Source organism: Anoplolepis gracilipes, chromosome 11, assembly GCF_047496725.1.
Source record: "Anoplolepis gracilipes chromosome 11, ASM4749672v1, whole genome shotgun sequence".
NCBI classification, from domain to species: Eukaryota; Metazoa; Arthropoda; class Insecta; order Hymenoptera; family Formicidae; genus Anoplolepis; species Anoplolepis gracilipes.
The window spans coordinates 161,596-233,684 of record NC_132980.1 but is presented as its reverse complement, the minus strand read 5'-3'; the positions used below and the strand labels follow the sequence as shown (position 1 = coordinate 233,684).

At 30.4% G+C, this 72,089-nt stretch overlaps 2 protein-coding genes across 5 annotated transcripts; one reads left to right on the top strand and one right to left on the bottom strand.

Annotated features, from left to right (window-relative positions):
- Window positions 1-25,624: 25,624 nt before the first annotated feature.
- Window positions 25,625-48,746, bottom strand: LOC140671223 (sodium- and chloride-dependent glycine transporter 1). 3 transcript variants are annotated; one of them, XM_072902422.1, is made up of 10 exons: window positions 48,630-48,746; window positions 46,243-46,402; window positions 44,653-44,931; window positions 42,897-43,107; window positions 42,551-42,744; window positions 41,566-41,746; window positions 39,470-39,710; window positions 33,288-33,626; window positions 30,769-30,936; window positions 25,625-26,396 (listed from the first exon to the last, which is right to left on the bottom strand). In XM_072902422.1, exons 1-10 carry the CDS (start codon window positions 48,654-48,656, stop codon window positions 26,271-26,273), a joined length of 1,926 nt encoding a protein of 641 aa, XP_072758523.1. In that variant the 5' UTR covers window positions 48,657-48,746; the 3' UTR covers window positions 25,625-26,270. The 3 variants fall into 3 exon arrangements, with proteins under 3 accessions (XP_072758523.1, XP_072758524.1, XP_072758525.1); XM_072902423.1 differs by having other exon boundaries at window positions 30,769-30,897; XM_072902424.1 differs by lacking the exon at window positions 48,630-48,746 and adding an exon at window positions 47,551-47,708.
- A 12,236-nt stretch (window positions 48,747-60,982) lies between these two features.
- Window positions 60,983-70,445, top strand: LOC140671089 (uncharacterized). 2 transcript variants are annotated; one of them, XM_072902147.1, is made up of 15 exons: window positions 60,983-61,368; window positions 62,131-62,246; window positions 64,041-64,153; window positions 64,717-64,813; window positions 64,897-65,053; window positions 65,147-65,425; window positions 65,498-65,736; window positions 65,823-65,948; window positions 66,103-66,208; window positions 66,300-67,206; window positions 67,849-68,409; window positions 68,927-69,061; window positions 69,595-69,780; window positions 69,885-70,030; window positions 70,130-70,445. In XM_072902147.1, the coding sequence occupies exons 2-15, from the start codon at window positions 62,172-62,174 to the stop codon at window positions 70,240-70,242; spliced, it is 3,240 nt and encodes a 1,079-aa protein (XP_072758248.1). In that variant the 5' UTR covers window positions 60,983-61,368; window positions 62,131-62,171; the 3' UTR covers window positions 70,243-70,445. The 2 variants fall into 2 exon arrangements, with proteins under 2 accessions (XP_072758248.1, XP_072758249.1); XM_072902148.1 differs by lacking the exon at window positions 68,927-69,061.
- Window positions 70,446-72,089: the final 1,644 nt, after the last annotated feature.

The following is a 72,089-nucleotide window of genomic DNA, read 5'->3' as shown; positions in this document are numbered from 1 at the left end:
AAAACGTTAAGGGAAACGTCATTTTCTAACAAAAAAAAAAAAAAAACGTTTAAGAAACTGTCAAAATACGTTTCTTTTCCTTTATTTGTGAAAAATTTGTTTATTCACAAATTCAATAAAATTATGCATATATGGATATAATCCATCTATTTTCATCATGTTCTGAATCTCTTATCGAGATTACATCACAAGTCAAACTGACAAAAAAGACATAATTTAAATTATACTTTTAGTACCTGTTTTTTTAGGCTTTATATACATGTTATGAAAACTTGAATACGAGTTATAGTTAAGTCTGAACACACCACATAACGGCAAACAAAGGAACACGTATATTATAAAATAGATCTTTTTTGTCTTGTCGAAAAGATGATCAAAAAGACATCTTTTTGTGAACTAAAATTAATTATGACTTTTAGAAGACATCTTTTAAAAAAATGACTTTTTTTGTAGGTAGAAAAATATTCTTTTAGACATCTTTTAATCTTGTCAGAAAGATAACTTTAAAAAGACATCTTTTCGTCATCTTTTAATTTTCTGTGCTATCTGGGGATCGTCTTAATAAGTACAGTCTTAATAATGTGTATATATATAATTTTGAATTAAAAAATTAATTTTTGTTCTATTTATAGAAACGTAAAAAATACGTTTCTTAAAGCATGATTTGATAAATGTTTCTGTTGAAACGTTTCTTATTGGTGCTTGACGGTTAAAAAATATTGGATACGTTTAGAAAACGTTTATAAAACGAACATGTGCTACCTGGGAATCTAATAAAAAAAGAAAAATAATATTCATATGATAGAAAGAGAGAGAGAGAGAGAGAGAGAGAGAGTTTTATGTAAAAAAAAGAAAAAAAAAGGAAACTCGCGAAAAAAAGAACATTGTAACAAAGCAATTATTTCTCTTAGATGTATGAGACGTCGACACGTGAAACTTTCCATCTCTCTCCCTCTCACCTACTTCATATCTCGTGCGATGCCCTCAGTCTTCCTGGCTGGGTGGCATTCATTCGGCACGCCTCCATTTTTCACATCCCCTCCTGATCCTGTCTTTGCCCCGTGTCATCTGCCACCGCGATCTTTCGTCGACTTCCTCACCGACTCTCCTGGGCATTTCGCTCTCTCCTTCCGCCCCTAGTCGTCTATCTCACTTTCCTCTCGTCTCATCCCCTCTCGTCATCTAACATCTCGCGCGACCCTGGGCTCTTATAAAAATACTCTAACGTGCCGAGACTGGTAGACGACCGATGTGACGGCGACGTTGGCGCGAGACAAGAATCGCTCTTAAATAAATCTCATGCGCATGATCCTTTTTACAAACGCGACATTTGCATAATTGATATAATAACTCGATACTTTCGGGAAAAATTTCGCATAAGAAGCTAGAATAAAAATTGGCTGTACGCTCTAACGTATCTATATCGTTGAAATAATTGACGTTACATTTACTCAAACATTTTTCGTTTCGCGAGTAAGACGTATGATATTATATGTATATTCTCGCAAAATTTGAAAATATTATTATTAATATTTTTACAAAACATATTTTAATGTACATATTTAGGTTACAATTGAACTAATTTATTAAACTATTATTATATCAAAGTTTTAATAAAACTGTTACATGTTATATACGATATATTATAATATACTTACGTAGTATGTGCAAAAAAAGACACGTGTCAAGTTTTTATTAATAAGTTGTATTTTTATTGGTTTCTGTTAGATAGATGTGACGTTTTTGTACCAAGTTTGTTCAATCATGTTTTGAAATTATTTTTTAGATAAAAAAAAGTGTATTAATGTGATGATTATTTCGAGTAACAAAAAAATTATTTTAAAATAGTAGAAATTTGCTTTCCGCGAAATAAATCAACAAATTTTACACAGTATTCCAAAGATATTTTGCGACACATACACTGTAGTAGTAAGTACATATATTTAATCTATTCGAGTTCATTATCGAAATAAAAGTATGTTATTGTAAAACTATTATTACGAATGTTACTTTATTATTTCTATTTTGCACATTGCTTTTATTAATTTTTCGAGTTTGCATTATCAAAATGATATTATTTCTTCTACAAATAATTTAAAATGTCCAGCCCGCGTGTCTGTAAACATACTGTTGTCCGTTGCAATGTATTCTACGCGCGATATTCCAATGTGCAAAGCTTGTTTCGTTTCGTAAGATGTCTCTTCGAACAATATATTTATAAAAATAATATTATTTAGATAATATGCGCATATATATACTGCATATATACAGTCGGGAAATTAATAAAAGTAACAGAAATATTAAAATAACAATCACATTAATTTCATTTTGGTACGTACAATAATAAACTCCTAATTTGACCAGAATTCAATAGATATTTATACCGTGTAGGTATACGCATGAATTTTTTTCCCTGGAAAATATCACTGAAATGCATTATTGAAGTTTGTCGATTTTCCTCGCGGCACGTTTTATATATAATTTCGTTTCGCCTTTAATTCTGAAACACGACAAACATCTCTTGCATCAACTTAATATATTATACATTATCCGCTTACACATATGTAGAAAAAATCCGTATAAATTAGAACCTTTGAAAAAAAAATTTAAAAAAGTATCTCAATCTTCTCTCTCTCCGATGGGAATTATACACACTTTTACTTATGCTCTATCGCGTTCGCGACGCCGTTTTTCCCAAAGAATCGAGGAATCCTCGTGGAGCGGATCAGTCTTCCAGAAACTGTCTAGTTTCCAGAACGCTCGATCGGATACGGAACGAGAAACATCGTTGCGGTAAACGGACGCGTATGCGTTCCCACGCGTGCACAGATGTGTACATACATATACGCTTACGTGCTCGGTCGAATACGAGAAAGAGAGAGAGAGAGAGAGACACGTTCCGCTATAAAATTGTCAGGTATCGTTTTCTCTCCGATACATAACGACGCATAAAGCTGCCCGTCTGTCGAAGGAGTTTCTATCGTTTCTATCGTTTTGCGAGGACTTGTAGGACCTCTAACAGATCCGCAGGTGCACCCACGCGTTCTCTCGCCGAGATGCCCCGAGCTCTCTCTCTCTCTCTCTCTCTCTCGAAATCGATTGGTACTCGCGCGCGAGTATCTCGACCAGGAACAACCGCGTCCAAGATCCATTCACCGCATCCGTCACGACTCTTTACGCAGCAGTCCTTGAAAAGAATTTTACAAATAAAATTTCATTTTTTTTTTCTTACGAAATATCTATAAGCAGAATTTGTTGACAGATAATTCTCATGACATTTCTCACGTCATAATTTGTTGACAGATAATTCTCATGACATTTCTCATGTCATAATTTGTTGACAGATAATTCTTATGACATCTATGACGCATATGTATACATAGAATATATGTCAAGCAGCGATATTCTCACGCGTAGTTATTCTTCTTACGGATGTACGCAAGATCATAAAAGTATTATTATTGCATACGAATTTTATTGCTAATCAAGAATACAACCGGCGCGGCGCGGTGGATACGAAAGACAGAAAATGCCACGGACGATTGTGTAAATCCGAGCTTCCGTTTCTACTGCATTTGGCATAATATCTACACATACCGGGCGTAATACGAGACCTTTGAGTTTCCGGAGGATGTGTTTCTAGCACGATGATCTGCTTATATGTGCATATAATTATGACGGAGCTAAAATTTAACAGTAATAATTGCAAACAGTATTGTGTGCACACACACACACACACACACACACACACACACACACACACACACACACACACACACACACACATATATATATATAATATGCGCTCGCGCGCACGTGTGTGTGTGTGTGTGTGTGTGTGTGTGTGTGTGTATGGTGTATGCATGGTTTACCGGCAGAACGAATCGATACTCTCGAGTACCAACAAGCTGCGCGAAACTCCACGCATAAAGGTGGATGCATAGAAGAGAGCCGAGACTCGTGGCGAAAGTTTAACGGTGATTATTGTGCGGGATGAAAATCGGGGCCGAATATTAATTACTATCGATCGAGAGTTCGACGTCGATAAAGTGAACTCTCCTTGATATTTACATGATTCTCGATATACAAACAACGTATAGGAATTTCAATGTACATAGTCTGACGTATGGGCGCCTTCTATTTTTTTCGTTTTTAGTGGCTGTTATTAAATTTTACTCTAGATAGTCCGAAATGCAAAACTATTTTGGTATGTGAAAGCAATATATGGAGCTTAAAAAAAAAACGGGAGAAAGAGTTTGCACAGTCGAACCTAGCTACGATATTAATTCTTTACTGTATTTTCTTTTTTTTTTTTTTACAATCCCTTTATAACCGATTGGTTTATGAATAGTGATGCCTATACGAACCTATAGACATATCTTTTCTATTTTAAATGCCTGCAAGAAGAAAGAAGGATAGAAACACACACACACACACACAAATGTGTGATGTAATTTTCACCAGTGTCGTTAAAATGCTCTCTTGCTCGTGGTCGATCGCACACCTGATTTTTCTTCCGCTTCGCAAGAAATTACATAAACTTGTGGACAAAAGCAAAGTCCACATTCTCGTAACCGACGAAGGGGAAAAAACTAGTTACAAGTCTGACGATACAAACGCATCGACAATATAATAAGACGATTGATTATATTATTTTGTATTAACGGCATATTTGTTGTTATCTCATATTTAGAAATATATATGTTATATGCAATGTCTTGCAAAAGCAAATAGCTATAATTTGCATTTCTTGATTAATTAAAATTTATAATTGAAGTGCTTTCGAATGCAGAGGACAGAATTTTCAAACGCACTACGAATATTACAAGCGAGCTGCGTTATAGAATTACGTGCTTTTGTAACTAACTGACGCGCTACTTAATGATATCATTTATAACTAGCTTAAAGAGAAACTGAACGGGATCAGCTGCGTCAAAAATTAATAAATCTAATACATTTCAACATTCGTGAATTTAACATTGCGTAAAATCAAAACATCTTTTAAAATATAAAATTAATAATTAATTTATGAATTAAAGCAAAGATTTGCCCTGTAGAATTAAATAGTCACTATACAATTTTTTTCGCACAGTCACTCGAAAAAGATTAATTCGATATAAAATAATATTTACGATTTTGAGAGTAAATTATATTTTATAGGGCAAATCTGTACTTTATTCACAAATTAATTATTATTTTGCGCAATGTCAAATTCATGAATCTCGAAATATATTAGATTTATTAACCTTTGACGTATTAGCTAATTTGTAAAATTTCTCTTTAAATAAAATTGATTTGGCTTATCTCGCCAATATTGTAATAACGTGAGAAATTATTTAATTAATCACGGGATTAATGTCACTCTCTTCTGTCAGTAATGAACGATTTTTAAAAGGTATAATGTCTTGTCTGATTGTTTCACCATGTAAAGTAAAATTTCTTCTAAACCCTAAATTCCATTTTAATATAAAATATTAATAAAAAGTTTATTTTAATTACATCAATGCAATATAGACATGTAACAAATTCTCCAACATAAAGTATATTTCTTAATCAATTTGGATTTGATTTTTATTATAAACAAATTATAACTTTTTATATATACAATATACATATATAAGGATATTATAAGAGTACATTGTTAAAAATATTTTTTATATAATTATTTTCTCATTATTTGGCATACCATAGATAAAGGTATCATTACTATAAAATTTTTGTAGAAATTTTTTTTCGATATCTCAAATAAAGTTTGTGAAAATATCGAAAAAATCAAAAGCTACTTTATATGAAGGGTAATTTAATTCTTTGAATTTCTTTTAGTTCCAATTGATTTAAATTCGTTTATTTCATGTAATGTATATAGGTATATATATATATAAAGTGCCATTAAAATCAAAATTTTTGATGTAACGAGATTTCTTTGTTAGTAAAAATTCATATTATTAATAATTTATTACTCATAAAAGATTGGAAATAAAATAAATGTTGCAGTCCAAGTTTCAAAGAGATGTAAATAAATAATAAAAACTTGTACTTTATCTAGAATTTCAAATGCTTTAATTATCAAGATTAAGAAATTGTAAATAATAATGAATGTGTAACAACAGAAATATTCAAAGTTACAACATGACTTATTATACATATATCTTTTGAAATTATGGAAGAGCTTTTTAAATATGAGGTTATTATATATTTATGCTGGAACACTTGACGCGTATATTCAATCTGTCAACGATATCTAGTTTCAAGAGGCGCACTCTCAATTATTCAACACGAGTATACTGACATCAAATCGGTTGTGAAATCGCAAGCTACGGTTGAGAGTGTCGAATATGTCGCGATGAACATGGATGGACTGGATGCATAAAAATTTCATCGCCTCGACCTCGGACGATGTTCGAACGCAGCGTCGAACTTACTTTATCTGGATGCAGAAGTCATATCTCAACACAGTCATATCTCAATGAGATGAAGATTTCACGCACTCTTTATTTACGGATTATTTAGTTTACTATTTCAGTCTCTCTCTCTCTCTCTCTCTCTCTCTCTCTCTCTCTCTCTCTCTCTCTCTCTCTCTCTCTCTCTCTCTCTCTTAATTATAATAAAGAATGGATTTCTGTGTCTTGTCGCGTTTTTACATATTTATTCAGTTCTAAACGCAAATCCCACCTCTTTGTGCATGTCGCGCTCGCATTTGCTCGCAGCGACAAAACCCAATTACTCTCTACCATTTTTTCATATTGCGTTAATTAATCAGTAGTGAGCAGTAGCATTTTGTCTCACACATATACGAGAAAAAAATTACATTAAAAAAAATATTTAAAAAAAAATTCTATTCAAGCCTTTATTAATTGAAGAACTGAAAGGATAAAAGTTTATAATATATAAGAGAGATTAAAGGTTTTTATATAAAGATATAAAGCAATATTCAGATCTTTAATCTTTATATCTATGTAGATTCTGCAGAACAAAAAATATGTTATTATTTTTTATATATGTATAATAAGAAATATTAAAAAATATTTCAATAGACAAGAATGAAAAGAGTATTTTTAACAAAAATACTAATGTTTAGAACTCTATACTAAAACGTTTGCCATATCAAAATTGTTATACCGGTGACGACTATGTTTTGATGGGGGCACGTATATTAAAAAATTGTAAATTTTATACTTACATACTTTTTCTTCAATTGGGAATTTGTATGATTTTGAAGAACAATTGCATTTTATAATTTATAGTTTTAAATGTAAATTTTTTTCGTAATTTTTTAATGCAAATTAAGCATGAAAATCAATAATAAAAATTACATTATTTGAAATTGTCGAATACGATTCGGAAACGACCGAGTCCTCTCGAACGCGATGTGACGTCACAGTGCAATATCTGCATTCGGGGAGACGCTAATAGCGCTAAATAGCGTGAAATAGCGTCTCCTCAAACCTAACCGATATATACAGTGACAATACACTATTTTTATTTATTAAAATATCCAGTTATTGTGAAAATAGGCAAAGGTAACATGTACAAAACCTATTTTCTATCTCCATGTAAAAGTATAACAATTAAAACATCCAATAAATTTAAACGCTTCAAGAATGACCAAATATCGCAATACAGAATACAGAAAACAAACGTTTGAAACTATTGCACTGTGACGTCACGCACTCCAACCAATCAAAATCGTTTTTTCACAATTTAAATTTTATTAAATTTTAATTTAATTTTTTAATACCTTCCTATTGATTAAAATTTAAAATTTTCTTATAAATAAATTTATAATAATATATATATATTTAAATTACATATATAAAAAAATGTATCTTTTTTTTTAATGCAAACTCCCTATTAATGAATTGAATTGTATAAATAAAGTCTCATTTATATGTGAATCATCCTCATTGGTCCGAGGACACTTGAGAAAACACATTTATTCTCTCTCTCTCTCTCTCTCTCTCTCTCTCTCTCTCTCTCTCTCTCTCTCTCTCTCTCTCTCTCTCTCTCTCTCTCTCTCTCTCTCTCTCTCTCTCTCTCTCTCTCTCTCATTGTGCCTTTTAAGTGACACAACTAAATATGTATAAGCGCACATAAGTGCACGCGATACGTGTATTTGCAGAGCGTCGGTGCTGCCATTCGCGCCAGAAGTACCGCCAACACACATGGATCTCGCGTTGCGTGGATTACCTCCTTACAATATTTGTCGCACGTTTCTAGAATTTCACGCAGAAGGAAAAGAGAGAGATAGCTAAAACGGGCGGAGAAACGCTCCAACGCGAATAAACGACATTCTGCCGGCGTTGGTCCAACGTTGGCGTATCCTCCGGATGATTCGCACGCGATACGTGTGTTTGTAAAAGCAGAACAATGTAAGTGCAAAAATTCCTTCCTTTTTTCAGGAAAGACCGAGAAAAAGCCGGAATCATGAATGTCTTTTGAGATAAATTTCACTCGCAAGATAAATTAAAAGTACAGTAATGGTTTCACATATACACACACACGCGCGCGCGCGCACGGGCGGTAAACTTGTTTTAGAAACTTAAAAAAATTGCAGAAAAATACTTTCTTGTTGAAGGATAAAGAATTTAATATAATCTTTTTATTAGTAGTTGCGTTAGGAAAATGTCTCTTCTCTTCTTTTTCTTTTTATCGCCACTTTCTACGAATTGCATTTCATATGGTTCTATGTTATTCATCGCGAATGGGAAATCGTTTCGCGCGAATGCGTGCGTCTCGCCGCGTCTGACTAAATCGGCAAATACTGGAAGCTGGAAACTCATACGAGGACGTTGAAATCTCGACAATAATGGTTGCAGAGCACAAGTGGTCGCATATGTATTTGGACGCCATTATTGTCGAGTTCTGTACACAACTGCGTCTTAGATGGTGCATTCTCGTACGGTTACCTCGTTCCACACACTCGTAGTCTCGACTACGACAGGGAGATTTTCGACATTAGACGAAAACGGTCTAACCAAGGAGGAGAAATGAAGGAAAAAGAAGGGAATGGAAGAGCAAACGTTAGCAAGTCTTACCAGTCGCGTACGTACACTTAAATGACGTATTATCCTTTCAAAGAAAATCACAAGAAACGTCCGAATATCAATATATCACGAAAAATAGAAATCCCAAAACGAAGAATATCTCTTGATAATTATATGTCAAAGTCTCTTTCTCTCTCTCTCTCTCTCTCTCTCTCTCTCTTCTTCGAACAATATCGTTATACATAACATAGTAGAGATCGGTGGTTTTCCGAGAAAACTTTCTCGGGGATATTTCTTCAAGATCTCTTTGCTTTTCTTGCTCATATTGTTCCTGTCTCTGTTATAAAATATAATACATACGTAAGAGATTGGCCGTGCTTTAGGGATACACTAAAGCAAATATTTACACAACACTCGTATAAGTCGACAAACGTTCGTCTGTATTCGATGATTGTTGCTTAAACAAAGTTATACATCCAAATACGTCAACCATCCCCTATTGTGCTACCAAATAGCGTATTTACAACTGTATTTGCCGGACAGTGGCGATCGTACTGACTGATGAAACTACTAACTAAGGAGAAGTTGATGTTCTTTTCTCTGCAGATACCTCTCTAGAATTATCTCGAAAGAGAGAATTGTACAACTTATTTTTAAAGCATTTTAAATCCACATGTAAAGAAAAACAGATTTATATAAAAAATATTTTTCATCACAGTTGTCTGATGATGTAAACATGCCATTACGGAATATTATTAACAGAAATAGATTACATTATTTACGTTGAACCACATACACAATTGCATTCAATTCTATAATACATTTATTTTATAGAAGAAAACAAGTGCAAGGTATGGAGAGCTGCATTTCACAAAGTAAGAGTATTTAAAAATACAAATCGTTTAATTCAAAAATAATAACATAATGGTAATAGGAGGCGCAAATTAATATTACAAAAATCAAAATAAAGCCGAAACGTCCGCCAATTTTTGTTTCTTTATCATTATGTTATTATTTTTTAATTAAATAATTTGTATTTATAAATACTCTTACTTTGTGAAATGCAGCTCTCCATACTTGTTTTCTTTTACATTGATATTTTAGAGAGCTTATTTTGATCGTTTTTTATTTTATAGAGTTTGTTTCTTGAATTACATGCAGTACAATACCTAACCTAACCTAACCTCTCAAAATTAATAATTTTGAATTTTTATATATTTCCGCATATATATATTAGGCACTGATATATAAATAATTATTCAAACTAAATTGCGCTATCGAGTTGAGAACGAAATTTAACTTTGTCATCATTATTTCGAGCTAATCTCTTTAACTATTCGCAGTTATTGCGAAAATAGCTAACCTAATTTTATACACGCATGCACACACACATATTCAAATACAGCCCATATTTCGAGGTTAATCCAACCGATCGACTGTATTAATTCTTTTTTTTCGTTTGTTATTGCCGCTCTAATTGCCTGTTAACCGCCGTTCCGATATTTGTAACCGGCATGATAGAATTTATTGATCCCTAGTATCCCACTCGGGTGGCGCGCTGCGGAGTGATTCTAGACACTCGTTTTGGATTTTGCGTTAATTAAAAGTAATTAATTAAACTGTCCGTCAACCGGCGGTCCGGCAGTATAGAGAGGATCGATAAAAACTAAATTTCGTTATGCATTTACCGATCGTCGAATCTGATCCGTGCGTATAGCGCACGTTGTATACACACGGAGGGATACTATGTATATTATATTCGCAGTCTATATGCATCGCTTTCTATGTGTACTACGGTATATATAATATATACATACTCGCGTGTACGTGCGTATATTGCGGTATACGACCGCCTTCCCAAGTCACATCGAACTCAATTATAGCTCAGAGTTTACTCTGTGCTCCCGTCACTCACCCGGACCTGTCTCGAGAAATCGATGGTGAACGATGGCTTCTTTCCTTCTCCCTCTCTTACCTGTGGATTACTTTGCTTATCCTTTTCTCTCTCTCTCTCTCTCTCTCTCTCTCTCTCTATCCCCGTTTCACTTAACTATTTGATTTTCGTCTTCAACTTTATTCCGGGCGTAAGCACGACTCGCGCGATAACTGGCTGCGATCGTGTGTCGGATACGCGACGATGGAACGTTCGTCCGTTAGAAATTCGAGAATGAGCTAGAAACATGAACTGAAACCAACTTTCCTTGAGACCCAATAAAGTGCAATAAATCTATTTTTACATTGCCTAGATCAGGATTTATATGTATATTTTTGTTCATTTATTTGCTTTTATTTAATTAATGCTCACATGCAATAGCGCGAAAGCTACGTCAGTGTTCAAAAGATGTAATTAGATGTACATCTATTATATGATATATTACAGTTGGTCGCTCGCAGGCAAAAATAAATTTGCTGTTTCAAGTATACGTATATAGAATATACGTAGTTAAATAAAGTAAAATGGATAATGTAAATTTTCACACAAGTAAAAAAATAAATATAAATTGTATAGTTATAATTAATACAATAGTCCGCGCGAAGAAAACTGAAAAGTGACAGTCATATAGTAATATCAAAATTATTATAATTTATAGCAAGCTACAATAAAAATTATATTCTGGAAATTTTGAAACATAAAAGTTATATAATATGAAAATTAAATGCCATTTTATTATTGTAAGTAATAAAATGTGATAGTACTTGTGCTAAAAGAAAAAAAATTTAATTATTTCACATAGTAACTATAACATTAAAAATTTTGAGTTTTTTTGAAACTCAAATTTGTAATTGTATTATATATCAAATATTATAAAATAACTCAGATATATAAATAAATAAATATATATATATACACACACACATATATATATATATATATATATATATATATATATATATATATATATATATTCTATAGGAATGTTAATTTTATTCGGTATTTTATGTAATCAATAAATATTAAATTTTTGAGTTATTTCTATAACGTTTGTTGATTTTAATTAATTGCTAATAATTCATTTTCAGTTAAAACAAAAAGTAGCAATGTTGTAAAATAATGTTACAGGAAATAATTTAATAGAAAAGTAATTTTTGAATCATTTTTCTTACGGATAAAGATTATAACGAGAGAAAGAAAACATGTGTATGGACATATATTTTAAACAATAAACATACATGTAGACATATTTTATATAGATTTTTTCCGAGTACTTTTAATTATAAATGTGTGCATAGGATATCCCAAAGCTATATTGGATGTTCTTCTAATATTAGGATTTGGAACCAATCTTTTTTTCCTTAGCGAAACACATACTTTCAGGGAAATTCATCATTTTCTCAAACTTACAATTTCTTTCCACCATATATCTTATAATTTATAACTGACAATAAATCACAAATTAAAATAGTATTAAAGTAAATTTTATTTAAAATTAATCGAAGAATGTAATTTCGTTAATTCTACAAAGTTTAATTTGCACAAAGTTCTTCTTTTTTAGTCACTTATAACTCGAAAGTTATTGATGCCTCGACATTTTCATTAAAGAAATATCGCTTGCAAATTGAGATAAAAAAAATCTGCTGTTCAAAAGAGAAATCTAGACAAATTATTGTTTTTTAAGCAAAATATGGAGGGATAGCGAACCTTTTTGCAATTTCTTAATTTCCTATTAAATATGTTGTTATAATTATATTTTTATTAAAGTTTTATTAAAATAAAATTACCTTTTATCTTTCTTATTCTTTTTATCTATAAAGTAAAATTCTCTGTTTTTATCGCGTTAAAACTGAATTCTTGGTTACTTCTTTTTTCAGACCTTTATAAGTTAAAAGTTGTAATCAACTATCTTGTGATATTTCGAAGAATTAACGTGATCTTAGAATACTACATAAAAGAATTAAAGAGCTTGCTATAAAATAGATTCTCTATCTCATTATTATAAAATGTAATCTTTTCTATCTCATCACTCTAAATGTGAATAAATGAATCAATCGAGCTTCTCTTATATTCCGATTTTTAACAAATATAATATCGTGGCCATCTTTTGAAAATTTATATACATATATCCAGATTGAAAGAAGAAGAAGAAGAAGAAGAAGAAGAAGAAGAAAAGAGAAAAGGATTTGTATTATTTTTGATATATATTCGAGCACGGAGGATGATGAAGAAACTCTAATGTAAAAAAGCAACTTTGATACTTTGCGTATACCTCTATTCGAACAAGCGCGCATATACGCATGTCATATGAAGAGAAAGGGAAGGTGGAGAGAAACAGAGCGAGAAAGAGGGAGAGAGAAACAGAGAAAGCGATAAAACGACTCCGGTCGCGTCGTCGTGATTTCGTTTCCTGCACGTTGCATTCGCACAGGAAGCTACCATTAATTAAAATATGGGTGGGAGAGAAAAAGGACAGCGGAAACAGCGTACATGGAATGTATAAAAGGTTCTCGTTTAACCGAACCCCTCGCGCACGAACGCTACGAAATAACCGCACAGTCGACATAGTCGAGTTCTGACAATGGTCGCGGATCCGGTGAATAGATTTTTCACCGCCGTCGTGTCGTTTATATTTCTATCATATACATATACATATATGTGTCTTTCTCTCACTCTATATATATATATATATATATATTTTTTTTTTCTGTATAGTTTTATATTTTATATTTAAATTACATAATAAGAAAGTGATTTCTTGAATGATATCTACAAAATGTTATCGTTTCGAGTAGCGATGGGCGATCTCGATTCGATTTTCAGAAAATCGATCTTTCTCCTAAAAAAATCAATACTTTTCCGTTTGATTCTTATACGAATCGATTCTTTTTGTAGAAAATCGAATTTCGATCTGTTGATATTTGATATTCGTTATTCGATACCGATACTACTGATGATATACCAACTGATTTGAAACATTACCTTAATCAGCCAATTATTGGATTACATGAGTATCCAATTGGTTATTGGCTTTACAGTAAGACACTGTATCCATCTCTTCATCTTATTGCAAGGTAATATTTATCAATCGTGGCTACATTCGCTACATCCAGCTGAACGTTTATTCTCCAAGACTGAGAATATTATTATTGAGAAAAGAAACAAATTATCTTCTCAACATTTACAACGTATATTATTTTTAAATTCCCTATCTGCGCACGAATGGAAAATTGAATAAATATAATAAAAAAAAAATATTTTAAAATATTTTTATTCTTTTTTTAAATATTTTTGAGTGTCTCCGAAATTAATGTCAAATAATCTTATAAATCAAATTATTTTAAAGTAAAACATAATTTACTATAGTTATATATGCAAATATAATCCATCTTACAAAATTATGACTTTTTAGTTTTTGTTATGTAGTTTTCATTTTTTAGATCAATTTTTAGGAAATCGATTCTTTTGTTCCGATTTTTTTAGTAAATCGATTTTAGTCCCAGGTAGCACATGTTCGTTTTATAAACGTTTTTTAACCGTAACCAATATTTTTTAACCGTCAAGCACCAATAAGAAACGTTTCAACAGAAACATTTATAAAATCATGGTTTAAGAAACGTATTTTTTATGTTTCTATAAATAGAACAAAAATTAATTTGTTAATTCAAAATTATATATATACACAATATTAAGACGATAGATTCTGGGCTATCCCCAGATAGCACAGAAAATTGAAAGATGACGAAAAGATGTTTTTTTTAAGTTATCTTTCTGACAAAGCTAAAAGATGTTTAAAAGAATATCTTTCTACCTACAAAAAAAGTCATTTTTTAAAAGATGTTTTCTAAAAGTCATAATTAATTTTAGTCGACGAAAAGATGTCTTTTTGATCATTTTTTCGATAAGACAAAAAAGATCTATTTTATAATATACGTGTTCCTTTGTTTACCGTTACGTGGTGTGTTCAGACTTAACTATAACTCGTATTCAAGTTTTCATAACATGTATATAAAGCCTAAAAGAACAGGTACTAAAAGTATAATTTAAATTATGTCTTTTGTCAGTTTGATTTCTGATGTAATCTCGACAAGAGATTCAGAACATGATGAGAATAGATCAATTATATCCAAATATGCATTATTTTATTGAATCTGTGAATAAACAAATTTTTCACAAATAAAGGAAAAGAAACGTATTTTGACAGTTTCTTAAACGTATTTTTTTTTTTTTATTAGAAAATGACGTTTCTCTTAACGTTTTTTAAGTGGACATTTTAACCAATCAGAAACGTTTTTAAAAGCCGGTTCTGAAACGTTTCGCAGAAACATTTGTGAAACGTTTTTGAAATGAATATGTGCTACTTGGATTCTTAATCAAAGTATTATTTAGAATTTTCACTTTTCAACTATTATATTATTTTAAAAAATACAAATGTATTTTTCATCTATTATAAATACAAAACTATTATATTATTTTAAAAAATACAAATGTATTTTTCATCTATTATATAAATATAAAACTTTTTCCAGAACACATATATATGGTACATATAATATTAAAATAAAATTGGAAAAGCCAACACTCTGTGGATTAACATTAATTATGAAGAATAACTCTGTAGCTTATTCAATAATGAAATTATAAAGACGCTTGTAATTCATGCATGAATACCATAATGTTGGAAGTATTATATACATATATTTTCGCTACTAGCACAATCATTATTAGCTGACAATGAGTAACTAACAATAACAATGAATAACTAATGAGTAACTTATTATACATATGATAATATTGAATATGGAAATTCTTCAATGCCCTGTTATAATAAATAATGTCTTTTACATTTGCATTACTACTTTTTAAAAGCCGGTTCTAAAACGTTTCGCAGAAATATTGTGAAACGTTTTTGAAACGAATATGTGCCACTTGGGGTTACTTCGATTCAAGATCGATTAAAAAATCGCCCATCACCACTAGTTTCGAGGCAATTTTCTATACTTGTGAAAAATGTTTCGTGTGACTGCTTATTTTTAATCCTGGTAACTCTCACAAATATATATATATATATTTCTATTTCGTCCGCATTATTACAATCTAAACTAGAGTCACCATTGTTGGATGCGGAAAATTTCCGATGCCGCGACGCGTAACGTCGCTTCCATTCGAGGACCAGAACGGATTCTCTACCGCTCCTTCTGTCAATAAACTGATATTGCGCCTGCGGCGCAATATGCAACCGGCAGGAAAAATAGGGGCATGCGAGACGAAATGCGACCGATGCGAGCGACACGGCAGGACAGGACGGGGACGGGGACGGAGACGGGGACGAGGACAAGGATGGCGACGGGGACGGCGCGCGATCGTCGACGAGAGGCGAGAGGGCAACGCGCGTCACGCTCAGCCGAGAAACGTTTCTCCGCTCGATGTAACTCGAATGCACGTGCCAGTCGCTCATTAACAACGGTCTCGCCGTCCTAAACTCATTTGCATAATTAGTGCGTGTCGGTTGCAGCGTAACACGTGACTGTCGCGCGAGAGAGCGTCGGGCTCGAGCTCGAGAGCGGTGGTATCGTCACTAATGCGAGAGCAATAGGATAGGGTTGACTGGACATTGCAACGCGTCGCGTTGCATCGCGTCGCGTCGCGTCGCGTTGAATCGCATCAGTACCAGAGTTGGATGATGATATTCGTTAAGTTGCAGAATTGTCATTGTAGGTACATATATACAAAATCGCTGGGCCGCTTTGATATTTCGTCGTTCAGACATAATCGGCATATAATACAATACTATCGCGTAATTGAATAATAACCTTTACGTACATGCGTGTTTTCAATCTTGATTTATTAAAGTTTCAAAATGAGCTCCGATTTTTTTACCTCGCCTCACCTCACCTTAAGCAGCTTATTAAATATGATATTCTCGTAACAGCGATTTTTTTATCGAATATCTCGTGTCTACCTTACTTTGCTATTTGATTCTAATTGCGGTCTAATTGGGGATGGGCGGACATAGTTTTGCGCGGAACAAAAAAATTATACATTTAATCGATCGAATTCTTTTTTACACATTATGTATGACGGAATATTTTTTTTTTTTTTTACCAACATCGAGAAAGCATTTACATAATATATCCTGATAATAATTCAATTTGTTTAATTAAGTGGAAAGTTATTGATAATTTCAATAAATTTAAACGGAAATATGTCCTCTCTATTGGGCCGCTGGGGTGTAAATTACACTCCGTTCGTCAACTCGTCGAGGTCGAACGAAAATTTCATCGAAGGCATTGCATTTTTCAGAAAGTTGTAATTTTAACATTATTTAGCCGTAATCATAATATGAATTTGATCCTTTAACATCAGATATAGTGATGGGCGATTTTTTAGAAAGAATCGATTTTTGAATCAATCTTGAATCGAAGTAACTGAGATCGATTTACTGAAAAAATCGGACCAAAAGAATCGATTTTCTAAAAATCGATCTAAAAAATCAAAACTACATAACAAAAACTAAAAAGTCATAATTTTGTAAGATGGATTATATTTGCATAATTATAGTAAATTATGTTTTACTTTAAAATAATTTGATTTATAAAATTATTTGACATTGAGTTTCGGAGACACTCAAAAATATTTAATAAAAGAATAAAAATATTTTAAAATTATTTTTTTTTTTATTATATTTATCCAATTTTCCATTCGTGCGCAGGGAATTTAAAAATAATATACATTGTAAATGTTGAGAAGATAACTTGTTTCTTTTCTCAATAATAATATTCTCAGTCTTGGAGAATAAACGTTCAGCTGGATATAGCAAATGTAGCCACGATTGATAAATATTTCCTTGCAATAAGATGAAGAGATGGATACAGTGTCTTACTGTAAAGCCAATAACCAATTGGATCCTCATGTAACCTAATAATTGGCTGATTAAGATAATGTTTCAAATCAGTTGGCATATCATCAGTAGTATCGGTATCGAATAACGAATATCAAATATCAACAGATCGAAATTCGATTTTCTACAAAAAGAATCGATTTAAAAAAATCGATTTTCTGAAAATCGAATCGAGATCGCTCATCACTATCTGTAGTAAATATAGATAATATATACATTTATTTATTAAGATTTAAACTAATTCCTTCACGAAAATTACATTTGCAATACATACATGTACGATAAAAAATTTAAACATATAAACAAGTAAAAATTGCTTGTTACACTGTTACAAACTATTATTACATGCATAAGAACAAAAACATTCAAATTTTTAATATTAATTATTTTTATAGACGGAGTCAAATGAAATTTAATTATGTATCTCAAAGAGATTGCCCTCCGAGGATGCACCTTTAAGACTTAAATAAACGTATAATAAAATATAATGGTATAATGAAATTATAAAATTTTCTGATCAATTAATTTTAACTTTTGTTTAAGAATATTAATGTTACGAATCAAAAGGCTAAACGATAAACACAATTGTTTAAAATATAGAGAATATTAAAGATTATAGTGCGATTGCAAGTTCCGCAAAGCTTTCATTAAGAATAATAAATTCGAAATTATAGTCACAAAAAATCTACGGATAAAAGAATATGCATTCAAAATGATAAAATTTTATGTTAGAAAGTGTGAATCATTGATTTTTACGATTAGGTACGCTCGCAAAGTTTATGAAACGTCAATTAAAGTGGCAATCAATCTGACAAAGTTTTCCAAAGCGTTCGTGCCCGAATAGAAATTTAAAGCTTTTAGAACACCGGTTTACACAGGGTAACCTGATTTACTTGACAATGAGGTATATAAATAACCATAAAAATATTACCACTATTATTTCTTCTATACATATTTTTGTCGAATACTCTTTGTGTAATAATTGTTTATTATTCTGGACTCTATAATCTCTAGCTTATTGTTAGTGTTCGGAATTGTTGCAGTTTTTAAAGCAATAAACTGTTTTGATACTTGTAATCGTACGAGATGCTTTATCTTATTTTTAATTTTAAAATTTTTCTATAAATTCTTAGGTATTTATATATTGTGTGTTAAAAGACGAACGACAAAAGAGGTGATAGTAAGCGAGATTTCCAAAACTCGTCTCAAAAATTTAATTTACCGTCAAATAATCTTGAACACTACTTCAACTAAAGTTTTAAAGTAAATATTTATTATGTCTCGACTTTATTATAGTATTGATAATATTATTTTAAATATTACTTTAAATAGTTTCAAATAACTTTTTAAGAGAGAGAGAAAAATTAATTAAGAGATCCGAAAAATTAGTCTCTAAATATATCTATTGAATATATCTACTGAAAACACATCTGATAAGATATATATATATATAATATATATATAATAAAAAAAGTAATTTAATTTAAGAACCAACATTTTTTCGTTTCCAATAAAACCGTTTAATGACAAGAAGAGTTTTTATGCGAGATATCTATAAAAGAGACAATAAATAGAAGACACCAGTTACTTAATTAAATTAGTTTAAAGTAAAATGTTCGATATCATTATGTAAATGCAGGAAAGGTGTTTCTTTTAATCTAATTTTCTTAACTGCATTACAGAAGGAGTAATAAAGATAAACACATTAATGGAATAGACATTTATAAATATATAAAATATAATATAACATATATATTATATTATATTAACAAAGATATTTATTGTCATTTAGATATACGTCGCCAAAAAAAGTCACGGAAAGTAACATTTGAATTTCAGAAAGTCGATTTAATGCGCTACAAATAATACATAAACAATATGTTAGTTTTTAGACCTATATTGGTTTTAACATTTTTTTTTAAACAAAAATAATATATAAAGTATCAATTTTTTCTCTTATTGTTAGAATGATACGGAACAATCAATGATAAATGTTTTCAAACAATTGTGTTTATCGTTTATTTTTTCGATGCTTAACATTAATATTTCTAAAAACAAACAAGTCTTAAGCTGCTACAAAAATAAAGCAAAGTTAAGATTAATTGATTAGAAAATTTTATAATATGTATAAGTAAATTAATAAATTCAAGTATAGAAAAAAATTCAAGTGTATATAGCTAAAAAAATAATTTATTACAAACAATCAATATATTGAATATTTTTATGATATACTCGTATTGCTAAAGGACAAAAAAGGTAGAAAACGTCTCGTGTATCTTCTCGCGACAACAATTGGCAACGCTTGGACGAAAAGCATATTTCCATCAATTTTTGTCTCGCTCATCATGCCTCTGTTCTTTGTTCCGGCCAAAAAATTACCGGAAGCGAAAGCGCGCGAGTAAGAGAATGCAAATGCGCTACGGTGACTTTAATATCACGGATTATAAAACAGATCCGAACACCCAGATACGCGCCCGCGCGTGTATAGCGCCACGCTTGAAAATTTAAATTCGCTCTACGGATCCATATAATTCCATTATGTCTGCATTTGTTGTGAGAGAGATGAGCTTGTTTTCAGTGTGTCCGGTCGCGTGTCTGCGCAAAGTTCACAAAAAGAATAATCTGTAAACTGTCGTGATGTGCACAAAATGATTTAAAAAGAAATGGGAGTGTCCCGTTTGACCACGTCACGATTGACCACAGCCACTTATATCGATCGATGCCTAGGGTTATCAGCAACGATTAACCAATCAGAGAGTCTCATTTTAAACTGGCCAATTGGCGACGTGGTCAATAGACTCCCACCCATTTAAAATTGATGTTGAATGCATTCTTACATAGAATCTTATCGAAAATAAATCATTACTTCATGTCGCTCAAAAATGCGACTATGTACTATATTGCATATAATTATACATACAATATAAATATATAATTCTATTTCTCAACTAAATCTATGTGTGTACTCATCTGGCAAAAAAATATGTCTTCTTTCTCTTATACAATCTCTATCTGTACAAAAGTACAAAATAAGAGTAATTAAAACATAATTTAAGAAATAATTTTTGCATTGTTGTTTTAGAAATTTTGTGAAATTTGAAGAAGTGAGAAAAAAATATTCATTTATCGTCATCATGTATAAATATACTATTATATAATTAGATTGTAGATATTTTGTAAATATTTAAAATTAGATACTTTTTCTTCTTCTAATTTCACTTTTTCTAAAAGAAATGCAAAAATGATTTTTTAATTATTCTCACTCTTCTTTTTCTTTTACAAGCGGACAAAAATCATATGAGAAAAAGAAAAAAATATATCTGGGGACATATTTTATTTATAATTACATATATTTACATTAGATTATATACAAGGTGTCTCGTAGTTGGAAGTTCTTTTAAGAGGATTCTCTGACCAATTTAGGGGTGATTTTTCCTCCACGAAAATGTCGAGGGAGATTATTTTTTGTAAACTTATAATTTTTGCCATTAAATTATCTTTGTAATTAACAATAAACATTACATTAAAATTTTATTAAAGTAAACTCCATCTGAAATTAACTGAAGAATGTAAGTGTGTCAATCTTTTAATTTTACGTCAGTAGAGTTAAATAAGTCTCTATAGTTTAGTTTGCGAAAAATCCTTCTTTTTCAATCGCAAACTTGAAAATTATTCATGCCTCAACATTTTTGCCGAGGAAAAATCATTTTTACATTGGTCAAAGAATCCATTTTTAAAAGAAAATTTGGGATATAATAATTACAGGACACCTTTACGTAAGGATTTTTTTCCCGGACGAGTAGAGATTGATATCTTATCATTATCTATTTAATTAAGATTATATTAATCTGAAATTATTTTATATTTTAAAATTTTATATAATGTATATGTGTAATAAATTTTCTGTTATAATTATGTATAATTTTCTTCAATAGATTAAAATATTCTTTTTCATGTTACCGCATTAGATAAAACAGTCACAAAAGTATCACACACATTCAACGTATATATATTGTAATATTGGTTGCGTTTCGACTTGTATAATTCAACTTGGGAAGAGAAATAAACTTTAAAAGCGGTTAACATCAATTCCCAAACAGTAAATGTAGTTGAATAAAACGCCGTGAATGCGTGCTATTAGCGCATTTTCCGTATAATGAAGCTCGTTTGTTGTCGATGAGAACATTTTATGTCTTTCTATACAGATACAGCAACGTAATTGTTCGCCTGAATCTATCCCTGTGTCGACCTTTATTCCCAACCGATAATTATCTGATCTCTTCGGTTCGCAGCGAATGCTATTCCCGAAAAGGAAATATAGCTATAAAAAGTCGTCATTGTTACACAAATACTTTTATTCTGGCGGTTTGATGCGAGAAACTAAATCCAACTCGAGATAAAAAACTTGATTTCATCGATTCTCAGCTCGACTTGCTAATTTAATCGACCTCAACCGAACCTGGAGCCAAGCAAACGGACAAATGTGTGTAACAAGTAATGAAGTTTAAAAACTAATTGCCGTGCGCTATGTAATTTATTCACCCGGTATTTTGAAAAAACCGTGGCATTAATATTATTATAAAAAATAATGATGGATAAGATATTTGGAGAGTTATAATATCAAAATGTGAAATAATACGGGACAATGTGCAATGAAAATTTATTGTACATTGAAATTTCATCAAGAATTACTTTATTTTTTCCTGACATTCGTAAGTTACACACGTGAAATTATGAAAAAGCATTTTTTGATTTCAAGATCAATGTCTACACGATTTAAATGTGAAAGAAATTTGCCATGATAATTCCGAATAATGCATTTTCGAGCTGATGCTTCATTTACATATCTTGCATTTTGTGCACAAAGATACATTTTCATACGTTAGCATACTGTTCTGATTTCACGATATCGTGTTTTTTTTTTCAAATTTTTAAATATTTTGGAAAATTACACGTAAGAGCAACGATTTATAACAATATTTCTCACTTTTTAAATGTTTGATAATATTTATATGAACATGCGAGATTTCAAAAGACATATTTTGAAAGTTTGAAGAATGGAACCATTTTAAATTTCATCGAAATTTAAATATTTTCCTTCTATATTTCTCTATGCACTTTTGCGATATCGTATGATTGTATGATTCACGCATGACTAATTATAAAATTATATATTTTTAACATGTTTTTTTAGATTCTAATAATAATTATTATTTTTGCTATTATTACCGTAAAATAAAGCATTTTTTATTGTAATTGATTTTATTCTAATTTTGTATTTTTTTCTTTGTATGTATACACATATACGCACGCGCGCGTATACTGTGTAAACTATATTATGTGTGTGTGTGTGTGTGTTTTGTATATAGTGTATTGCATTTTCCCCCGGCAAATTGTTTGGAAAACTAAACGATATTAGAACAGAGTTGAGATAAAGTTTTAGAGTTTCAAGGAAGGCGCAGTCTGTGGTCAATATGGTTTTTGTTTTACAATTTGATGAAAATGTTTTTCAGATTTACTTTTATTTTTTTTTAAGCGAAACTATACACTGAAAAAAAAAATTATTTAATCTTAAAAAATATTTAGTCCAATACGTTCAAATAAGTATTTATTTAAATTAAGCAAAAACATATTTGAACCAATAAAATATATTGCTGAATAGTAAACGAGACAATATATTTTACTAATTCAAATATATTTTTGCTTAATTTAAATAAATACTTGTTTGAACGTATTGAACTAAATATTTTTTTAGATTATGTAAATTCTTTTTCAGTGTACGACTTTTCTACAGATTTACATATACACACCATATCTAGACCGTTCGCAGCAATGTTACAGGTGAGGCCAGAACAGCCATTTACAAATTTTTGGGCAATATATATAGTATGTATCTCTGTCTCATACTACTTTGTCGAATCTCCGGCACATCATCGTGCACGATACAACGGCATGATGCATCAACGCGGCGCGATGCCAACCGCTTGTAATTCTCATTAGACATATTCGTCGCGTCCGCTACCACAAGGCGGCTTATAAGCGGCCGCCCGGCGCGATATTACAACATACAAGGGGACATGTGGAATTCTGAGTAGCAGCCATGTTCACTGGCGTTAATGAGCGGGAAAGGCGGCGCGGAACGACGTGAATAATTTCCGCTTTTCTGTGACGTTAGTTTATCGATTCAACTAATTGTGTCTGGTGGCAAGTATTAACTGCATTTTACTGCGAAGCTTTCCTTACGATTGTTGTTCTTCTACTATATACTATGGTATATTTAAAATTGTAAGTATTACTGCACTACCCACCCAGGTAGCACATGTTCGTTTTATAAACGTTTTCTAAACGTATCCAATATTTTTTAACCGTCAAGCACCAATAAGAAACGTTTCAATAAAAACATTTTTCAAATCATGCTTTAAGAAACGTATTTTTTACGTTTCTATAAATAGAACAAAAATTAATTTTTTAATTCAAAATTATATATGTATATGCACATTATTAAGACTGTACTTATTAAGACGATCCCCAGATAGCACAGAAAATTAAAAGATGACGAAAAGATGTCTTTTTTAAGTTATCTTTCTGACAAGACTAAAAGATGTCTAAAAGAATATCTTTCTATCTACAAAAAAAGTCATTTTTTAAAAGATGTCGCCTAAAAGTCGTAATTAATTTTAGTCGACGAAAAGATGTCTTTTCAACAAGACAAAAAAAATCTGTTTTATAAAATACGTGTTTTTTTGTTTGCCACTATGTGGCGTGTTCAGACTTAACTATAACTCGTATTCAAGTTTTCATAACATGTATATAAAGCCTAAAAGAACAGGTACTAAAAGTATAATTTAAATTATGTCTTTTTTGTCAGTTTGACTTGTGATGTAATCTCGACAAGAGATTCAGAACATGATGAAAATAAATGAATTATATCCATATATGCATTATTTTATTGAATCTGTGAATAAAGAAATTTTTCACAAATAAAGGGAAAAAACCGTATTTTGACAGTTTCTTAAACTTTTTTTTTTTTTTTTTGTTAGAAAATGACGTTTCCCTTAACGTTTTTTTAAGTGGACATTTTAACCAATCAGAAACGTTTTCAAAAGCCGGTTCTAAAACGTTTCGCAGAAACATTTGTGAAACGTTTTTGAAACGAATATGTGCTACTTGGGTACAGATACATAACGAGTACTATACGTATTGCATGACTTGTTCTGAAACTTCATTAATTTTATAATCGCTATGCAAAATATGTATATAATGAGATCAAAATTTTTTTTTATTTCATATCATAGAGGAAAATATCACTGAAAATGCCATAACCACCTTGTGCATTTAATGTTTAGTATATGTGTAACATTTAATTGAAGAGTAAGCGAGTACCGATTAAATAAAAAAAAAATATAAATATTTTTTAGAAAAACCAAATTCATACATTATACGTGTATAGAATGCATATATATAATTAAAGAAAGATAATTCTCCGTGACGTTACTAACTAAAAGAAATACATACGTACGCACGCACGCACACACGCGCGCGCGCACACACACGCACGTGTATGTATATATATTTTTTAATACATATAAATGTACTCAATTAAGAGTTTTACATAATGTAAAAATTGATTACACACACACACACATATGTATATATATTTTTTAATACTCAATTAAGAGTTTTACATAATGTAAAAATTCATTTTATATATGTATAATACTTAACATTATGACAATACAATAAATTAGTACATTTTAGAATCATTAAAGTGATTTTATATTTCTGTCGAAAGAAATTGCACACTGTGTAAGATGACATAAAGATTTATTAATTATTTTATATTCTACTTTATATTATTTTGATATAACATTTTTGTTCTTAGATAAATATATTCCTAGAACGGAATAAAAATTACTTTCTCTCGCGACATCTTCATTTCTTTTATTAATGCAAATATTTTTGTTAACTGTCATTATATGAATCGTAATGAATAGTAAATTATAATACATTCGTATGTCTATCTATTTCAAAATTGTTCTAAAGGAAAGACCCACAAGGGCTTCGGAAACTTCAGATATAATCTCAAAGAACAAATTTAACAAACATAATAAAAAAAAAAACACATAAACATCTATCTTATCGCAAATTAATTTTAAATTACAACTTTTTGGTAATTTTTAAATAAATTCAATCTAATGCTTTTTCAATATAGACATTTCATTATTGAAATAACCAAAGGCTTTTTATATTTCTACCCAAGATCAATTTGAGTAGAAACGTTACAAAAATAAACGATCGAGTTACAAAAATTAACTGATACAATACAAAATATTTAGGTCAGTTAATATTTTCGCACGTTAAATTCGCATCTAAAATACCATCGTTTTCATTAGGAGACAATCGATATTTTGAAAACTATTCGAGCTACAGTCTTACCGCGCGTACAAAAATTCTATTCCTTATCTGAGGAAACGTATGTTGGATTGATCACCGCAGTGTTGGCACTGCCATTATCTAACATATTTTTCTGCTCGGCTGCTTTCCATAACGGCGAAGATTGAAATATGGACCACAAATTCTGAAAACAATTAAAAGGGCACAAATTAAATTGTTGCGGAATCGATAATGGGCGAGATATCGGCGCGAAATCATATCTTTTCGCGCGACCACACAAGTACTTTCAAAGTATGTGGCAGAATGGCCACAAACAACGCGGAGAAAGGGAGATAAGAGTAATGTTAAATTTATCGGCTAACAGAAAACGGAAGCGGTCAAGGAATAGAGCTATCTTCTTTCTTTCTCTCTCTCCCTCAACCCCTATCCCTCTTTCTCCCTCTGTAGAAATAGGTGCGAATCAGACAGGGCCGCCGCGCGCGCTGCTAACACTTTATGTAAAATTTCATTCAGTGTTTCCCAAAGAAAGAGGAATAGAAAAAAAAACTAATATTTTTAAAGAGCAAATAATATTGATGTTTGACAGTCAAGAGGAGACCCAGGTAACACATGTTCGTTTTATAAACGTTTTCTAAACGTATCCAATATTTTTTAACCGTCAAACACCAATAAGAAACGTTACAACAGAAACATTTTTCAAATCATGCTTTAAGAAACGTATTTTTTACGTTTCTATAACTAGAACAAAAATTAATTTTTTAATTTAAAATTATATATATATACACATTATTAAGACTGTACTTATTAAGACGATCCCCAGATAGCACAGAAAATTAAAAGATGACGAAAAGATGTCGTTTTTAAGTTATCTTTCTGACAAGGCTAAAAGATGTCTAAAAGAATATCTTTCTATCTACAAAAAAAGTCATTTTTTAAAAGATGTCGCCTAAAAGTCGTAATTAATTTTAGTCGACGAAAAGATGTCTTTTCAACAAGACAAAAAAAATCTGTTTTATAAAATACGTGTTTTTTTGTTTGCCACTACGTGGCGTGTTCAGACTTAACTATAACTCGTATTCAAGTTTTCATAACATGTATATAAAGCCTAAAAGAACAGGTACTAAAAGTATAATTTAAATTATGTCTTTTTGTCAGTTTGTGGTGTAATCTCACAAGAGATTCAGAACACGATGAAAAAGATGAATTATATCCATATATGCATTATTTTATTGAATCTGTGAATAAACAAATTTTTCACAAATAAAGGGAAAAACCTGTATTTTGACAGTTTCTTAAACGTTTTTTTTTTTTTTTTTTTTTTTTTGTTAGAAAATGACGTTCCCCTTAACGTTTTTTAAGTGGACATTTTAACCAATTAGAAACGTTTTTGAAACGAATATGTGCTACTTGGGGACTAGGAATGCGGCAAGAAAAATTATGAAAAATTATGTTCATATTGCAAAATATGTTGAGTAATGCAAATATTGTTTGTATCTGTGTAGAAAATTTCAAAGCTGCGACAGATCTCTTCAATTTAATAAAAAACAAAAAAAAAAAAAAAAAATTCATTCCCGCAATGTGTTTCTTTTTTTTCTTTTAACATCACAATTTTTATGCTTTAAACGTCACAATTTTTAGCGCGGTTCCAATTTTATCACAACTCGCAACGTCGACGACTCCCTTTGATTCGCTTGCGGCGGCCCTGTATTCGAGGCGATGGAAAGAGCGGCAGGTTCCCGGGGAAACTTTTCGTTTCAAAGTACGATTACCTACGTACCGTAGAAAAACTTGTATTAAGACGTTTCCCGAGTTCTCGAGATTTTACGGCATGGGCCAGGGCAACTTCTAAATCGGCCCGTAACCGCCGCGCCGTGCCGCGCTGACAGCGTGACGTAGCTATCGGGAGATTTTCCCTCTAATCAAGAGATAACGGAAATAACGTGTAATGGTCGCTACAACGTCGCTAACATAAATCGCAGTGTTTGCTGCGCGTAGGTGAATTTTTTTTTTTTTTTTTTTTTAAATATGTCATATTCAGCTAGCGGACGCATTGTGCGTGTAAATGGCAAAAGTTTTCACTCGCGTTTGATTAATTGATGGTATATAAAGAATGAGACCAACTTGATCAAAACTGTTAAGTGATTTCGTAATTGTTTCCACTTTCTCCATTAGTGAAAATTAATGACCAGATCGCCCGTGCATCATTCTCTCTCTAATGCAATAATCTCTCATTCTGAAAGAATGCCAGCCGATAAGTCATTAAGCAACAAAGAATTCTGGTTATTAAGAAATCTCAGTTTGAACTTTTCTACGAAAAAGTTAATGGTTTTTATATATCTATTTCATACATTCTTCTTTAAAAGAATGGTTTATTTTTCGCAGAAAGAGTAAATTATTCTTAACTTTTAAATGCGCAGCGTACCGTATTTAAACCATTGAGCCAAATGGTAATTTCGACATTTTTCGACAATCTATATTTTTTTTATTCTGAAGAATATAATATGTACTCGTATTTTATTTTTATCTTAATAATATTAGAACTTTACATGAACCATTTACTAATTATACCCTTAAGTTTTAAAAATTTATTAAATTTGGAACAACCTAGTAACTAAATATGTGAATGTATAACTGAATATTTTCAATGGAGTCTTTAATAAATTATTTGGATAGATAGATAAATAGGTAATTTTTTATGTTAGTACTGACAGAATTAGAATTACCTTAGAACTGATGACCTCTTATTGTTAGATATGTAGAAATAGTTTGGCGAAGATAATTATTAGGACAAAGCATTATGCATATCGGTATTAGTAATTTAAGAAAAAAAACGCTGTTTAAATATTGTATATAATAAAAATAAACTGAGCACATATATATATATATATATATATATATATATATGCTCAGTTACAATCATTTAGTACTAACAATAAGTATTACAGTCATTAAAAGTGTACAATTATGCGCATTAATAATAAGCAAGATAAAGTATTTTACTAATAAGAAAATGTTGATATAGAGTACAGCTGAAAAATAGTGATATGTTGTAGCAGGTGAGCGAGAAATATTCACCAGGCAAAAAAATAAAAGTAGCAAAAGCAGATGATAAATTTCTGCACAACAACTAAGCGTGACAGATTTCAACAAAGAAAGAAAAATGGCTTTCTACGATATAAATTATATTTAAAAAAATAATCGGAATAATAAGAATTAAGGCGCAATAATTGGTATGTGGTTTGGGTTACATATATATTGTATATATAAATTTTATACAATAATAAATATAAATAATAAATGTTTCGCTCTCATGTCCTGGTTATCAGGAAAAAAAAGTCAAACAGTAAAATAGTTATAAATAACAATAGATATATAATGTAGAGAAGATATATGTAAAAAAAGAATCAGCTAGAATCTATAAATCAATAGGTAAAAAATTAATTAATCTCGTGCTTCTTTCGGGGACATTATTTCAACAATTTTCGAGATGTTATGTATTGGAAAAATGTGTGGTTCTAATTAAGAGAAAATGAAAGATGAATGAAGAATGCCAGTTTAAAGCATTTTTTATTGCAAACCGAAAAGAGTCACTTGCCCAAATAGCACATATTCGTTTCAAAAACGTTTCTGATTGGTTAAATTGTCCACTTAAAAAACATTAAGGGAAACGTCATTTTCTAACAAAAAAAAAAAAAAACGTTTAAGAAACTGTCAAAATACAGTTTTTTTTTTTCCTTTATTTGTGAAAAATTTGTTTATTCACAGATTCAATAAAATATATGGATATAATCCACCTATTTTCATCGTGTTCTGAATCTCTTGTCGAGATTACATCACAAGTCAAACTGACAAAAAAGGCATAATTTAAATTATACTTTTAGTACCTGTTCTTTTAGGCTTTATATTCATGTTATGAAAACTTGAATACGAGTTATAGTTAAGTCTGAACACGCCACGTAGTGGCAAACAAAAAAACACGTATTTTATAAAACAGATTTTTTTTGTCTTGTTGAAAAGACATCTTTTCGTCGACTAAAATTAATTACGACTTTTAGGCGACATCTTTTAAAAAATGACTTTTTTTGTAGATAGAAAGATATTCTTTTAGACATCTTTTAGCCTTGTCAGAAAGATAACTTAAAAAAGACATCTTTTCGTCATCTTTTAATTTTCTGTGCTATCTGGGGATCGTCTTAATAAGTACAGTCTTAATAATGTGTATATATATATATATATAATTTTGAATTAAAAAATTAATTTTTGTTCTATTTATAGAAACGTAAAAAATACGTTCCTTAAAGCATGATTTGAAAAATGTTTCTGTTGAAACGTTTCTTATTGGTGTTTGACGGTTAAAAAATATTGGATGCGTTTAGAAAACGTTTATAAAACGAATATGTAACCAACCTGGGTTGGTTTTAAAATTAAGCTGCTTTAACTGTAAAGTTTTACTGTTTTAATCATTATACCTAGAAACCTTGAAAAATGACAGATCACGCATTTGTAAGTTAACGGAAATTTGGAATCTTTTGTGCGCAAAGAGAGAAATGTCTCACCTCGGCTTTCCAAGCTTTCCAGACTTGCACAAAGAAGAAGACTGGCAGTGGCACCAACGTTGCCAATCCGATCCCAATTCCAATTACGCTCGCCCAGACCGGAAATATATAGGACGGTCCATAACTCCCCTGAAAGTCAGTTTGTTGCAGTTGATACCCAAAGACCCCCTATGGATAAAAAGCGAAGCGCGGTTGTTTAGTCGGTCATTTTTCGTTATATCCTGTAAAGGTTCGAGAAACAGCACGTGTGTGCGTGACACAATTATCAATTAAGGGAGATTTCGAATTTTTAATCAAAACTAACTTTCGCAGGTCACTAGTTCGGCGCCCGTCGAGGGAAATATTTTCAATTCCCGCGATGGCGTCGGCGAAATTCAGCCGTTATAAATAAAAATTCGCACGGCACGCGAGTAGGGGATGCGGTGGTAAGGGCGTGCCTCGCGACAGGTAGCCGGATTAATTAAGCAGTCTGGTCGTGGGAAATACGACGCTTCGCTGTTTGCCTCCTAGGGACGCAAACAGCGTAGCCAGACCCGAATGGCGAGTTTTGCGAGCCTGAAGTTTTGATAATCTATTTAGAAAGTTCAGATATAGAATCAAATAAAAAGATACAATTGTATCGTATTTTTTTATTTATGTAAATATCAGATTATCTATATTCTTATCTATGATAACTAATATCTATGTGTGTTATTAATATTCTCTCTTTCTCTCTTTCGACAATGGTTATTAAAATTTAATATTTTTTTATTGATATTAATATTAACAATATCTATTAATATTAACAATATTTTCTCAATTGAAAAAAATAAATCTGATATTTTCTTATATTTCATATATAATTCTCTTTTTCAATTTAAATTACTTTAAACTTAAAAAGAATAAATTTTTGTAACATTTCTCTAATATTAACAAATAAAAAACCAATAATATTATTAGATAAATTGACGCACGCAATGTTTGATAAAAAAAAGTTATTCAAAGTCATTCAAAGAAAAATATTATAAATGTAAATGTTATTAATTCTTCAAACTTTTGAACCACAATTTTCTCGAAAAGTTTACACGAAGTTTTATACGAAAAAATGTTATTCTACATTTTCGATTTATTTTTGCACGAGATATTACTCCTTTATTTATATTACTTATTTGCAGGGCTATCTTGTATAAAAATCCTTCAAAATTGTTTATTATATGTAGAACTGTTATTATGCGAAATTATAATATTCTATAATATTCTAATTTAACTTTAAGTTTTTATATTTACCATATATAACTATTTAGAAACAAATATTTACACGATGACTTTTACTCAGAATAATTTTTCCAACAGATTATTGTTAAACTATTTTAGATTGATTAAAAAACATTCGATATAAAATTTGTGTAAAAAGTTTTAGGAATATTTTCTCTTCCTTTGGGAATTTTAGGAATATTTCTCTTTCTTTTTACCTTTGAAGCATATATATTATTTTGCAACAGAGTTCTTCCAGTAATCAATGGCCTAAAGCTTAAATTTCATTATTTTCCATATATAAATTTGATTAATCGTCTTTATGCGATGGTCGAAACTAATTTACGGTATATTCTCTCGCTGTGTCGCCGAACTTTCTGCAAAGTTTATAGTTAATAAACGTGGGCTCCTTACTTCGATGGGATTAAGCATCGTGATGCCGCGTCTCCCCCTCGTTACTACTACTCGTCGATTGTACCGTTTAGCAATTATATACATTGGAACTGTTATTAAAGTTTTGATTGTCGCGCAATTTAGTCGCAAACGTGTAAAGGAGAAATTTATTTTAATAACAATAGATTAGAATTGAAGCGACATAAAATGACAATTTATATTATCTGAAGAAATTTTTATTGTAAATTGTCAATCGTTCATTCGGATAAACATTTTTAAAAAATTTCTGTAATCTCTAATTCTGTTGTAAATCAATTAATGTATGCTCTACATGTAACCTACTGTATTATATACGAATTATGTGAATTAAAGATTCACAGAAATTTTTTTAAAAATTTTTATCTGTGAACGACTGACAATTTACAATAAAAATTTCTTATTCAGATAATATAAATCATCATTTTGTATTGTTTATATATATATATACATATAGTAAATTAAATATAATAAATTAAATCGTTAATAATTATTTATATTTATATTTAAATTTTTTCAATTACGGTTTTACTTAGGGAGCATAAAAATCATAAGTTTTAAATAAGCTCTCTGGAATTTTAATTATAGTCTTCTTATCATAATCGTTGTAAATTCGAGCTGTAACAATGTGATTAATATTTTACAACTTAATTTCAAGAGCTAAATTTAGCATTCTTATATTCGGCAACAACAAAAATTATGACACTAAAATAAGGGTCTATCTTTTTGTTTCGAGACGCTTTGTATATTTGACTGATATTGTGAAACCTCTAACTGTAGCAGGTTTAGTTAAATTGTTAACAACAAAAAGATTAAACCGCAACTGAAATGATTATAGTAAGAAAATAAACACTTACTAAGCAAGTGAAAGGTGCGAGGATTACCCAGCACAACCACCAATAGCCGTGGAGAAAACGACCAAATCTCATTTTCATTTCAGCGAGGTTACTCAGGAATTTGTTGCATCCGTAGAGCCAGGAGGGCACAACGATTTCGGCGAAGCCGATCAATAGGATCGCCCACGAGGCGGTATGCCAATCCATCAGTTTGAACAAGTAGATACCGCCGCCAAACACCATTGGAATCGCTAGAAGCCAGCAGGTAACGCATATTCCCAATATCACAAGGCTTTCATATTTTTGCAAATCTGGACGTCTGTCTAGTATGGCAGTGTTTATCGCTTGTACACCTGCAAACTGTATCATAAAAATGACTAAAAGAACCGTTTTTCTTTCTTCTTCAATTCTCTCCATTTCTCTTTTTTTTTTTTTTTTATTTTTTTCCTTTTTTTTTACTATTATATATTTATCTATTTTAAAATCTATATCTATTCTGTTTTATTAATTAATTTTAATTAGGAGTTCCAATTATTCGCGATTTTGAATCAAACTGTCGGATTTTTAAAGTATTCTAAGTTAAAAGAAAATTAGTCTATGATTCCATATAATTTTGTTTAATATTTGCAGTGAAAAATAACTGATTATGCGAAGTAAAATTACATTGTCCTGTAAAATTACTTTCTACATTATTTTTCATAAATTTTTGTCCTTAAGGTTTATTCCAGAATAAAGATTTATTTCAGAATATCAGTATAGAATAAATATAAAATTTTAAACTGTTGTTCATCAGATTACTATATTTCAGTCCTTATAAAATTTTCTTACGAGAAGAAATAAAATGTGTACCTACTGTAAAAAGTTGCCTAAAAATTCAGACATATTTTTATTTGATATTTCAGAACTGTCTCAAAGTAATTTTAAACAAGAGTCATTTTTCCAAAATTTTAGAAAAATATTTGAAAATTTAGATATCCTTTTGAAAATTCTGTCTGAAAATTTGTACACTGTATCTATAAGAAAATTATAGATATTTTTCTGCAATTATTTTTTACAGTATGAATAAAAATGTGAAAATCTTCAACATGCAGCTTGAAAAGATTTTCACTGATAATAAGAAAAATAAAAATTGTTTCGACAGCAAAGAGGACAATGAAACTGCCTAAAGATGCCGAGAAGTAGTCGAGCAAACCAGACAATAGAAAACAAATATTTTATTGGTCAAAAATGGTCTTTCCATTTCTTTTTAAAAAAATTCAAGGACAAATTATAAAGAGTAAGTTTAATACAAAACCAACTTTGATAAATGATGTCCGAATTCTTTGTCATTTTTTTGGACAGTTTCATTATTCTGTTCTCAAAGAATTTTTCATTTTTCTTATTGTTGATGAAATTCTCATTGAAAATCTTATCTAGATGCTGCAGGTTTTCACATTTTTATTTATACTACATACAAGGTATGTCATTATAATTTTTCTACGCAATTATCTTACGAATTATTCGTTGTTCGAAAATAAATTTCAAATAGAACTTACTCTGTTTCAACGGGGACACTTTATTATGGACACAAGTTTTGCCTAGATGGAGGAGTATCTCCGAAATTTCAAAGTGACCTTTATTTTCTTTTAATAAAACTATATATTTTTATTTAAGCTAAGCGCGTAACTTATTTCGAGACAAATTCATTGACGTATAATACTAACAATAAATGCTGAAGGGAATCCATGATTTTTCTAGCGGGAATTTGTAAAAGATAAAGTTTACTAAGAAGAACTCTTCACTCTGATAAGATGAATAATATAATATACTTGGATACTTGTCAACAAATTACCAGAGCAACTTTTGAGAACGTACATTTGTTATTCAAGGACAGAATAAATCAGTGTGTTAATGTCTAAGCTTGTCCTTTTCAGAAGACAAAGAAGATTTTTTGGATATTCAGCGAAGAGAGAATTTAAACGATGATAAATGACTTTGGAAGACCAACATATTATAAGTCAATGAATTGTCTTGGAATGAGTTATACGTCTAGCTAACAATAAGCAAACATATGTAACTCCATAAAAAAAATAAACATCACTTTGAAATCTTGGAAGCATCTGCACCTAGACAGGGCTTGTGTCTACAATAAGATATCCTTGTGAAAACAAAGTAAATTCGATTTGAAACATTTTTTTGAACAATGAATAATTCGAAAAATAGTTGCGTGAGAAAATTATAAATTGAACACTCTATTATATACAGTATATATACAGGGTGTCCCATTTTAATTTCTCCAGTCGAATATCTCGAAAACCAAGCCTGGCAGAGAAAAATGTTTCAGGCAAAAGTTGTATGACTTCGAGGGGGCCATAAGATGGTACCATTGGTCTGACCTTGAAGAGGCATTTGAAGGTCACCTCAATTTTTTTAAACGGCACCCCCTATTTTTTGTTACATATTCTTGTAGCTGACTCTGAGAGCTTTCCAAAACACCTTGATAAAATGTTTTTTCATTAAAAACTTTTCGAGTTATAAGGCTTCAAAGTTGCAATATTTTGACATAAAATACAAGATATCTCGTAAAATATTCATTTCTCGATTATCTTACCCTAATACTTTTATGCACAGAATAATTAGACGAATCAATTGGTGTAAAGAAAACATATAGTTATCTTTGAGAAAAAAATCTGAATTTGCAACTAGCAGTTACACATTTTTACTTTAACATAACTATGTGTCTTAATTACGCCAATTGATTTGTCTTGTTATTCTGTGAATAAAATTATTAGGCTAAGATAATCAAAAAATGAATATTTTACGAGATATCTTGTATTTTATGTCAAAATATTGCAAATTTGAAGCCTTATAACTCGAAAGTGTTTAATGAAAAAACATTTTATCATAGTGTTTTGGAAAGCTCTCGAGATAAGCTACAAGAATATGCAAAAATATGTAGGGTGTTTTATTTAAGAAATTCAAAATGACCTTCACGTGACACTCGTGTGACTCTTCAAGGTCAAACTGATGGCACCATCTTATGTCCCCCTAGAAACCATACAACTTTTGTCTGAAACATTTTTTTGAATTTTCCATATTTTTCGAGATATTTCACTGGAGAAATTAAAATGGGACACTATATATATATATAGAGAGAGAGAGAAATTTAATCAAACTCGCTTTGAATAATGTCGATTATTATTATGAGAAATAAATGTTCGATTTTACAATATAAACACAAGATAGATAATGTTTTAGAGTTTTTTACTCGTTCGTGTTTTATGAAATCACAGATGAGCCATTAGAAAACGGAAAAGATTTCAATAAAGGAAAGAAAAGAGAAAATGTGGATTTCATTCCGAGACAGTGAGCTATAATTTCTTCTATGATATATGAGCTTCTGAATAGAACGACGAGAGTTTTACGATACAAAAGCAACACGAAACGATCACAGCCCAGACTAGTCGTTTACGAAAGCGAGAGGTGCATCCATCTCGCCCGCGGCATCGTTTGACAAATACGCCAGCAGTTTCTCAAGGCGTTTGAATAGTGCTTTCTTCAGCACCAGGATGGTTCGTGAAATCTTTGTGAAATAACCTAATCGATACGTAATGAACAAGTTATTCTGACGATCAATATTTCCTGCGAGTCTGTATTACGTATATAACATTTTAATGCCTGTATTATAACTGTCAAAGTCTATTTGTGTAGCGATATGCTGCTAAATATACGGAGCACATGCATAGAGAAATAGATTTGTTTTACGTATCTAAAAGAAGATTCTAAAGAAATCAACACTCATTATACACATATACACGCATACGATGAAAAAGTTTTTCATTGACCTATTTTTATAGCTTTATCAAATTGTTTATTATACAATAAAATATCGCGATATCTCATAGATATTATAATAATGTGTATGATATAATATGCGACAGTCAATCAAGTCAAAATAAATTTGGTTTCGATTTACACAATTGTTAACTACAATATTGTATTGATACAATAGGATATCGTTACATCATTAAAACAGAAAGACAAACATAACAAAAACCATAAATATCAGATTAACATTCTATGTCGCATAAAAGCATGAAAATTAATACAATTCTACATTCTTTTAATCTGACTATCTCATTTCTAATTACGACGCAAATTCTTTATTATTTCCAAAGCACAAAATAATATCTTTTTTATATGTAATAAACGAATAATAAACAAGTAATGAATAGTGAAGTAAAATTGATATTAATTATTATGCGTTTTATTGCAAATGTAAGATAAAACATATTTTATATAAAATTGTATATATGTATATAAAAGGTTTCATTACATCGAAATTGCAACTTTACAAGAATGAGAAAAAACAGTTTAAAATTCGCATTTGATACAAAGAAATAAATACGTTCAAATATATCTGTATTTACTTCTCTAATTATTACGTCAATTAGTACGTAGCTTTGCTACAAGATGCAAAACATCGTATAAAGCATCTTATGTAGAGCTTTCACGTGTATTCAATATTTCATTTCTTTTTTAATTGGGGATATGCTCCAATATTATGAAACCTTTGATATGATATATTTTATACAGGGTGTCCCATTTTAATTTCTCCAGTGAAATATCTCGAAAAATATGGAAAATTCGAAAAAATGTTTCAGACAAAAGTTGTATGGTTTCTAGAGGGACATAAGATGGTGCCATCAGTTTAACCTTGAAGAGTCACATGAAGGTCACGTGAAGGTCATTTTGAATTTCTTAAATAAAACACCCTATATATTTTTGCATATTCTTGTAGCTTATCTCGAGAGCTTTCCAAAACACTATGATAAAATGTTTTTTTATTAAAGACTTTTCGAGTTATAAGGCTTCAAATTTGCAATATTTTGACATAAAATACAAGATATCTCGTAAAATATTCATTTTTCGATTTTCTTACCCTAATACTTTTATGCACAGAATAACGAGACAAATCAATTGGCGTAATTAAAACCTGGCATAATTATGTTAAAGTAAAAATGTGTAACTGCTAGTTGCAAATTCAGATTTTTTCTCAAAGATAACTATGTCTTTTCTTTATACCAATTGATTCGTCTAATTATTCTGTGCATAAAAGTATTAGGGTAAGATAATCGAGAAATGAATATTTTACGAGATATCTTGTATTTTATGTCAAAATATTGCAACTTTGAAGCCTTACAACTCGAAAAATGTTTAATGAAAAAACATTATATCATAGTGTTTTGGAAAGCTCTCGAAGTCAGTTACAAGAATATGTAACAAAAAATAGAAGGTGGCATTTAAAAAAATTGAGGTGACCTTCAAATGACTCTTCAAGGTCAGACCAATGGTACCATCTTATGGCCCCCTCGAAACGGACGGGATCCGATAGCGCACAATGCTAATTGGCCAATGAACATTAGAACCTTCTGATTGACTAAACGTGCTGGTTACCCTAGGCATCGGTCAATATGTATGGTTGTGTGCTATAGGGATGTGTGCTAACGGGACCCTCCCCTCGAAACCATACAACTTTTGCCTGAAACATTTTTCTCTCCCAGGCTTGGTTTTCGAGATATTCGACTGGAGGGATTAAAATGGGACACCCTGTATGTCTTAACTTAAAATTGCAAAAAAAGATATATATAAATACAAATATTTCTTCCTTGAGCACAAATAAAATCTTCTTTGGATATCGATTGAGGCAACACGAACCGTTATTATTCAAATTCCAAACTGTCGCGAGAAATTCGAATCATACGATTATTCTACATTCTACATATCGCACGTATTTTGCTTCATTTATTATATACACAGTTAAATTATTTCGAATAACCGGAGAAGGCAAGAGTGTGTATGTGTGTGTGTGTGTGTGTCGACTCATCTTGCGAATATACACGACTTGGAACAAACGCAGTTAGCGCAGTGAAATTTCTCGTTACGCGAAGGAAAATTGAAATTTACATCTCGCGCTTCCTGCTCTCCCGCCCCCGTCTTCTCTGTCTCCGCTCGCTTCATCGCACTAATAATTATTTTTCTCATCATCGTAAGTGACGAAAAGTGGGAGCGGAGTATCTCTTCCCGGTGAAAATGGAAATAAAACTTTCTTACATAGCTTCTTTAAACGTTTATCGCGATAATATTTTTTTATTTCCGTTTATCGTTGTTGCAGCGCGTTTAGGTTCGCGAACCTGTATGTGTAAAATCGCTCGCATGCTTACCTGACTACCGAGGCCGAGGATGAAGAGCATGAAGAAGAACAGAATGGCCCAGAGATTCGGCAACGGCATCCGCACCACTGCCTCCGGGTAAGCGATAAAGGCTAATCCTTCCGGATTCTGTTGAACTACCTTTTTGATCGGCATTTGCATCTGTCGGGCTAGGAATCCGAGTATCGAGAATATTACGAAGCCAGCGAAAACGGATGTGAATAGATTCGTAAAGGTGACAAAAATTGCATCCCTGAAAATAGGAGAGAATCAAATTATCATGCATATCGTGACAAGCGTATTAATGAAATACGGATAAACCTCAGGAAAGTGTGTGTTAGAACAAAGAAAAACTTGGCACAAGCATCGTGTTGTTTTGAGGAAAGCACTTTTACCTCTCTTTCTAAAAACAAAAATAAAAGGTCCTCTTCTAACGCATTAATGCACCTAATCCTTTCCTACTTTCCTCACCTCCAACAAAATCCTAAGGTTTTAGGAGGAATAAATATAATGACACGCAATATACATATGTGTCCGCGATAAATTATTCATACAATCGAATTGTATGTATGCATTTATAGGACGAAGTTAAAAGGATTTTCTCTATATTCTATTCCAATTTTTTTTATTATCGCAGCCAGTGTTTTCCGTTATCTAAATAAAATTATCTAGATTTTTATCTTAAGGTCTTTATTGTTTATTTTATCTTTTATCTATATAATTAAAGAATATGACATCTTTATCTGTATCTCAGATTAAAAAAAGTAGTATCTTTTATAAAATATCTAAGATAATGTAATCAGTTCCACTTTTCTCATTTTGCGTTCGAAAATATTGTATCTACAAAATATAACACATATACAGGGTATCCGGTAATAATCGCCCCATCTCTCTAGGGCAGATAGAGCAGATCAAACTGAACATAAAAGTCCTATAGCATTTTACGATCTTCGTAATAATTATCGAGAAATTAATTAACAAAGATTGACAAATCCGCGCGAGTATAAGCGCGAGGCGAGAAGGCCCATCCCACTGCTACGCGGTTACTAGACGCGCTACTCATACGCATCCATTGCCAGTCGTAGATCGCTTCTCCTATCATCCACTGAGCGCCTAGTAACCACGTAGCAGTAGGATGGGCCTTCTCGTCGCGCGCTTGTACTCGCGCGGATTTGTCAATCTTCGTTAATTAATTTCTCGATAATTATTACGAAGATCGTAAAATGCTAAAGGACTTTTATGTTCAGTTTAACCTGTTCTATCTGCCCTAGAGAGATGGGGCGATTATTACCGGACACCCTGTATAACACTATATACAGGGTGTCTCCGAATTGGCGGATCAACTCTCGTACTCAGACAGTAGTCGGAGCGCTCTACAAAGGACGTACAAAGGACGTACTGAACAGACACGTACAGTGCGCGCTGCGTTTATATGTCTCGCCACACGCTTAGTATCAAGTAACAAGTAGGCGGCTTCTTCGCGCCGCGCGCTTATCGCTGGCACGGATTGGCCGATTTTTATTAATTTATATTTCATTAATTATTGCGAATTTAGCAAAATGATATAAGATTTTTCTCTTCAGTTTAACACGCTCTATCTACTCACGAGAGTTGATCCGCCAATTCGGGGACACCCTGTATATCATATATCTATAAAATATAACACAACATTACCATCATCCGCGCCAGTGGAGCGTCTTTTCAGTTGCGGGCAACAGATATTTGTACCTCGAAGAAATTGTTTATCCGATAATATGTTCGAAAAAACTATTGTTTTTAAAAAATAAAAATTTGTAATTTAACTCTAAACCTTTAATGTATTAAGCTGAAATATATGCTTATATTTTTTATAGTTTTCTGAAGTGTATTATTTTTATATAAATTGTAATTTTGAATATTATCTTAAAAGTATCTAGATAAAACATTCAACTAATTTATCTAGATATATTCTATCTAGATATATTTAAATTAAGATTATCATTATCTTATTTCAGATACAGACGCATATATTTTATCTTATCTAGATCTAGATTATTTTAAATTATCTAAGCGCGACACTGATCGCAGCCACAGGTGAGAAATACAATATTATTCTAATGTGATCACACCTGTGACAATTGTTGCTGAAATTGCTGTAACTCGCAAGGGTGACCAAAGATCCGCAGCTGATACCAAGCGAATAAAAGACTTGAGAGGCGGCGTCCGCCCACATCTTGGCGTCCGTCAGCGTCGAAAAGTCGGGCATGATATACCACAAAATGCCTTCATCGGCGCCGTCTAACGTAACACCTGTGCGAATATCTTCCTCTCAATCACGCTCGTGATAAAGTTAGCCGATCTCTCGCGCTAGGATTCTATTGTCGCGCGATCCGTTTACAGAAGTCTTACTGTACGAATGGATGCGGAAAAAGCTTACGGAGAGAGAAGCGCTTGGAAAAGTTAAGTCGAAGATAGTTTTTAATCAATAACGATGTCAAATCTGATTTATCTCGAATCGTTTGAGCACGTAGTTCCAGTCGGTAATGAAACCATTTATTATTATACATATAATTAATATAAGATATAATTATTTAAACTGTTACTTTTGCTTGTCTTATCTACTTGCCTTATTTTATCTGTTATTTACTTTAATTTACATTTTGTGATAAAAAATAGCAAGATATTTTCTCAAAATCATCTATAATATATCTCTAATACATTTTTAATTCTAGTAAACTTTAAATATTCTCAATAGATATAGCTATAACACAGATCTGTCAAGTTACTAGTTTGTACTAATTTAATTAATACATTAAAAGTCGTAATTATAATATAAATTATTTTAAGTATACCAATTACTTTTACTTTTTAAAAAAAGGATTCAAAATTAATACTAAATTCATGAAATTGATAACTTTTCTCGACATCGCTTCTCGTCTTTAAAGCTTTAAGAAGAAAAATATTATATATACATATATATACATTTATTACGTATTTTATTATTAAAAGATAAGTTTATTCATAAATACTAACACAGACATTGGCAGGTAATGGCTTGAGCTCCAATAAAACCTTTATCGTTGTAGAAAAAACTTTTCTATTTATATTTCTTACCTCGTATTAGCAAAGCTGTGAGGATAACGTAAGGAAATAGAGCGGTGAAGTAGACAACCTTGCCAACGGTCTGGATGCCGCGTATTAGACATAGGAAGCACACTATCCAAGCTAAAGTGAGACATCCGAACAATTCCCATCGTATGCCACCAAAGTCTTCCCATGTAGCACCGTGTATACCAAGAACGTAGTCTCTGAACGCAATCGACAATTACACGCTTTGCAAGCGCGATCTCGAACAAATTTTCGTCTCGTTCCTCAACGCTGAACACAGCGACGTAAGGCTCGTTCCCGATCCTCCCGACACGATGCAGCGCTGGTGACAATTTATATCGTATACTTATACCTGAAGTATTCTTCGGATGACAGTGTCCGATTGTAGATATCACCGAAGACCTTTGCCTGGCCGTTTTGGAAACAGTGAGTGGTATTGCCGCCATCGAAGTAACCGTAACGCGAACAGACTGTGTGTATGGCCATGCAGCTTTTGTTGTAAAATATCGAGTTTGAGTTAGTGCTCTTCTGGCATGTTATATCCTCGAGGCCGCTATAACAATCTGTCGATGTCGATATTAATGTTAGACGCACCGTCCGAGAACGAGTGTAACACGACGACTACTTCTTCTCTTTTCACCATCAATATTACATCTTCTTCAAAGATTTACTACGATTATTTTACCAAACGCTTCAAGTTGCATAATGATAGTTAATTATTTTATTTTATTTCTTTTTAGACTTGTAAAGCACACAAATTAATAAAAGAATCATAATATATTTTCCGTTATTTTTATATACGAAATATCTCTTACGTAATTTAATATCATTTATACATTATTATTATTACACAATATTTTTATAAAGAAAAATGTTATTTTAAACATTTAATAAATTTATGTACGCTAAAAGCAATGAAAGTATTTCGATCAATTAAGGTATGTAAAAGCTTTTAGATACAGAATGCCGTGAACTTTACAAAAGTATTTCGACCTTTTATTAAGCCAAAACACATTTTTGTAATAATTTTAAATAAACGATGTAAATATCTTTGCGAAAGTTATATACAGGGTGTCCCATTTTAATTCCTCCAGTGAAATATCTCGAAAAATATGGAAAATTCGAAAAAATGTTTCAGACAAAAGTTGTATAGTTTCTAGAGGGACATAAGACGGGACCATTAGTTTGACCTTGAAGAGTCACATGAAGGTCACGTGAAGGTCATTTTGAATTTCTTAAATGGAACACCCTATATATTTTTGCATATTCTTGTAGCTTATCTCGAGAGCTTTCCAAAACACCTTAATAAAATGTTTTTTCATTAAACACTTTTCGAGTTATAAGGCTTCAAAGTTGCAATATTTTGACATAAAATACAAGATATCTCGTAAAATATTCATTTTTCGATTTTCTTACCCAAATACTTTTAAGCACAAAATAACGAGACAAATCAATTGGCGTAATTAAAACCTGGCATAATTATGTTAAAGTAAAAATTTGTAACTGCTAGTTGCAAATTCAGATTTTTTCTCAAAGATAACTATGTGTTTTCTTTACACCAATTGATTCGTCTCACTATTCTGTGCATAAAAGTATTAGGGTAAGATAATCGAGAAATGAATATTTTACGAGAGATATATCTTGTATTTGATGTCAAAATACTGCAACTTTGAAGCCTTATACTCGAAAAGTGTTTAATGAAAAAACATTTTATCATAGTGTTTTGGAAAGCTCTCGGAGTCAGCTACAAGAATATGTAACAAAAAATAGAGGTGACCTTCAAATGACTCTTCAAGGTCAGACCAATGGTACCATCTTATGGCCCCCACGAAACCATACAACTTTTTTGCCTGAAACATTTTTCTCTCCCAGGCTTGGTTTTCGACATATTCGACTGGAGGAATTAAAATGGGACACCCTGTATAGTAATAAAATACACACACGCACGTACATTGTGTTATTATATCTATAATAATATTACAAAAGTCATTTGCAAATAGATAAAGTAATCGTGAGTAAGAGTTAACTATGCATTCGCTAAAGTTAAATATAATATTTGCTCGCTTAAATAAAACGACAAAAATCCAATTATATACCAGTTTACTTACCATTAGAGTTAAAATCGTTATCGCAGTACGCCCAGGCGAGTTTTGGAAAGAAAGAGGCAAAGGTGTAGAATAAAGTCCATGCAACGATTATCATATAGTATATCATCACTAATAAAATAACGACCAACATGCAATAGCCTAGACCATGAAATGCTGGTGCCATACGACTGAAAGCTTTTACCGGGCCCAGTCCAGTATACTGACCCATACAAAGTTCCAAAAAGAATATAGGCAGACCCATTGTGAACAGCATGAGAATGAAAGGTATCAAAAAGGCGCCTATAACAATATGCAAATTTTAACTACTTCTCCAAAGCAATGTAAAAACAATTATGTATCGATAGAATTGTGGATTTACAATTTTAATTATTTCTTGCGCTTTTATTGTCTTTTATAACGAATTATTCAATTAATGGACTGTATAATTTTTTAATCTTTGATTAATAAATTCTTTATTAAATAAATGGATCTTTTAATCAAACACTATTATACATATATGAGAAGATTTTTTTCTTACAATTAGTTCAAAATTCTGTTCTCTATTTTAAAATTATTATAATATTATTCTTAATTATTCTTGTTTTGAAATTATTCTAATGTATTAACTAAATGACATATCATACGCGCGCGTGTTATCCTACATGCAACGGTTAAAAATTTTTTTAGAGAATCAGATTTTTGTCACACACATGAAAGGAAGTACAGTTTACAGAGAAAGAAAGAGAAAGAGAGCTATGACAAATTTAATAATTTATGTTTAAAAATTTATAATAATATTAATTAAAAAAAAATCTCATCTTTTTTTTGGATCAACTATATAGTTCCGGAAAGAGTCTTCAGACCTTTGTTTACGTGGCCCAACTACTTTTCTTATTTTTAAATCTGCAACGCAATCTCAAAGTTTGTGCATCAGCTTTTCCAAAGTTTGTGCTAATAATTTTTCGACGCCTTATGTAAGAACACAGATATTGCATCCCAGTGATGTACAGGGTATCTCAAGCTTTTAACGGCTAAACTGTACTAACGTGTTTCGTAAGTAAATAAAAACAAGAAAAGGCATTATGTAAACACAACATCATAAATGCTTTTACTGAACTACACATTCCGAGAGTAAATACATTAGATACAAATATCGAGAGAGATACAAAGAAAGAAGATTTATAAGATAATACTTATAAATCCTCTTTTTTGGACAGAGTCACACATTTTATTTTTGATATAACTTTCTTCAACTTAATAAAACTTTATAGTTCTATGTGTTATTATGTGACATTTTCTTTTATTTATTGTTATTTATAAAAAATGCTAGCACAGTTTGATAATTTTAACTTGAGATGCTCCTCCAACTTGGTTTGTCCTTTCTTCTCTTTCTCTCTCTCTCTCTCTCTCTCTCTCTCTCTCTCTCTCTCTCTCTCTCTCTCTCTCTCTCTCTCTCTCTCTCTCTCTCTCTCTCTCTCTCTTTCTCCCCCCCCCTCTCTCTCTTTCTCTCTCTTCCTCTTTCAGAAGTATATATTTTCCATGTACACCGTGAGACAGATATACGGATGCGAGCACGATTACATATACGCGAAGGTATGTACATGTACGTACCGCCGCCATTGCGATATATGAAGAGAGGGAAACGCCAAACATTGCCGATGCCAACGGCGTACCCGATGCAGGATAGAACAAATTCGATCTGGTTAGCCCAACTACCTCGCTTCGGTTCATCTGGTCGGTCCACTAAAGCGCCGCCAAGTTCGAACGAAACCTGCCAATAACATGCGAGAACTACGTTATATTTGCATCATATAGATTATCGCCAAATCAATGAAGGAAAGATCTAATAATGCTACGCTGCAATGCATGAATAGCCGAAGAATAGTACAGAAGAGAAAGAGAAAAAAAGAGAGAGAGAGGGAGAGAGAGAGAGATGAAAGAAAAAGGAGGAGAAGGTAGGAGAGAATATATCTCAACAGAGTCGAATTTTTTAGCATATTCATGTAACAAGATAAGAGCCGGTCGAATCAATCCGAATTAATCTCTCAAAAATCTCAAACCTTTAACAACAAACATTTAATCTAATCGCGAAGTGATTACAAATAAGATATTATATATTATTAACAAAGTATTGTGTATATTAATTTTTAATTATACGTACTACATGTACCTCGCACGCAGGCGAGAAAAATAAGATAATAATAAAATACAATTAGCATGAGCATGAAGAGCTTAAAATCATATTAGGGGAACGTGGGGTAGAACGGCCAACGTAAGCATTAAGCAAGTTTTCAACATATTAAAAAGAAATAAATCGATCTTTTTTTACTTAAAATATTCTTTGGAATATCCACTATAAGAAATAACATAGGTTTATTATAAAATAATAGTTTAAATAGGCGAGATTATTGATTTAGTAAAAGCCTAGATTTTCGTGATATGCTTCATGCGGGGTATAATGGACTACCTCCAATATTTGTTTATTTCATTAACATTGATGTCTAAAACTTCTTAAAAGTTGCATATTATAGTATGATATGTAGAACATAAGAATATAGATTTGTACTTTTAAATGATAACTATAAATTAATAAATAAAAACAATTCTCTTGTTATAATAAATATTTTTCTCTTTAAAACATGGAAAAATATCCTTTAATGTAATAATTTTTGGTATTAATTTTGAAAGACAGTATCTATGTATACTCTCTTTCTTTCTCTAGTATAAAAATAAAAAGTACAACATTTCGTGGGCTAATATTTCATTAAGCCTTAAAACGTATTTATTTACTTTTGGTTATATAAAAAATTATAATTAATCAATATTTACATAGACACAGTATGAAATTAATAAGAAAAGATCATTTTAAAACATAAATGTATTTACGGTAATAAAAAATAGAATTTTATCATTGTTTACCTTGTGTAAATATATCGAAGAATTACAACTCAGTTGCGGAGAGCACAGCAAGTGTGTTAAATAATTTATAACAACTTTCAACTAAAAATATTGCGACCATTGATAACAGTACGCAGAGAGAGACACCTAATAGCAATAATTGCAACATATTTCATGACACGGTAGCATCTCTGTAAAAAGATATCGACTCTGCACCATTGTACCCCGTGATGCCGTTCTACCCCACGTTCCCCTTCCACTGTCAATTCTCTCTATACTTTGTATACTTTTTAAATGAAACAATAAGAAATATATTCAAGTACATATACTGACACGCTCGGGCGCACTACATATACAATTTGATCGTCAGTCCTGTATTTGAAGAAAATTATATTATAATAAAATTAGTATAATTTTTTGTGAAAGATATTAATATTATAAGAAAAGTTGCAACATTTTTAATTAACCTAATATTATATATTTATATACATTTTATATCTTACAAAAAATTATCGTTCAAATATTTTGATGTACATAACAAGTGCGTAATCTATAAATTTACAATTTTTACAAATGGTGTATAAATAATTTTATTAATATTTTAATAAATTTTTTAATAATACTCTAAAAAAAATGTTTCATTATATTCCAGCTTTTATAATAATTATCATAAAATATATTTTTATGTAATCTATATTGAAAAATTTTCTTCACGTATAATGATTCTTAACAAAATAAGAAGATATTAAAAAAAATAAATCATAAATAATTAATGTCACAACGATAAATTTTATTTACATCTTGAATACAAACTTGATTCAAATGAAACTATTAAGCTCGAATTCGGACACATTTTCAAATCATTAATATCGATGGAATAGCGATAATATCTGATAGAATAGAAAAAGAAGCTTCCACGACATATGCATCTTGAGGGCAAGCAGCTTTCCAAGTATGTGATAAGAGACGCGATTAAATACGCGACCGATACGCTTCTCTCTTTTCAATTGCGAAATCGTGTAATATAATTAATCACAATACGCATTATTGATTATATATGTGTATGACACGCTCATTATAATATTTTCAAAAAGACATACCTGGGACGTCTTCTTAGATTCCGTCATGGTATAATTGTGGTAAAATCCGACGGCTTGAGTCGTGATTTCGATTCGCCTTCGAGACTACGTTGAAGACTGTCTGAGCGTCGACGCAATCATAGGTGGTAATTAATAATATATATATATATATAAAGCAGGATCCACATTATCGAGTGGAACCTCGAATCGGACGTTATTGCGATCACGTGTTCACATTGTTGAATCGAATTTCGAATCGCACAATCGCATATGTGTACTTCATGAGATCGCAAGCATTTTGATGATACGCATTTCAATTCGCGGTGTTCCACCAAAGTTGAAATTTTCTAATCGTATCAAAAAAATTTGTGTACGATCAAGTTACACACTTATTGGATGATAAAACCGAGCGTCGAGTTAATAAAAATGATAATAATAGAAGACGAACGAAAACTGTGAATTATACTAATAAATTAATCTATGCGATTCGTTTTTAATAACAAGACAGAACAGTGTGATAAAAAATTGATATACTATTAATTATGATATAATATATTTATGATAAAAATTTCCATCATTACAATAATTTAGAAAAAAATGATGCTGGATTGTAACAAATTAGTAATGGATTCGGATTAAATAATGATAAAAATGTAATAGTGTAAAAAGAAGATGGCAACATTATTCATGAGAAGCGAAAAGCTAAAATTTCGAAAATTACAAGAATAGTTGACAATTCAAAATGTTTGTTGTAAGCGCGCGTTTTAAAAATTTTAACACATTTGTATTGTAACGGAAGTTTGAGAGGTTTAATTAAATTCAACTCGAAGTTCGACTCGAGACCTCAAGATTCGGCTCGGTAATGTGAATCCTCCTTAATGAAAGAAGATAATTCGGACGAGTGATTACCTATATCGAAAGATAATTTTGATAAAGATATTAGATCCACTTAATCGGCTCTTGCGAGTAAATAAGATTAATCATAATATATCGGTCACTCTATACAAAAACAAATTTTCATTGAAATTCGCGTTATAAAGTATACTCAACTATTCATTCATTAAATCCAATAATACTGACAGATTTGCAGATAACAAAAGCATTTCTGCGAACGACATATCAGCTTGAGCATTTTGGTGAAATTGTATGTACATACGTAATAACAATTCTTTTTTTATAATCAAGTTATATGTTGCTAATTTAAAAATCTTATAAAAAGCTAAGAAAAAGAGAAAATAATGTTTTCGTCGTGATTCGAGATTTTTTCCGTTTTTATCCCCTCTTGATTCTATTCAATCTGTTCACATGTCAATATATACATTTAAATAATTGTGGCGAACTGATATTGTATTCTCGCTCAATTCCCGTTAAACTTGTAAAGCGAAGCTTCAAAAATGCACGTTTAACATTATCGTCTTATCAGATGTGAGATCATCAATCTTTCGTAAATGTTCAAAGTAACAAAATCCCGCAGTAAAGTACAACCTTATCTAGAGATAAACCTGCAGGAAATCTGCGAATTTCTCTCCAATCTTCATTTTCTATTTTCCTTCTTTTTTTATTCCGTAATCTACAGATTATAAAGTGATTTTTATCATTACTATTTATCGTAAGTTTTTTTATTAATTTGAAACAAATTCTCTCTCAACTGTCAAAAGCCATATGTATAATATATAGAATTATAATAATTTTTTTATTTTGTAAAAATTATTTTCAATTTTTTCATAGTTTCTGCAATAATTGAAAAACCTGTAAAAAAGATTTAAGATTATTAGATTGAGAGTTTGTTACATTACAATAACAAACGTAACATATATGTGTATATGTATGTCTTTGATTACTATTGACTTTCCCATTTATACATTGCGGATAAAATTTAGAAATGAAAGAAAGTAGCTGTGTAAAAAAGGACATGTTACTTTATCGCAGAAATGTTGACAATGGCGAAAAAACTGTTTTATACGAAAGATCTGGGAAAGGAATGATCTCGCTGCCATCCGATCGTATATGCAGGAGCATCGTGATAAAGGGAGAACGATTTTCGAATAGGAAAGGCGAGCAAATCTGCTCCCACCGAGTGTCGGGATAAAAGAGACGATTTGCAAACTTGCTCTCAGAGTGACACATACGGAGCGCCGCGATTCCAATCGGAAGGCAAACGCAAGCACGAAGTTATCGTTTATAAAGATCCTATCCAGCGAGCCACAGACATAGAAAGAGAGAGAGAGAGAGAGAAAGAGAGAGAGAGAGAGCTGCGATAAACTTTATGAATTATGGAACTATTTTTAAGAGAGCTGGAAAAATAATAGGTGTCGCATCATTTCGATTTTAATAATCCGTATATCAACTAAAGAAACGTTTCTAAAACTATTTTTGAAAAAAACTAGATTTAGAAACGTGTAAAAGAGATATATGAAGAAAACAATTCACAGTAAAAGCCATACCATACGATACAATAGGGAGTTTGCATGATTTTGAAAAACAATTGCATTTTATAATTTATATATAGTTTTAAATGTAATTATTTCTTTGTAATTTTTTAATGCAAATTAAGCGAGAAAATCAATAATAAAAATTACATTATTTGAAATTGTCGAATACGATCCGGAAACGATCGAGTCCTCCCGAACGCGATGTGACGTCACAGTGCAATATCTGTATTCGGGGAGACGCTAATAGCGCTAAATAGCGTGAAATAGCGTCTCCTCAAACCTAACCGATACATATACAGTGACAACACACTATTTTTATTTATTAAAATATCCAGTTATTGTGAAAATGGGCAAAGGTAACACGTATAAAACCTGTTTTTGCATCTCTATATAAAAGTACAACAATTAAAACACTCAATAAATTGTTTTTCTTTGTACCTCGAGATCAAGAATAACCGAATATCGCAATACAGAATACAGAAAACAAACGTTTGAAACTATTGCACTGTGACGTCACGCACTCCAACCAATCAAAATTGTTTTCTCACAATTTAAATTTTATTAAATTTTAATTTAATTTTTTAATACCTTTCTATTGATTAAAATTAAAAATTTTCTTATAAATAAATTTATAATAATATATATTTAAATTACATATATAAAAAAATGAATTTTTTTTTTTTTAACGCAAACTCCCTATTGTATGTAAGATTTGAATTTTCGAAAACAAAAACTTGGTGAAATTTCGAGTCAGTGAAATGCAATTGATAGCAGAGTCACACGGACGAAGTTCGTAACTTTATTTACAATTCGAATTCGCAAATAGCCGAAAATGGAGAGTGATGTGATGTGGTATACGTACCGTATGTATGTACGTACGTATGTATGTACGCTGCGTTTCATCGGGATGCGCGTTATTGCGAGGTAATTTCTCCAACTTGGTCAATTTAACAGTTTATCTCTCTTTGGTCGCTTTATTGCGTTCGCTCGGCGCGCTAATGCAAACATTTTTTTTCAAACGCCCGCCCTACCTGCTTGCGTTTTGACCACCGCCTACCCACCCTTTTTCCCTTTTCTCCCACTCTCCCGCGAACTATGCTGAATAAATGCAATCGATATTACAAACGAGCCGATTGCTAAATCGTATCGAGCGTATCCGGTTGCTCCAAAGTCGTGGCACTAATATTACGAATGAAATTAACAAAAGCGACCAGGTTGAAAAGAGCGTTATTAGTAAAGTTATTAGGCTTGCGTCAGGGTCAATATAGTCACATCCTCTCTTGCAAAAGGTATATCTATAGCTGTATGTATGTGTAAACACACGCGCATCATTTTAAGCTCCCAGATTTCAGCGTTGGACTTGTTTGATTATATCACGTGCACGAATTATAATATATTTACAAAACATTGTTGTCAAGTCAAGTCATTTCACGATACGGTAAGTCAAACACGATTTTACGAAAATTCTTGTAAAGTTCACATCAAAATGATTAAGATGTGTTTTTTGTTTTACATATAAAGATTTATTATTACTCTCTCTCTCTCTATATATATATATATATATATATGTAGAAAATATATATAGAGAGAGAGAGAGATTATTACTCTCTCTACAGATGGAAGATAATAACATCAATTGAACAGATAATATTAATCTGTACCTAAAATATATATGTTTTTCATTTTACTTTAAATTTTACGATATTTGCTTAAGAATGTTTAGTACCTATTTTTAAAAATATAGGAATTTAATAAAATTTGCACGGATTGTTCTGATACATGTTCAGAGACTTATAAAAAAACCTGCAGTTGATTCACTGAAGCAATCAAAAGTTATAAGGATTTTAATTTGCAATGAATTTACCCGTCGATATTATTATAAATATAATTATTTTGTGGATCTAATTATAAGTAAAGGTATTAATATAATTATAAATATAATTATTTATATAAATAAGTATAAATATAATTATTTTTGTCCTTTTTAACCCTTAATATGATACGATTACAGATTTTCTATCTTATAAAAAACCTATGATCGTGTTGATTTAAGAGCTAAAATAGATAAAATAATAATAGGAATTTATTCAAAATTTGCAAAAGTATAGTTTAAATATAGAGGAATTAGTATATTTGATCACATAATTTTGGTCAAGTACCGATTAGTTCAAAAGATATTGAATATAATTTTCTCAATTTCGTCCTATTATCCGAGATGACATATTATTTATTGTGAAAACGTGGCCACATAGCATTCAACTGAGCCTTCTTTTGACATTTTAAATAACTTATCTTTTCATCTGAAGAAGCCTCTATATACAGACGTGTAAGCGAGAAGCGACTAGGCCTCAGATGTCAATTTGCAATTTGACCAACTTATGAAAAATTACCACCATGTTGCTACATTTCATTCTTCTCGGAAAAATGACTAATTATTAAATTTATCAAAGAAATAGTTCAAAATCTTCTATATTTTGTCATTATTCATTATTATAATTTTTATTCTGACATTTTAAATTACTCTGTACGAGTAAATTCTTTTATTTTTATAATTCAAATTTTGTGCTGTAATGTTGAAATCGAGGTACCGTCAATGATAAAAGTTTCTCATAATTTAAGAAGCACTTAAGAAAATTCTCCGAAAAAAAGCAACAGTAGTTCGAAAATACATTTCTACACTCTAGCTATGAATAAATAATAAAATTTTATGCAATCTTAATAATAATCATATATTAAGATATATGAGAAAAGTATATATTCGTCAATTTCGACTACTTTTTGCTCCGATTGTAGATGCTAAATATCCTTAAATGGTAAAAACTCTTAATGTTGCAATAGAGTGTTGAGTTTAGTCTAAATTAATACATTCCTTGAAAAGGTCTTTTTCCGAAAGGTTCTCTCGATGATATAAGACGCATACACCGTGATTAACTCATCATTAAAGTGCCTCTCGTGAGAGCTAATCGACACCAGTCAAAGTTTCCCTAGAATCATAGAAATTACTGGCTGTTATGGGCTGCAAGTAATTGCTTATAACGGAATATCCCGTTTTGACCAAAGTCAGAGAACAGACGCGGAAGACGTCTTTAATTTGCTGCGCTTGTTCGGAGAGGATTCTCCTTCCTTTCCTCTACCCATCTGTTTGCCCGAAGCATCTCGCCGATATACACGTACAATATTCATCATTTGCATCCAATCCAAATATTCTACAATATGATTCGATTTATTCTTATACATTTGGACGTCTTTCAATGGTTAAACTATAACACGAGCATCCCTTTGTCAGTTAAAATCCGAACCCATCGCGACGATCAATAATTAAAAAATCCCGATAGCGTGTTGTATCAATATTGTTCCGCATCGCGTATCGCTCCATCGTACGAGACGAATCTTGTTGCAAATATGTCGTGCATCTGTTTGTATTGCACAGCGATATGCATATAGGACGTCCGGAGAATCGCATCGTAAAATATTATAGTGAAAACATTCGTGAAAAGTTAAACAATAAAAGCATTCGCGACTTTTTATTCCGAGAAATAATTCTTAAATGTTGTTGTTATATATATATATATATATAAAATTGATGATGTTTACATCGATAACAATCAATCGCGGAAATTTCGTGGTACAATCTTGTAATGATATATTTTTTAATCAATTTATCGATTAGATGTTTTATATAATAGATATCTTTAAAAAAATCGATACCTATTATAGAATCATCGATCGAAATTTCTTGAGCTATATATATATATATATATATATATATATATATATATATATATATATATATATATATATATATTAATCAATTGTCAATATCAAAATATCTAAGAAGTATATCGAGATTTTTTTACGTAATTTTTGCCTCTTTTTTTTGTTAGAAAAAGAAAATTTAATCCTTTGGGTCACCCAGAGACCCACCTTTTTTTCATAGTTTTTTATTGTTTTAACTACTTTTTTATCAACAAATACCGATTGGATTTTTTGTTTCTACAGAGTCTCTAGAACATCAATAAGTGTAAAAAAATATGAACAGCCATTAATTGTTAATTGCAAAAATACCATATATAAACAAACAGTCAAAATTAATACTTTTTTACGAAAAAATGCATTTTCTATTAATCTATTATGACAATAAATACGGCAATTTTTTTAGAATCTTAGTACACTCTAAAGTATTTTTCAGAATTTTTTTAGAATTTTCCACCGTGTTTTTTTTGTTAAATCCTCTTTTTTTGATAAAAAATATATAAAAAATATTTTTTGTTCTAAATGAAAGTAACAGTTGTATTCTTTTTTAAATTTTTTTCTCTGAAGATTTTTTTAAATCGCAGAATCTGAATCTAAAGGAAAAGAAATTTAATTTCCAAAATTTAATATAGCGATCCAATATAGCGGAAGTAAAATTTCGTCTGCCATATTGGATCCGCCATCTTGAAATTTGAAAATCTGACAACGGATTCGTAATCAGCGACCCCAAAAACCCTTATGTACCAAATTTTATAAAATACTGACAATTAGAAAAATTCGTGACTCAAAGGGTTAAAGAGATACCGAACTCATTTTTTTTATCAACCAAACCATATTTTTTGCGCACCGAAATGTTTTTATTGGTTGCACAGAATAAAAAATCCTTTTCCACGATTAAAGTACACGTAGAAACAATGGATGAACATTCCAGATTTTTACGTAAAAGGCGAAAAAAAATTAAATAATTAAAATTTTGTTACAGACTTTTGACGTCACCTCATAACAACATTTATTTAATATAAAAGTTTAGCAGCTTATATGTACAAACTAAGTAATGTTTATCCATTGTGTCTATGTGTATTTTATAATCGTGGAAAAGGATTTTTTATTCTGTGCAACTAATAAAAACATTTCAGTGCGCAAAAAATATGATTCGGTCGGTAAAAAAAATTCGTTCGGTATCCCCTTAAATGAGTGAGGCAAAATTGCTCATATATAATTACATACAAATCTGAAGTTTGTGATTTTTGTGCTTCACTCAAATATACACAACATTTGCATACTACGAGCTACAATTTTAATTTTAATAATTTTTCCGACGACTTTAAAATCGACCCTTCTTTTAATAAACGTCTATGCGAGCGTGTGTGTATGTGTATGTGTGTGTGTGTGTGTGTGTGTGTGTGTGTGTGTGTGTGTGTGTGTTGAGAAAATTGAAAATAAAATAAAATCACAGTTTCTCCAACTAAAATTAAAGTCACAAATTGCAGAGTAATTCTGTCTCCTATAATTCTACTTCCCATAATAGTCTTTGTTTATTTTTTTTACACTTTTAAAAATGCACGCGCAAACTTGTATACACGCAAAGTTATACGAAGACATACACACACACACACACAAGTGCTTGCTAGCAGAAAGTTCAATTGCAAATAGAGGAATACAGATGTGTATATCGTATGCTGAATAGCGGTTTGTATTGTTGTTGATCTTTGTTGTAACACATTCGCTTGTGGTTCACTATTCCCCCATTCGGTTCAGTTGCACGTAAACGCGTATATGCGTATGTAGCTTAAGATCGCGTCCTTCCATTCTGGCAAAGCTAATGGATTAAAACAACGTGTATCATGAAATGTGAGTACGGCAGTCGTAGCACACGAAACAAGAGCGTGTGATTTATCTCATCCTTCTATTCTCTGCGTAGTTTAGATCTTGTATTTACAGGTTAGGTATCTGCATCTTCCATTTGTACTAAAATTTAGCAGCATCGTTTCGCCAATAGTTTCGCGGTACAACGCTCACGATTCGAACAATGATTCACAGTTCCTTGCGAGCATGAATTAACGCATATTAGCCTAGCGTTGTTAAGCACATTGTTTTAAATATATATTGTATATGTATTATATATGTATATATTATATATTGTATATATTCTATATGTTCCAAGTTATAGATTTAGATTTACTATGTTTAGTATGTTACAAATCTATTCGTTCGTGTGATTCGATAATGTGCAGATTTTAATTAAAAATTGCTTTTTAAACATTTTTAAAAATTAATAAAAAGTTTTGATAAATTTCACTAATTTTTTATTTTCGATGAGATTAATGTAATTTTTATAAATAAGCAAACTTGTAAATTAACGTATCATATTATATGTATATCTGATTGAATAAAGGTACAAAAAAGCGAGTGTAGCTATATATTTTAACTATATTTATGAATTTATTTGAAAGAAAATTAGAACCTTTTTTTTATTTTTTTTATTATATTATTTACAAGTCTTGTGGTTCTTTTCGCGATCTGTTAATTATATTAATATTCAAGAACAGTGATTGATTATCAAGATTTTTGTATAACGATATGCGTAGTAAAATGTTTTTAATAAATTTTTAGTAAATTTATATTGAAATTATATATTATATTTATATTGTAAATATTTTAATAATAGAAAGATTAAAAAATGTAAATTTTATATATTATTCGTATAATTTGATCCTGTATTAACATTAAAAGAATAACGGAAATTATATAACAATTTGTAATTCTTGAAAAATATAGTAACAAGTTTTGTTTTTTCAAATCGATAAGTTATTTTTTAAAGAAAAAAATCGATAACTCATTAATTTTATAAAATTATATTTTCTCTCAACTATGATTAGAAATTAGTAAAATATAATATACGATATATTTAACACAATGCAGTTTATTGTAAGTCAGATAAAATAACAGTAATAATTGGATCATATCATTATAATGATATTCGATTCTTCTCTATCAAAATCGTTTAGATTCTTCGAAAGATGCATGTCCAGATACGATTCATTTGAAATTGATAATATGATAATTCCTGGAATAATTAAACGATTGGATGACTTTCTGTTTTAAAAGCATTTTCTTCTAAAACAGCTTTTATGTAATAAGCAAAATGAAATAAACTAAAATGTATAAATGAACATATGATTGGAAATTAGATAAGTCTACATATGATTACTTGTCATTCAAAGATACTGTAAGTAAACTAACTGATAAGATTATTTTTCAAGATAATAGAATGACAAGTTATTTTTCATATCGGGATAATCCATATTAGGATAATCCAATTTATTGATAATTAAAAGCACTAAGTAAATACAGGATGCTTTATACTAGATATTTTTATCATTTAATAAATGTTTATAACAAATGTTGACAATAATGATGTAGTATATTTTCTTAATGATACAGTATAATTTCGAACCAAGGTCTCTTTCAAAAACTGTAATAAATTTTATGTGATCTTTTTTTAATACGCCATTTATACGTAAGGAACTTTTTGTTGCAATTCTTTGTGAAAGATATCGAAAAAAATATCTTTGAAAAATCTTTATATAATTTCTGAAAAAGACTTGGTTTGAAAATATATAATACTACATCATTAAGAATATTGACATCCTTTTATAAAACATTTATTACATGAGAAAAATATCTCCGATTGTCCGATGTAAATAAAACTGCCAAATAATCTTCTATAGGAATTTTATATTTTAAACAGTTGTATAGCAAAATAAATGAGAGAATTTGTTATTTCTGTATATTCAACCAAATGAATATATGAATTTGCTATTACAAATTTTACGATTATGTTGTGACCATTTCATCAACATTTCATATAATTTATGTATATAGTATAACTAAATAAATCTAAAATCTAAATAGTATACCAGCATAATATATTTATAATATATAATGTACATAGTAAACACACACATACACATACAATTATCACAAACTATATAATATTTTGCAATTTATTAATTGAATATTCTTTCTCTCTCTTTCTTTCTCTTGCTCCTCATAATATCATTGCAAGACTAGAGATAAGTTAGATATAGAGCGTGGCCAGCCACAGAAAAGTGCAAGTTCGTTAAAAAAAAAGAGATAAAACAAGGATTAAAAAGAGATGAAATTGAATAATCCTTGCTGTCCTTGTGTAGATTGTGGAATGAGGAGAAGCGTGCAAAACAGACAAGGACAGCGAGGATGACTAAATTTTGTCTCTTTCTCTCTTTTTCTAATCACCTTATGTTTTCACTTACACGAACCCCTAATATGACCTGTGGTTCCCGCACTCTATATCTAATTTTTCTCTGTGCAAGATAGCAAGAGTATATTTTGTTACAAGAGACATCTAACTTGTGAGATAGCTGTTAATGTATCTAGATTTAGGCTTACTGGCGACACACTGTGGCTATTGCCGCAATTATCGGAAGCTCTGGATTGGGAGTTTCCCAACAAGAAAATATATGTAGATGTATACAATGTACACGTAATTATATATATATATATAGTTATATAGGAGAATTTTTTAAATCCCGAAAATTTAACAGGTAATCAATTGGATGACATTATGTTTATGTGAGTTTTTGCTGGAAAGCTCTCATTATAATACATGATATGCTGTACAGGTACAATTTTACTTTCCTATATATGCGTTGCTAATACTGCTTTACATACATAAACGTTCAATCGGCAACATATGACCTGATTACCTCGGTAAATTTATATGCAACACAAATAGTTCTTTAAAGCTCAAATTTATATGTCATTAAAATATCATATTATTTAAAAAAAAAACCTGTTAATGTATTGTTCTTACCATTATATATATATAATTTTTTGTTAATAATATGATATCTTAATATTATTCTTTTTATCTGTATCATTTAAAGTAAAATTACATACTCTCTTAATAACCCTTTGAGTCACGAATTTTTCTAATTGTCAGTATTTTATAAAATTTGGTATATAAGGGTTTTTAGGTCGCTGATTACGAATCCGTTGTCAGATTTTCAAAATTCAAGATGGCGGATCCAATATGGCAGACGAGATTTTCAAAATTTTACTTCCCACATATTGGATCCTTATATTAAATTTTGGAAATTAAATTTTTTTTTCCTTAAGATTCAGATTCTGCGATCTAAAAAAAACCTTCAGAGAAAAAATTGAAAAAAGAATACAACTGTTACTTTAAATTTAGAACAGAAGATATTGTTTTTTATATATTTTTTATCATAAAAAGAGGATTTAACAAAAACACGATGGAAAATTCTAAAAAAATTCTGAAAAATACTTTAGAGTGTACTAAAATTATAAAAAAATTGCCGTATTTATTGTCATAATAGATTAATAGAAAATGCATTTTTTCGTAAAAAAGTATTAATTTTGACTGTTTGTTTATATATGGTATTTTTGCAATTAACAATTAATGACTGTTCATATTTTTTTACACTTATTGATGTTCTAGAGACTCTGTAGAAACAAAAAATCCAATCGGTATTTGTTGATAAAAAAGTAGTTAAAACAATAAAAAACTACGAAAAAAAGTGGGTCTCTGGGTGACCCGCTGTGACTCAAAGAGTTAAATCTTTTAATTAAGCTTTATTTTAAGTATTTATCTAAATTTGTACTTTTTTTATTGAAATTGTGCCAAGATTTTTTCTGCAAATATTTTCTCCTTTATTTTTACGAAAATTAACGTTTGCAGATGCAAGCAATTATTATTGTTATTTAAAAATTATATTTTTTATTATATTATAGAAAGATTTATACTACTTTTATATTTCTGTCTTTCATCACAAGTCTAACGATATATTATTCACTTTGGGAAGATATATAATGTTGCGATATAAGATCGTCTTAAGTAAAGTCTTAAAATTCTATTCGGCCATCTGATTGGCTGAACGTAGTCTTAAGTCAACTAAAAACTTGTCTTAAGACTTAAGCTTGAATATAAGAACGGACTATGAAAATACCGGCCTATGAAAAATCTATTTAAACCATACATATTTAGATTTAGACCGCTTTGTGTTACTGCGCATGTGCAAAAAAATCCCTCGATTCGAGAACGATATGGAGCGCAAGCGCAGTAACGCTAGGAGCGTGCGAGCGTATGGATGTGCTATACCACGGTGGAAAGATATATATGTGTGTGTGTGTGTGTGTATGTGTTTGTGCATAGTATACAGTCAGAGTCAGATACGTGCGAACTGTGCGTTTGTACGCGTGGCGTGGCGAGTCTTGGCAAACGTGGAACGTGGTAATCACGTGTACGATTCTCGCGTACGATATTCACCGGTCGCAATTCACGTGTGTTTGCAAAATAGCTGGGCAAAAAAGGAGATAGTGTTTTCGCGATTATTCGTGAAATATCAGTGCTGGTGTATCGGGTTACATGAACGGGCGGGTTAATATACCGCCAAGTTTCCACGCCAAGTTACGTGGGAAGCCGAAAGCTGCCGGCTTTGCTCGACGGGTTCCTTCCTCGACCGCATGGTAGACGCTACTGGACGGCGATAAACGGTGTCCTAAACAGAACGGTAAATGACGATACCAATTTTGACAATGATATGCGTTTGTGCCATTTCGCGACGAGCGATCTGCTGCTCTAATTTTTGTCAGATTTCTGCAGGCGTGGCGTCTGGATTGCGATATGGATAAACGCCGGCTTTTCTTTCTCCCCCTTTCACTTGCTATTCATACACATGTATAGACGACGCAAGCGCACGTCCCGCAGAGACACACACACACACATACACACGAAATATTCTCCTTGCACGTCGACGGACAGTCTTCGAGTCTTAGTCGTTCGTATCGAGTAAATGTCGGATTGTCCGCGAATTTTTTGACATTATACATTTTGTAATAGTTGCGAGTGCGTGTGTCACTTGGAATTGATATTACCGCGGCGGGGATAACGGAGTATCGCAGGTGATCGACTATAATTGCCGCTTCTGTTCCTACAACTGGTTCGGTCTGGCATGAAACGATAGCCCGTTGGTGCGACGAGCGACGAGTTAACCCAACGTGGACGTTTATCGCAAAATTACGTATTGGTTTCGTACTTTGGCCATCCCTACGCGCCTCTCTGTTGGCAAAGTGCGTCCGATCTGTTAAGCGTCGATCGGTTCAAGTCGGACACGTGTATTCTCTCGCGTCACGTTTCCTTACCACGTTGTACATAACCTAAAACAAACGCGTGATTCGAGCCGCTGGAAGCGTGCCCGCATCTGTTTAACCATTCGCACCTATAAACTACATCATTAAGGAACATTTATCTTAGTGTATCATTTGTATCATAGATATAGCGCAAAGTGACGAGTTCCACTTTAAACAGTGTACCATGGAAGCAGAATTCTTAGAATTATACGAGGAGGATTTCTTTTCTGGTTTGCCCTCGACGATAGATGAGCACGAGGTAAGCCATTCAGCACAATTTTCTAATGATTATCTCTCGAATAATAGTCGAACATATTCGGTATAACTATCGAAATATTTTATTTTTAAAACAATAATGAAAAAAAAAACAAAAATAAATATATATATATATATTCTAACGTGATATGGCAAAGTAGATTAGGAAATGAAGATAGAACAGAAGTAGGGAAAGGTGGATAAACAGTGATGAGCAGAAATGCAAAATTTTACATATATATATATATATATGTCCGAGGCGAGAATAAAGATAAAAAATCGATGAATGACCAAGTTTAAAAAATTAGAAAGAAAAAAAAGTCATTATAACATAGGAAAGACTCGATTATCAAATTTGTGAATTTTGATAAAGATATTAATATAAAATTTTCTACAAAAAGATATTACTTTAATAGATTTATTTAATTTGTTTTCTTTGATTAAATTTATTTTTCCTAAAAAATTGATAACATCAAAAAATTATGCCAATCGGTGATAAAAATAAATTATATATATTATAGAATTTAATTCTTTTATTCTATTTTATATTATGTTTAATATTAAAATTGTTTTATTTAATAAAATGCAATATAATTGTGTATTTTATTTAATATTTATATATATATATTTTTTTAAATTAATTGTAAAAGATATTATATAATATTCTCTGATAAAGAATTTCTCAAAGTACAATATGTATTAGTAAAGATGATACAATTAATGTTGAAGAATAACTTGTTTCGAAGCCGACCTTGAGAAGACGCGTAAACGCATTCAGATTCGTATACATGTTAGTTAGAAAAATTTTCTAGAACTTTCTAAAAGTGGTAGGAAATACAGACTTATAAAACAGGTAAAGAAAGAAAAACTGGGAAAGGTCCGAGCCTATTGTGTGGTCGAAGGACGTTGGTATTTCTTAAAAGAATAATTTACCCTATTGGATTGTAATATCTCTCTTCATAATGCACGTGAGAGTCCTAATAAAGATACTTTTCTCATATAATAAATGAGACTGAAGATTCAAGCTGTTAATTAAGTTAATTTATTGAGAACTTGATCGTGCAGCTGTTACTAATTCTAAGATTCGATAATTTAAAGTACTTGCAACTTTTGCGACTCGCGTGTATAGATACACACTCTGCTTCGTTATTACATGTAAATTTCTTTTTTTATTAATTATATGTTTCTTATTATTTACAAGAATATTTAATTTAGTAACAATTCTTTAGCCATTTGTTTGAAAAATCTAATTGATTTTGATAACAAATAAATTAATATTTCAATTAGATACAAAAAAAAATTTTGAAATATCTGACAATGAGATACACAGCTTTTCTATGCCGTGTTGTCAAAAATTAGGAGGTTTTTTTTTCTAAACATACGTTTAAAGATACAATTAAAAATGCAATATGTGTATATGTATTTAGCATAAAATTCACAAACATTTATCTATATGAAATATATAAGTCTAATAGAAAATACGCCAATTTCTGCATTTCTAGCATCAGACCAGTAATTAATTTTTTTCTCTATGCATTATGTACAGTTACATGTACGTATATTATGTTTGAATAAAAGTTAATAATTATAAACTCATTTTTATTACTGAATGTGCAACCGATGATTATTAAAAAAAGAAATGTTACAGTTATTATATTTAAAAAATGAAAAATGAGAGTCAAATTGAGAGATAAATGAAGTAATGAGTAATAAGGGTGATATCTGTTTTGAAAATATATTGCGAATAGTAAGCGTTTTTTTACATTGTTAAAATTTTTTACATCATGCACACTTACAGGATTTAATGGAAATGCCTCAAGATTTATTATTCAATATTATTGAAAATGATTATGATGTGGACACGTCTCAGCCAATTCCTTTCAACTCCATCTGGAACGACAATGAACGGAAGTAAGTGCGTTATTTTTACTTTTTGTCTTATTTTCATATACAGAATAATGTGAGACGAATTATTTGATATAAAAAATATGATATATGATTACATTAAAAATCTGCAATTGTACATTGCAGATGCAATGTTGCATTTGTGTAACAATAAATATGCAAATATTTTAGTGAAGCAGAATTAATATTTTATAAAAAATGTTTTAAATTTTATATCACAATATACATATATATATATATATATATATATATATATATATATATATATATATGTTAAAATAAATTATGAAATATCTTATAACTATTGATTTTTTTTTTTAACAATCGGATTTTTTATGATATTTTTATGTGCAAAAATAAGAAAAAGAATCGATATGTACTTAAAAAAAATATTAATTATATGTTGTTAATAATTATACGTTGTCATTGAAACAAAGTAACTTTTGTTTATAACATTTTTAAGAAAAATGTCTTTACTGAAATATTTAAAATAAATCAATCAATATATACATATTTCATACTGATTTATATATACTCTGACTATCATTTATTTATTTATTTATTTATAGTGTAGATACAGATGCATCATTTGCCACAAAAGTTGCAGCTTCGCAGGAGAGTGACAATTTTCCAAAGTTTTACTCAGAATGGCAGAATTGTATGCAGGTTATAAATTTTTTCTTTATAATTAATTTATATTTTAAGTTATATAAACAATGCAGTAAAAATATCTTCTTTCTAATTTTCAGATGATAGAGCCAGATGATTTTAGGGATATGATAAACATCAATTTACTTGATTCAAAATATACATTATGGAATAACATGCATGAAGAAGAGACTGCTAATTTCTCTCAAGAGGTGATAAATGTAGAACCTAAATTAGAAGAAGGTGGACAAAGGGCAGGTTTGTCATCAGTAATCATTTTATACATTTCTTTTCATAGTGTTTTGTTATTTTTATGCACAATGCATTTTTTTTTTTTTTTTTTTTTTGTAGTCCATTTTCAAGAAGAAGATACTCTTAGAATGATAGACGATAGAATGGAAATTAATATAAAGACTGAAACTACAAAAGAAACAAAGAAAGAGAAAGTTAATGATTCAGTTACTCCACCTGAATTATTTCAAGAAACACGTGATTTAAAAAAAAAAGGTGTAAATACTACGAAGAAAAATCGAAATTTAAAAGGGAAAAAAAAGAAGGAAGAAAATAAAATTATAAAAGAGGAGCAAGAGGATTGTATAGATGTTGAAACTATATCAGATGAAATACCAGGTAATTGATTGATACAGGCATATAAATCTTTATACTGAAAATGAATAATCTACTAAGAATTATTGTCTCTAGTTTTGGAAGCTGTTGATATAAAGAGTTTGTTAGAACAATTTGAAGCTTCTGAAAATCCGAATCCGCATAATAAGTCAGCCAAGAATAATTTCCTATCCAGCACAAGGTCGAACACAATGCAACAAGTGACTAATAAAGAATACCAAAATCAAGTATTAGAGAAGCCTCCTTCACAAGTTTGTAATCAGCATAAGAATACACCAAATTCAGTATCAAAAGAAGTAATTGATAGGATAAAGGTTATTATTTCAGTAAATAATCTATCATGATAATATGCAAACAAGTTTATACAAATTTATTCTGACTGTGTCTTGTTAAACTTTAGGCCTCAGGACAAAAAAAAGCTATTTCGCTAATACCCGCTATGCCAAATATACAAAATAAAAATCGTAGTAGCAATAATACAAGAATGCAAGATGCTACGTTTTCTCATAATAAAGTTTTAAGCCAAGTAAGTTTTATAATATAATAAATATTATTATGGCGCGATATTATACATTTGCATGTAAAATACATGTAGGTAGTTAAAAATATGGTATGTAGTTTATACAGCAATTGCTTTTGTTGCAAATTTTTATTGAATACGAATTCATATCATTTTTTAGATAACAAACAATGTTAAGGATAGAACAATAGATAATACTTTAGTACAATTGGATCATGATTATTGTTACAATGTTAGCTCTGCTACTAAGAGCTATGATAGCAATAGTAAGTACAACAATCGATTGTAGTAATAGTAGTCGTAGTGCAAAAATTTCAAATTTAAAAGACAATAAAACTTGTTTATATTTTAATATAGAATTTACGAAACATACATCTGTATTGAAGTCAAATCAGAATAAAAAAATGATAAAATGTAGTAGCAAGATCGTAGAATGTCACAACGATAGCAATTCGAAGAAAGATAGCAACCTGGAGTCGGCTGATATAGCTGATACAAGTAAAGTAGCAGTTTTTACTTTATTAGACAAAGAAACGAATAAAATCAATGAAAATAAACTTGAAAGTGATTATAAAGACTGTGAAAAGAAGATTGGTTTAAAGCAATCTCATGTTTTAAATGATTCGAAGAGTGTGAAAGTTCCAAGCAAATCTTCTGATAAAGATTCTTCTGTATATTTCATTCGCTCAACTTTGGCTAAAAACATTTTACGATTGAGAAATAATTTGCCTAACAATAAAAATACTTTGCAAATGAATTCTGCGATGCAGATGGTTTCCGTATTGAAGAAACCACCAAACAAATCACAATTATTAAAGAGTAACTCTGACGAAAATATAGTGACCACTATGAACAGTTTGAATAATGAGGTGCAGAATATAATTATACAAAATACTCAAGATTTAGCTTCAGGCGAACAAGCGAAGAAACCACCGTTTCGTAAAAAATTGAATTTAGCAGAATATCGAAATAGAAGGGATCAAAATCGTAGTGACAATAGTAGAACAAATTCTCCGATACAACCTATGATATTGCTGTATGTTCATCATGCTTCTACCACGACGGAGCCAATTAAAAATGATTCTGAGAACCCAATTTGGTCAGAGAGAGAAATTGTTTCAATCTTGAAACCCAAATCAGATTTAGATGAAGAGAAAAACAAATCAAAATCAGTTATGTGCGATATAGGAATACAGACGTACGAAACAGTATTTGAATTTTCTAAAAAATCATTAATGGATACCACAGAGGAAGATGATAAAAGGTAATGCATCAAAATCACACAGTTCAATAAAAAAACACAAAAACAAAATTAGTCACTTCTTGTAGCTTTCTTTTTGTGTATAATTCCAAATTATATCTCCTCCATTACTACACTACAATTTTGAGAAATTTGCAAAGTAAACTCTAACTGCAATTTTTTTTAAATTTATGTAATGATTTGATATAATGCAATTTGAAAACCTGAAGAATCTATAAAGCTTTAGAAAGTGAGTAGTCAGTAGTCTTATGTTTCTTGTTCAGAAAAAAGTTATTTTGTGTTAAACTGTGTTATTAATATATTATATTTATTATCATTATTACAGAATTTTTATTATTATTATTATTACAGAAATTTATTAAAATTTATATGGTGAAGAATGTTTGAAGTCTCTTAAAGCTGTAAAATATTAAAGTATTGTATTAAAAATCTGTTAAAAAATTAGTTGTTTTAATTAAACTATAAAAAGTATTTTGTATTAGATGATAATATATGTAATAGTAAGTGCATTTTGGAAAAGACTTTTTGAAAATTGATTAATCTTAATATTTATATATTTTTTTTTCCTCTGTCATCTAAAATAGCTCATCGTTAAACCTTTCTTTCTCACTCTGATATCGTAATCTGTGCAATATTACATTATAGGGAGCAGTATACAAAGGACGTGAAGGAAAGGTCCTACGAAAAGGATAGAGTTGAGATAGAACGAAAGGATAGAAGCTCGAGTCGATCTAGATCGAAAAGCAAAAAGATTAGCAAAAGTAGGAGTGGAAGCACAAACAGAAGCAGGAGTAGAAGCGACAGTCGAAATAAAAGTAGAAGTAGGAGCAGCAGGAGTAGGAGTAGGAGTAGGAGCAGGAGCAGGAGCAGGAGCAGGAGCAGGAGCAGGAGCAGGAGCAAAAATAAGAATAGAAGAAGTAGGAATCGCAGTAGAAGCAGAAGGATGAAAAATGACAGTAGAAGCAGAAGCAGGAGTAGGAGTAGATCTCGCAGATGCAGTCGCCGACGAAGAATTCGATCTCGTCGACGCAGTTCCGTTAGCTCGACTAGCAGTTGGTCGTCTCAGTCACGCTCATATACCACATCTACCAGATCAAGATACTCTCGCTCGCGCTCCACATCTAGATCCAGATGCAGATCCAGATCCAGATCATTCCGATCTAGATCCAGATCCAGATCGTATTCGCGATATTCTAGCTGTTCAAGGTAAAAAAAGTACATATTGTGATAATTTATCATCGATTATTTTACGCAATTTGCCACTTTTTTAACTTTAAAGGCAAATACTTTAACAAATTTGGCTCATTAATATTGTCTTGAAAGTGAAAATAATGAAACTTTAAGCTAAAGAGTTTTATTAAAATAAAACTTTCTTCTGAAAATTTTAATTGAAAAATTTAATTTGTCATTTATTTGCCTTTCTAAAGTTAAATTTGCACAGAATTCTGTTTTTACCTGTAATTTTCTAAAAATTGTTATTGCTTTTATAGTTTTATTAAGATGTAATTTGATTAAGGAAAGATTCCACTTGTCAAATTAGAACACAAAAACATCTTTTATTAAAATTGAAGTAGAGGAAATTTATATAGCTAAATTTTCTCTAGAGTCATCACATGTGTAAAACAAAGTTATACACTATACAAAATTAAGGAAATGAAATGAAATCTAGCTTGTGAACAGATCTTGGTAATATTTGAAATTTTCTAAAAAATGTTGTTTATAGGTCTTCCTCTTATTCGAATTATGGAAGAAGTAGATGGTCTCATTGTAGGAGAAAAGGCAGCAGTGATCGTGAAAGAAATTATGATAGTTATAAAAGACATTCCTTAAGTAATCATCGTAGCTACAAAGATTGGAGGTAAAATATGTTTCTCGAGACAAAGATTTAGAGAATATCCTTTTTGTACAAATTTATAATATAATAGGTTTGCATTATTTTAATTAAAAATATTCTTACATTATAGTTTATCTTATGAGTAGTAGTCACGTTTAAGTAGGAGCTTTACTAATTAAAAAGTTTATTTTTAAACCACTTTATGAATTATTTCAATACTACTCTGTTTTTAAAGAATGCAAAATTTAAAAATGAAAAAGTTTTTGAATTTTTTACCTTTAGTACCATTTTCAAAGCTAGGTTACTTATGTATAGAATGTTAGCATATATGTATTCCTTTTTTAGAGGATTTCAAATTATCAAGCTATTAGTAATTGTTTCAATTATGTATGATTTGTTGAAAATTAATATGTAAGTGTATATTAACACTAATGAATAATTATGTGTAAAGTTTATTTAAAAATGAAATATAACAATGCAAATTTCAATTTAGGTAAGGAAATTATTAAAGGTATCTTTTATTTTTGACTAAAGACTCTTATATAATCTGTTATTAGATCACCTGTACGTACCTACTGTAAATCCTACAATTGGTACAATAAAGAAAAGCAGAGGCAAGTGGAAGAACGAAGAGTGATATATGTGGGACGTCTAGATGAAAATGTTACCAAAGCTGATTTGCGCAGAAGATTTGAGAATTTTGGGCCTGTTGTAGATATTAGTGTACATTTCCGTGAGCATGGGTATGTATTTAATTTTATTAATTTTTAAAATAATATCTGAAATAAATTCTCAAATGAATAATATTTTATATTATTATATATTATATATTATACATTTATTTCAGTGATAATTATGGCTTTGTCACTTTTGCATACAAAAATGATGCATATGCGGCTATAGAGCACGGTAATGATGATCCATCTCTACCTTCATACGATTTAAGCTTTGGAGGGCGTAGAGCATTTTGCAAATACAAATATTCAGACCTTGGTAAGAAAACACACACACACACACACACACACACACGCCTACATCTACATGTTTCATTATCTTCAACGGAGAAATGATAAATATATTTTTTTTTTATAGATGATACAGCGAGCAGTTCACCTATTAGCAAGTCGTCTCAGGCAAATGAAGAAAATACTTTCGATTTTCTTTTGGAGAAAGCAAAAGCTAAATTGCGCAAAAGAAAAGTTTGACATATGTACTGTCTAATAGTTATAAATATAACTTAACTGACTAGTTTATAAATGTAATTATTGAAATATATCGAAGGAAAAGAGACATTTTTATGTATAGAGATGCACATATGGGACATGAGACCATGAGATTAGTGCATCTTACCATTGTCTCTTTACCACAAGAAATAGCAAGTATTAGAAGTATGCAAGTATCCAAAATTTTCGAGCCGAAAAATTTGGTTCGAATCTTTTATTATAAATACGTAGAATATTTATTACCTCTATTCAATTTTTTGAAAGAAACAATGAATTTTATCAGTTTTCCTACAATTATATTCGGATAAATAAGATGAGGTAAATTGAAGATATGTAAAATAATCAAACTTTTAGTGAATGTATAAACGAATAATTGAATTCGACTCGACCTGAACTCTACTACTATCGGCATGTTCCTAGCAAATATAATGATACGACAAAAGGCAATAACTGTCTATATGAGTAATATCTTTAGAGTCAATAGCATAATCGAAAAATGAGGAATGGATGTATTCCAAGAACAAATTTAATTCAAGTTTGCAGCAATGCTAATATCTTTATGAAAATTAGAAAATTCACTGCTAAAACAATTTTTTTAAATTCTTTGACTTTTACATTGGAACATTATTTATTGCTTGTTTCACAGTTATGTATTTTGTGATCATTTTAAATATGAGATATGGCGTTGCTATATATGTATCGAATGTCCATTTTTTTCGTCTCCTTTTTACCTCTTTTTAATTCAAAGTTCAGTAAGATATCATCACTGCAGGGAGTCGATTCTGTATTTATGAAAAAGTGAAAATGCGAAAAATGAACAGCATTGATTGATGTATATTGTTAGATTTAAAAGTATACACTAATCAATGATCACGGAAGTTGCTCACCTCTAGCATTTTCACCATGTTTCAGTTACAGAATCGACCCCTAGATATCAGAATTGTTTGACATTTATCCAATTGTGACATGATTTTTTTTTTTTATTCATTTGAATGATAAATAGGAGAATTGAACAATGGATTAAATTGCACCCATCAAGTTCGTAATATATTTAGTGAAGAATTCTGTAGGTTTATACATATACTTAGAACTCAATTATTTTAACATGTTGATGTAAAACAGATTTTTTTTGATGAAAATAAAGTTTGTTTATAAAGAAAATGTGAGAAATGTAAACTAATGGAATTATTATAATTATATAATTATATAAAAATATAATTACATAATAATATATGATTTTTATTATATGTCTATTAAACTGAGAGACACTAATTATACATGTATATACAAATTTAATTAAAAAGTAATTGTTAACACTCTTGAAAATTTTTCAAGTTCTTTTGTGAGATGAAGATTATTTCGTTAAATCTCTTTATTTTTATCGAAAAAAAAATCTGTTTTTAATTAATTTTAAAATATGGTATAAAATCGAATGTACAGTTAAAAAGCATAAAATACAAACTTTTATTTATAAATAAAATATATAAAAAAATATTTATTTAAAATATGTATATAAATTATAAATAATGCATACACACACACACACACACACACAGTAAATGCACATAAACAGTTTTATGCCATATTTGAAAATTGATTAAAAATAGATGTTTTTAAATAAAATGATTCAATATAAGTATATATATATGTAAAACAAAAAATTTTAAAAACTTTTCACGATAAATAGAATTAAAAAGATAATAAAATTTTATGTACAAAATAAAAAAGAAAGTTTTATAAAAGACACAAATAAGAGCCGAAGCACAGAAAAGAATGGATATATACAATAAATTATGTAAATTATAGATCTGAAATTAAATTTAATAACA

Excerpts from the sequence above, each read along its gene's own strand:
- LOC140671223 (XM_072902422.1), bottom strand. The coding sequence starts at position 48,656 with ATGACGGAATCTAAGAAGACGTCCCAG. Across the intron at positions 42,745-42,896 it reads TCATCCGAAGAATACTTCAG|AGACTACGTTCTTGGTATAC; the intron begins GTATAAGTATAC and ends GATTGCGTTCAG. Across the intron at positions 39,711-41,565 it reads TTCAGCAACAATTGTCACAG|GGATGCAATTTTTGTCACCT; the intron begins GTGTGATCACAT and ends TCCTATTTTCAG.
- LOC140671089 (XM_072902147.1), top strand. The coding sequence starts at position 62,172 with ATGGAAGCAGAATTCTTAGAATTATACGAGGAGGATTTCTTTTCTGGT. Across the intron at positions 62,247-64,040 it reads CGACGATAGATGAGCACGAG|GATTTAATGGAAATGCCTCA; the intron begins GTAAGCCATTCA and ends GCACACTTACAG. Across the intron at positions 65,737-65,822 it reads AAGTAATTGATAGGATAAAG|GCCTCAGGACAAAAAAAAGC; the intron begins GTTATTATTTCA and ends GTTAAACTTTAG.